Source organism: Anolis sagrei, chromosome 2 (assembly GCF_037176765.1).
Source record: "Anolis sagrei isolate rAnoSag1 chromosome 2, rAnoSag1.mat, whole genome shotgun sequence".
Taxonomy (NCBI): Eukaryota; Metazoa; Chordata; class Lepidosauria; order Squamata; family Dactyloidae; genus Anolis; species Anolis sagrei.
Window position 1 is genome coordinate 113,819,782 of NC_090022.1, and position 72,089 is coordinate 113,891,870.

The window sequence follows — 72,089 nt, forward strand, 5'->3', positions numbered from 1 at the left end:
TAGCCCTGGAGCCAATACATAACTCACAGAGAAGCCCATTTAGGTGTAGCATGGAAATTGCAACCATGTGTTTCCAGAACTCCTAGAGTCTCTGAACATCATATACGGTGCTCCTGGAACTTGAAGTAGAGGCATATCTGGGGACCCAAGTTTAGGAAGCACTGGTATAGAAGAGTGCCAGAAGCTAGAAGCAGGGAAAAATAGTAATGCCTGTGGAAATTAATTCCTAATATGAGTGGCCAAGTGCCAGCTGTCACCAATGGACACTTGCCAAGAGCATCAGCCTGCAATGTGAAAGGCAGCAGACGCAGGGCAGGAGACAACCCAGACCCTCCTGAGCTGGGTCAACCACTGTCATGAAATGGAAGCTAAATGAGACCTGTGTTGTTTGAGACCAACATGGATAGTTGGGGATCCTATGCTTCCCATTCTGCTGTACTGGTGGCCCCTTCTTCCCATAGGTCAGCATCATCAGAGGGGAAGCTCTTAGAGCGGCACAAAAATCAGAACATGAATCAGAACCATAACGCTTCAAGACTTTCTGTCCCAATCAGGAACCCTTGAGGAGTTTTGCAGCCTGTTGGGGCCACATCTTCAGTGTATGTTGTAATCCAAGTACAGTATCTCAATCCTGCAAAAGATTTGTGTTATTTGAGTAGCTCAGTGGAATCTAAGTCATTGAGAGCGGGGTGTAAATCATGCATACTTGAGAAGACCTCTCGAATTGTTTTTATATGTGTGATATTGCACAAAGCAGCCTTGAGATGCAGGAGCAAGGTGAATAGGCAACAAACAAGGATGGTTAGCATGGGTGTTTGGTGCGGGAGTTTGTGGAGGAAGCAGATGTCCATTCTCTTTGCATTATTTTCACCTGCCATATTCAGAGTGTATTAAAAGACAGAAGACAAGTTTTTGTCTGAAAAGAAAGCACTTAAAAAAACCGGTGTTGCTTTCTCAAACCTACCTGGGAACTTTCTTTCATAAGAGGAAAAATGGGCTCCATCTCCTTCTCCTCTTTTCTTTGGATCTACTGTGGGTGGCATATGTGGAGACAAAGCAATCTTTGTCTGCATCTAGAATAAGCAGAATGAATTGCTTCACCTCCTTTGGGGCAAGGTAAGGCAAGACCTGAGAAGCTGGCTTGGCTCTATCATTGGTTCACCAATGACAAAAATTTCTGTCATGCCTAGGAGGGTGGAAGTAGGAAAAATGACTACTGGAAACTTTGGCTTCTCTCATTGTTTGTTGCTTATTCTTGCTGCCATCTTTATTCCCCTCTTGTTTTCATGCTACTTCTGTGAGAAAGCAAACATGGCAATAATTAATCTTCATGTGTTAGGTCCTATATCATGCTTACTGGGATGGAGAAGCTGGGAAGGGTAGATTTTGATTTTTTTAATGCCTAATTGGGGTGTGTTTTGTCTGACTGGTCTGGAGAGCGTGTAAATCTTTGGCAGGCCAGGAGCTGGATCATGGTGGCAAAGCTACTCTGCCTTCCAACATTTAACAATATAAAAGTGGGTCCACCTGTAATTTCCTGTTTCTGCTACATAGATGCTGTATGTATTCTAGAAGAGAAAATGCATCATGGATTTGTGTACAGACCTTTGACAACTGGTAGATCAGAGTTGGAAGAGACCTCATCTGCCGTTCAGTCCAAACCCCTGCCAAGAAACAGGAAAATCGCATTCGAAGCACTCCCAACAGATGACCACCCAGCCTCTGCTTAAAGCTTCCAAAGAGCCTCCACCAGATGCTATAGAATAAATGAAAGCGAGGAGTGATCAAAAGTATTGGTGTAACTTCTCTATTTATGTATTTTAGATAAGTTCAAGAAAAGCCTGAAGACCTTTGTCAATCAGACATTTTTATTAAGGATTGAAATAAGACTTTTCTACTCCACTTGCACACATTTAATAGAACCCATTTTAATCAACAACATGCTTTGGTTTATTATATTTGAAAAAGGCTTTGAATAATATGATGAAAATCCTGGTCCATACTGAAAGAAACAAACAAGCTCCTGTCTTCTCCCTTGATGCACGTCACAATGTTATGTAGTTTTCTTCTCTGCTGGGAACCCAGAATCAGCACATCTTGGAGTCAAGACTGGCAACAGGTATTTGATTAGACTTATGAAAATGTTACATATGTTTTCTTTGCATTAGACAAGTTCACCACAACTCAAGCCATGTTCTGAATTATGAAGTAATGGGTAGCTTACATGATGCCAAAGCTCTTAAGGAACTGAATGATGTCTACTATCTAACTCTTGCAAACTCTTGCAAACACAACATCCACAACAAATTGTCTAAAAAATAATATACTTTGGTTCAAATGTTTGGTTCAGAAGTTTGGTTTTGGTTCAAAGCTGAATGTCTTGGATGTAGTCAAGTTTCTACAGGCATTGAGGCATCTCCAGATACGTCTTGAAGGAACATTGAGGAAACCAATCTGGATGCAGTTTTTCTGTAGGCTATGGCAATTTTCCCTGCTCTATTCTCTGTAAGAAACTTGGTGGCATTCACTTTACTTCTCAAACTGTATATATACTAAGGAAATTGTTACTCTGTTTGGAAAGAGATTCTTGTTCTGCAGTTTTAACTATTCTTCTAATCTTTCTTCCCTTCCGTTTTTTAGAATCTCTCTCTCTCTCTCTCTATTGATTTAATATCCTACCTTTTGTTTCGCATGGGATTCAAGGCAGCAGAAGTTTCTCGTAAAATCTACCAGGTTCACAAATAATTTGGGGGGGGTGGGGGAACCTTTTTTACAATATTATTATTAGCATGTATGCTTTTCTATACCTGTTGCAACTCTACACTAAATAACAATTCTTAGATACACATTAAGGATCCAAACCCATTTTCCACCACACTAGTGGTAAGCTAGAGAACACATTGGCCTGTAGAGCCACTGCATGTCTACATCCTTATTAGAAAGGCAACAATATTGCAGCTATGGGCTAGAAAAAGTCATTTCTTCTTCCCTGGTACCAAATTACCCCAGTATTTTTTCCTTCTTAACTATTCTGTTTGGAGCACGATTAATTATCACCCTTTTCAGAAAATCCATTATGATTTTTGTGGCACTACCAGGGTTGGATATTAAGGATGCGAAACAAAGCGGATACGCTGCGAGTAGGCTAAATCCACAATGTAAAGCACTAGATTTATATATGTGAACACTGCAATGACCACCTGGCTGTCCCAGGGGCAGGAGCCTCTGGAGCATTGATATGGACGATGCGGAGAGCCATATTTACGATCAAAGCAGAACACAGGCCAGATCACCGCAGCACTTACATACATCAGGACCGCTAGAAATGTGTAAATGACCACAAAGCGCTCAAAGGGGCACTTCATCATCGCTGTTCTTCCTGTGACACTGAGCACCACTACCACCACAGTTACGGCAAAACAGAAGCTGTAAACTGCCACACACCACTGGGTGGCTGCGTACTTATTGTACTGGCTGCCATTCACCAGAGCTCCAAAGATGATGCAAGCCACAAAAGCCTGGACAATTTTCAGGAGGCCAGACACCGTGGCCATATAGTTGGTTACTTGTCCTGGCTTGGCCCTTGTGAAAAATACCTCCATAGCATATGCAAAAAACAGAAGGCCGGCAAAAACACTGGCAGAGATGCGGAAGTCTCTCACCTCACATCCACTGGAATGGCAGCTGAAAGGGATGTACAGCGGGTAAATCACTGCCGCTGTAAGGGTCATGAGAGTGGCCAGCATTGCAAAAGCTGCTGTGAAGTTCCCCCAAGAGATAGTCAGGCATCTGTGAAAGAGGGTGAACTCACAAATGATGATGAAGATTGTGATGGCGAAACAGAAACACCAGACAGACATGCAGAAGGTGCCATAGGCCACGCTGAATCCTCCTCGGTGGGCCACGAGGCTGAACGTTGCACAACCAAAGGCTGCCTGAAAGATCCGGGCAATTCCCACCTTAGAAGTCACTGCCGATGTGTTGAGGTGTGTCCCTCCTGAGCTCTCCATCATTGGTCCAGAGCCACCTCGTGTTCCTTTCGTGATTGGGCGTGGGCCTCCTGATCCCAAACCACCACCACCGGCCCCACACACCTGGCACTGGATTTCTAAGCAGGAGCTGCCGCATGCAAAAGCTTCAAATTCCTCCGCCAGTCTCTTGGCTGACTGGCTCACTACATACGCCGCAGAGCAAGCTTTGTTGGAAGCTTCCTGAGAGAATCTTCACTCTGCAGTAAGAGTATTGACCTGGCTTTGTGGTTCACTGCAGTTACGATTCATCAATCAGGCTGCTGGGCTGGGGTCTGCCTGCTGAGTGCTCCTTATGCATTTGGTCACTCTCTCTTCTGTCATTCCACCTCCAGTGATCACTTTCTCCCAAGTGACTCCTAAAAGGCCATTTACTCTGTCTATGCAGCTGTAACCCTCCGCTATGCTGTTGCGAGGAGTCAGTATATATAAATAGGAAGCTGTATTAATAGACTGATCTGGAATGGAATGAGCTGCGAGGTCGGCGCAATAATGGTGTGCTGGTTTCAGTTTCACCCAAGATTGATTCACAAGTGTCTACATTGGAAAATCAATTTTAAACTATTTAACAGTAGTGTTCAAGGAGAAAATAACAGTCAGGGGAGTGGGGAGAATTGTACTTCTCAAACACATAGCATTGATATTTGTTTCTTGTAAAATTGAACTCATCACATGCATATTTATTTATTTATTGTATCAGAAGTAAACCAAGGGTACAGTTGAAAGTGTGTTTTAAAAAGTTTAAAAACTTGGCATTATATTAAATGTCCTTTGACCAGTAGGTGGCCACTTGGAGTGCCTCTGGTGTTGCTATAAGAAGGTCCTCTATTGTGCATGTGGCAGGGCTCAGGTTGCATTGTAGTAGGTGGTCTGTGGTTTGTTCTTCTCCACACTTGCATGTTGTGGATTCCACTTTGTAGCCCCATTTCTTAAGGTTGGCTCTGAATCTCATGGTGCCAGAGCACAGTCTGTTCAGTGCCTTCCAAGTTGCCCAGTTTTCTGTGTGCCCAGGAGGGAGTCTCTCATTTGATATCAGCCATTGATTGATGTTCTGAGTTTTAGCCTGCCACTTTTGGGCTCTCACTTGCTGAGGGGTTCCTGCGAGTATCTCTGTAGATCTTAAAAAACTATTTCTTGATTTAAGGCGTTGGCTTGCTGGCTGATATCCGAACAGAGGATGGGCCAAAGATGTCACTGTCTTGGTCCTTCTATTATTGGCTGCTACTTCCCGGTGGTACAATACCGGCTAAATAGTATAATTTCTCCAGTGGTGTAGGGCATAGACATTCTTTAATAATGCAGCATGTCTCATTAAAAGCCACATCCACTGTTTTAGCATGGTGAGATGTCTTCCACACTGGGCATGCACACTCAGCATCAGAGTAGCAGAGTGCAAGGGCAGATGTCTTCACTTCCCTAACCCTTCAGTCTTCAGCCATATTAGACATATGCATGTGATCAACCAGAAGTAATCACATGCATATGTCTAATATTGCTGAAGACTGAAGGGTTAGGGAGCCACAATGCCTCCTTCCCGGCTGTCCCAGTGACTGTACATATCACTGAAAAGCAAACTCTAAGGAGCTGATCTCTGCTATTATTGCCATCACATACAGCCAGACTATTTGTTTTATCCAATTGTGCTTTGTCTTGATGTAAATGGGACAATTTTATTGTGTTCCAATACACAGCTTTGTAATTATGTAATTAACAGTTTCTCTGCATCTCTGCTGCTTATCTATATAGTCAGCCCTCCACATTCGCTGGGTTTCGGGGCACAACCCTAACACCCCCTCCCCCATTTTGCTATTGTATTTCTTGTCTAGTGGTATTATATACATCTCAATACATATATATTAAATAGTATTTGTTTTTGTTTTTTAGCTGAGAGAACATTTAGGTCCACTAGCACAACTCTGTTGTCAACTTTTCTGAAAGCTCAGCACAAAAATGCACTGGAGGACCTACAGATTCCTATAACCTTTTATCAGATCAGTGTATAATCAAATTCGCAAAAGTCAAACCTGCAAATAGACTATATGTTAAGGAAAATATGGCCTAGGATTCCAGCAACACACTATAAATACTACTTTAGGAAGACTGGCAGGCACTTTTGCCATGTCTTCTTTTCCCCACCTCCAAATGTTTTAGGCCTGGAGGAACATTTTTAACCTCAGTGTGGATACGACTTCCAGCTTTCTTCCAGGTTTGAAAAGGGTGACTTCTAGGTGTAAACCAGCTCAAAATATATTGTTCTTTATACCCACTACAAGGTGTCATGGAATACTTTGAATGAAAATGAGGTGACCACAGTGTGAACAACCCTGTGACGGCTGGTGAGGATTGTGTGTAGCCTCGCGACCTGGCTATTTGCCCACTCCTGTGTTCAGGTGAGGCACCTTACCCCTGCTATTTTGTAGTATCATTTAAGGACAGAAAATAGTCAATTTTTTGGATTTTCTTTTGCCATTGTAAGGGCTGTTACTCGTGTTTTCTAACTCAGGCACCAAGATGTCTGGGACAGTGATATTCCTCAAAGGTTCAAAGATCCAAATATAAATAAAAAGACGTCAAACATATTCTGAAAATCCACTATTTTTAGTTTTTGAAGGACTGACTCATGATTCTAAAACTTTTGAGGTTGACTAGACATGCCAGGGGTTGTTTGTCACTTAATTTAGCCATCTCTTCAATTGAAAGAAGAACATGATGTCCTTCAAAACATGTCAGGAATTATTCACTGAAAATAAAATGTTCCTTTAACTTCTACAAGTCCCTTTCAAGTTGTACTCATTGCCAGGAAACTGCCCTCATACAGAAATGATCATCTTTTGTTACTTCCCTGTCCCACTCCAGCATGTCTGAAGAGTTCTTCAGGATATCTCATAGCCCTGCACTTTTGTGCAAAAAAAGTGGGCCTAAGAGGGGCAATGTACTCTACCTTCAAAGTGGTTCCTAATGGTCATAAGTCCTAAAAATATTTTAATTAAAAATGCTTTAAGTGAATGATTTATGCTCTATAATGTGATCTGGGGAAGACTGTTGTTCCCAACACACTCACTATTTCTACTTTATTTCATGTATTCACAGCAAAGGCAAACACTTCCATAGGGCTACTGCTGCATCTACCATCGCTCTGAAGAGAACTGTAATGTTCCAGTTTCAGGAGGTACAACTACACTGTAAAATTAATATAGCTTGGCCCCACTTTTACTGCCATGACTCAATACCATAGAATTATGACAGCTATTATGAGGCATCAGCACTTTGGCAGAGAAGGCTAAACACCTTGAAAAACTACAATGCGTGCCTATGATTCCATGTCACTGAACCATCACAGTTAAAAGAGGTTTCAAATGGCATTAATCAACTGCTGAGGAGACTCTAAGGGTTAACTGGACCCTCTCCCAAAATGTACTTTAATTATTGTTAACTTGCATTGCATTGCTTTTGCTCTTCGTGGGAGCATGATTATGGTTTCTGTTTAGCATCTTTGGTGCCTGTTGCTCCAAAGGTACTATTGTGTGCATGTGGGGCTATTTGTCATGCCCTTGGGCCCATACAATAAACGATTGTTTGATGATGAATTGGCATTAATTCTATAGTGTAGATGTACCCAGGATCTACATTACATTTGTACATCCTAACACCATCCCAAGTTAGCTACTTCATTGGGCTCTTCTATACTGACCACTTAGATCAGTTCAAAACTGGTTTGACAGAAACCATTTTCACTGTGCAGATGATTCGATTGCCATTTCTGGAAATGTTCGATGTCAGGATGGTTATTATGTGAAACACAGAAACTGGCCTCAAATAGCTTGGCTATCTGTCAGGGGTACTTTGATTGTGCTCTTCCTGCATGGCAGGGAGTTGGATTGGATGGCCCACGTGGTCTCTTCCAATTCTATTATTCTATGATTCTGTTTCCAGAATCTGCATTATCCACAACAAAATTTGGATTTCTGGATGGGATGCGCACAAGTGCTTACCAGATGTGTGTGTGTTTGTGTGTGTGTGTGTAGTGTAAGTGTGTTAGCAGTGGAGGTAATCAATTACCCCTCTCAGGGAGTCAACTGACAACTTTCTGCCCAGCCTTGCCCTTGGGGCAGTTTTTTGCAGCTCCCCCCCCCCTTCTGTATGTTACAAAATGACTTGAGCGTGGCGAGTATCTATAATGCACTTTGCATTCTGCAGAGCTGATTTTGCCGTGAAATGTGGTTTAGGTTATGCTCGTGTTGCAGCACATTCAAGGGTGTATTTCGGACTTTCACACAACTTTGCTTGTTGTGAGTTGCAGTGCTCTTTGGTGGCATGCACTGTACAGCATGATCATTGTAGATGATCCCATAGTTTGTGCAAAAACGATCTGAAATGAGGTTTTATAGGTTACCGGTTCAATGCATAAAGTCTTATTTTAGTCGGAAGGTAGTGGAACAGAAAGGGTGCAACTTCTTTTCTGCTTCGCAAATAACAAAAAGCATACTACAAAGAGTCATGGGGATCTAATAGAAATTATAATAACAATGCCACTGCTGACCCTTGCCCTCTCCCAAACACACGTGATCAGAAGGAAAACCTTTCCAAAGGAGAAGTATTTACAACTTTACAACAACATGTGAGCATATCTTGGGTCAGCCCTTATAAATAGCTTTTACATATTAAAAATAAATATTTTCACATTGCCAAAATAGCACAAGTTGTTTTTCTTTTCATTATTTAAAAAAATATGTTACAAAACAATATCATTAATCTTATATTTCTTGCTTATTTCTTTAAAAATTAAGTAATAAAAATCATTTTATAAAATAATACAAAAGTAAATTGAGTATAAGATTAAGTCCATTTTCTAGCCTGTGTGCTTAAGTTGTGTACATTATGTTACACTGCAAGATGCTGGACTCCAAGAAATGGTGTCATCATACCTTAACTCCTACATGGACAACTAATTCAGTGCTTCCCTTCCTCCCCCTCCTCCCATTCCATGATGTGAAAACATCTTAGAAAAGGTAAAACTATGAAGTCCATTTAAGTCCTGGGCGGGGTTCTGCTGCTGGCATTTCTATGCACTTATTGCTCTTTGCAGACCGTAAGTGAATTATTGCAGACAGGGGTTTGCGTTTGGACTGAGACTGCCCCCTGAAGTAGAGGTAATATTAAAATGAAATAGTGTTGGCAAGCTCCTGTTCCTTTTACCCTAACATGTTAACTGTGCAAGAGAAGTGCATGCATGTCTTTGCCTATGTGTCTGGGTAGATGTTTGTGTGATGAAAATGAGCACGAAGGACAGACAAGTTTGAGAGTGGAGCTAAAAGGCTCCCGCTCCTTATGCAGTCACACACAGTCCTCCGTAAAGAAAACTCTCCTAGCTCCCACTGCTCAGCATACCCAGAAGTTTACTGGGCTCCAGACCTTGCTGCTGGGCCATCTTCTGCACATCAAAGCCCATATGCATCAGGAACTGGATCACATTCATCTCTTGTCCTGTGTACTGATCCCGGATGGTAGGGCACGAGGGGTTGCAATGTGGCCAGGGACAGCTGTCAATCAGATGGATTGGGCATCCTTTCAATGGGGCCTTCCCGTTCTTGTTGCTGTCATGGAGGCTGCGGTCCCAGCAGTGCAGAGCACGGGGTAAAGAGGTCCCTTTTACTTGGATGTCTGTCCAGTGACTGGAAAAAACACACCATGCAAATTGCTTCACTGCATGACGAATCATTACAATTTTTAACATTAATTAGCAGATAGTCTTTCATGTGGACCAATATAGCAACACCATGATTGGGCAGAACAACTGCTCAATGCAGAGCCCACTAAGACTATGAGCTTGAATCAGATGTAGGCGTGGTGACATAATGGTGTGTCTGCAGTTGAAGGGTCACAACTGAATAGTTTGCTAGATGCAAACAGGAAGGTGTGGGAGCAAAGAATGCAGTATAGACAAAACAGGGACCTGGAGTGCTGCAAACCATGCATGATTCTTTCCAGGCTCAAATTCACTAATACAGGCAGAGTAGTTTACATTGGTTACTAAATGGTTAAGAATTTCCAAAAGACCGGTGAGCTTAATATTATATTTCTGACATGCCCTATTCTGACATGCCCTGATTCTTGGCAGGAGGTTGGACTGGATGGCCCATGAGGTGTCTTCCAACTCTATGATTCTATGTATCAGGGGCAGGAGTTGGGAGAGCCTGGAAATAACACATTACAAGGAATAATATATAATGTGACACTCTACTTTTGGGGGCAATAACAACATCAAAATTAATTGAAGTCGTTACTACTCTGTTTTTTAATGAAAAGGGTTATTTTCAGAAAACTGATTTAATTTTCCACGAAGCCTATCCCCAAATTTACAAATAACTGACAAATGTGATCTAATTCACGCAATCCTTTTTGGACAATGTTGGAATCAACTCAGGGCCCTTCTACACAGCCCTATATTCCAAAATATCAAGGCAGGAAATCCCACATTATCTGAGTGTGGACTCAGACAACCCAGTTCAAAGCAGACATTGTGGGATTTTCTGCCTTGATATTCTGGGATATAGGACAGTGTGGAAGGGCCCTCATTCATCACTGCTTATAGGATTGGCTGCTTTCAATTCCGTTCTTTTCAGAAATCAAGGGACAATGCACCCTGCAATCCGTTTCCAGGAAGGCATGGCACATATATTTCCAGTTACAGTTTAAATTCATATGACTAAATCCTCATTTGAAGACTGCAAGATGGAAGAAGCTGATTGGCTGTGGAATTTGTAATTTGGATCCACTACTTAGTCCAGACCAATATTTCTGTCATTTCCAATATTTCAGTCTACTTATCAGTTCCATGTGGGTGAACTGTCACAGTAATTTACAATACCAACACCTTCTGTTGTCTATATAAGGGTCCTCTGCTCTGAATTCCTCTGGGCCCTTCCACACAGCCATATAACCCAAAATATCAAGGCAGAAAATCCTACAATAGCTGTTTTGAACTGGTTTATCTGAGTCCACACTGCCATATATTCCAGTTCAAAGTAGAACATGTGGGATTTTGTTCAGCTGTGTAGAAAGGGACCTGAATCACACTTGGTGTGTTTGAACAATCTCATCCTTGAAGGACCGCTTTCAAAATGCGTATCTGAGTGATAGTCTTTTCTAGCGCTCTCTTAGGTGCTCAGCTTCATTAAGTCCAAATGAAATAAAGCAAGAAGAAATCTCACTGTAAATACTTACTTGCGTGTGATGATCTCATGAGACAAACATGCTGGAGCAAAGCTGGCTCTGAAGAGGGTAAAGAAAAGACCACGTTGTCATAAAAAAAACATGTGACAGGAGAGCAAAATATTTTTACATTTTATTCATAAGAACACAACATTTGGCCATTCCTCACAGAAGGACTTGGTGTCTATGTATCTTATGAGTATGGCAAACTATGGTTGGAGAGGCTGGCAGAAGATAAGAGTTTATTTACTTGACTTATACCACACCTTCCTGTCAGAGGCTTATAATAATAGTGAACACAAAATACAAACATCCTTCATTTTTGATGATTTATTGTTGGTTTTTTGCCATTTTGAAATATATCCTGTATGCTTGAAATGCAGTTGACTCATTCAGCATGTATTAAAATAAAACTTATTAAACTTCAACTGATTTAATGTACGATCAAATGAAAACAAAGCCAAATTAAAATTCAACCACATTAAAATACAACCAAATTAAAAATAAAGCTAACTTAAAAGTGAAAATGCAATGGAAGGTTCTGCATTTCTATTATTCCCAGTTTCTGACAATGATCCAGTCCCTAACCAGTTCAATAAGAAGGAAACACTTCTTGAAAATTTAAAGTGGTTGAAAAGATTTTTTTAACAAAATTAAATCATCCAGTTAAAACAGGTATCAATTAAAGACAACTGCAAACACATAAAACCCATATTACATAAGCTGCATATCCATTTCAAAACCTTCACAAATGTTAAAGGTTGAAAGTTTGTTTAAATGGGAAGGTCTTTGGGCCCTTCCACACAGCCATATAACCCAGAACATCAAGACAGAAAATCCCACAATATCTACTTTGAACTGGGTTATTTTAGTCCACACTGCCATATATGTATGCTGCGGCAATTGATTTTATTGAATATATGCCTTTACCGTGTTTTTAAAATTGGGATTGTGCATTTACATGTTGTTAGCCACCTTGGGTCCGCTTCCAGAAAAAGGTGGGGTACAAATATCTTAAATAAATACATATATTCCAGTTCAAAGCAGATAATGTGGGATTTTATTCAGCTGTGTGGAAGGGGCCTTTCACTGCCTGCCAGTGAAAAGAAACAAAGAGGGGCCAAACCTGGGGCCCCATCTAAATTTAACTAGAAAGTTGGAGGCTGCTGAACTGCTCAGATGTTCTGCCCCTGACCTGTGACAGGGACAGGAGCAAGGCAGATAGTCCAGGCAGGTTGAAACTGATTTGTCCTGGCTGGATACTCAACCTTACCTGTCCTGCTGTTTCTGTTGCTGGAGAGCTCCCGGCTGGCTGCAACAGCAGCGGAAGCAAAATGGCCCCAATACATCCCCCTTTCCCTGTGCTGCTGAACGCAGGAGAAAGGGATGGTGTAAGCCTGTGTGGACAGCGGACTAATTAACTTTAGAGCCAGTCTGCTGCCCACACTCAGCCCAATTTCTTGGGCTGTTCCAGAATTAGGGCAAAGCTCCAGAGCATTCCCTGACTTTTGTGTAAGGGGGCAGCATGAGCTCCCACTGCGAGTCCCAGCTTCTGCCAACCTAGCAATTCGAAAACATGCAAATGTGAGTAGATCAATAGGTACCACTCCAGCAGGAAGGTAATGGTGCACCATGCAGTCATGCCACATGACCTTGGAGGTGTCTACGGACAATGCCAGCTCTTCCGCTTAGAAATGGAGATGAACACCACCCCCCAGAGTTGGACACATCTAGACTTAATGTCAAGGGGAAACCTTTACCTTTTAGATCCACCCTGCCTCAACCTGGTTTACTCCACATTAAGGACTGCAAGTCCTTGTGCATTATTTGGATGTCCAGCTCATCACCTACAGCTGGAGAAGATAGGGAGACATTCTCCCATTTCCTCACCAGAAGAGCTGAGGTTGTGGTGTTAGGATGGGGAGAAAGCCCTTGTATGAAGATTGAACTGCAGCTGGAAAACACAAGTTTACATCTGAGCTGCTCTGAGGCAGTATTCTCAGTTGGTTATGCCTTTACAAAAAACAAATACAAAACCCCCCAGTATGTCTAAATGATGAAGCAAGACTCACGCCACGTCCTTGAGGGTGTTCCTCAGCTCACGGCCCAAGTTCTGGATGTAAAGCCACTGTCCTTCCTGCACCGGCTGACCAGTCAAATGCACATTGTCCACAGTCAGCTGAGCTTCATCAAAGAGCCACTGAACCACAAAAACAGGAGCTACACACAGAAGAATCGGCAACAGGCTTCATCATTATGTGCACTAAGCTTTCATTGATTTAACTTGAGTTTTATTTTAGGGTTTGTTCCCCGCCCACCATCCTCTCAGCATCTCCAGATCCCCCCTTTGCTGCTAGTACCATGAAGGAAAGAGGAATCTATTTCAGGACTGTTAAGAGAAGGGGGTGGCAAGAGGAATGCTGGTATGTGTATCCATGTCTGCACATATGAAAATATAAATATTTACATGTGTGTGTGTGTGTGTGCGTGCACCCAAATGTGCATACAAAAGCATTGTGACTTTCAAGCCAGTATCACAGCTGGTTTTCAATGCTGAAAAAATTGTATAACCCAGTTTTAGGTGCCTTCTACACAGCTAAATAAAATCCACATTATCTGCTTTGAACTATATTATATGGTTTTGAACTAAGGGCCCTTCCACACAGCCATATAACCTAGAATATCAAGACAGATAATCCACAATATTTGCTTTGAAGTAGATTATGTGAGTCCACACTATCATATAATCCGGTACAATGTAGATGTTATACAGCTGTGTGGAAGGGATCTAAGATAATCCAATTCAAATCAGATAATGTAGATTTTCTGTTTTGATAACCTGGATTATTTGGCAGCTCAGAAGGTGCCTTAGTTGATCAGATCAGTTAGTCCAAGATCATTTTAATTTATAATAAAGAAAGGTAAGGACCCATTTGTTTGTTTATAAAGTTATTTTGATTTTCAAATAGGGAATTGAACAGAAAACAGTAAAGACATCTTCTAACAATAAGATTATACTTACAATTAAGAAACAAAGACAGCTTGCTATCTCAAAAGCACTTACACTGAGGATATGATAATATGCACAATCATTTAAATTCAATTGGTCAGCTAATCTGATAAAATGATGAGGCAATAACTAAAACTTTCACTAATTGTGATAGTATTCACTGTTATTAGAACTTATAGGCAGGAACTTTAGAGCATAAAACAATAGAAAACCCTCATCTGTATACTTACATCTGAGAGTGGGATAAATTTTATAGCCAAAGAAACAATTCCATTCTTCTCCCTCTTTAAACTGCATTTTGCAGCGTTCTGGAACAAGTCCATTCCAATATCTGAAAGGCAAAATTGCACCAGGAGTTAACTACAGAAGCAAGTTCTGCTAGCAACATTACTAGACAACTGGGATGAGAAAAAAATTGCGAATTCCAAAAATCACAGCCAGCAGAGGGCAGCAAAGTTGTACATTAATGAAAACTAGAATGAAGGAGATTCTCTTAAATTATGGTAATTTGCATATACCCTCTGCATGGCTGTTTTGCAGATCCGATTTCTTTTCCAAATAGCTAAAATAGGAGTGGAATTCATGCAGCCTTCCAGACTGCAATTCCCAGCCTGCTACACCACTGACTATGCTTGCTAAAGCTACTGGGATTTGCAATCCAACATGAAAGGCTACATGACTCCCATTCTTGAGCTATAGGCAGTAGATATACCTCGGTGTTACAAAGAGAAAGAAAGACGGATGTCTCGTCTTCAGACTTTCTGGAAAAGGAGACCTTAGAATACTTCAGTACCTAATTCCTCTCCTGATGGCTTCTGTGGGGCCGCAGGTAATGGTATCAATGCAGTCAGTTCTACGGTACTGTTTATTATCCAAGAACCAGCCAGAGTCTGCAAGACCACGGACCTGAATCCCAGGATATCCCAGCTGTTCCAGCTGTTCAGCCACTCGGTCCACATTCAAGAGCACCCCTGTTCCACCAGCACTGCAAGGACAACATGCATTTTTCAATGACATAGAAAATGTGACTGCACAATTGTTCAATACCATTTGCAGTAGAGCCACAAGGCTCTAAATATATTACATTCTGAAAATCTGAATTCATGGAGCATTCTAGACTGCCCTGATATGAGACTTTGGTAGACTGCATTCATTTTGATCCATCATCTTTATAAAACACATACTGTCTATGCTAAAGATATTCCAGATATGTGAAGTTGACTCAGACGCTCAGCATGTCCTTTTGTCAAATGATATGACATGAAAGAGTACCACAGAATTAAAAAATGTAAACAATTTTAATGACTCCTGTTCTTGTGGGTTTCATGGCTCGCACTCTCCATTCCAACTTGGGAATTTCTTCCACTCCAGAAGCTTGAACGAAGAACCAAAAGATATCAAAAGACTACATGGTTTAAGTAAGTGAGCTGTGCCATCTGCTAGACCAGGACTCTTTAAACCTTTTCCAATTGTGATCTCTTTCTGCCTGAGAATTTTTTACGGATCCTGGGTATATAAAATAGGTATAAAAATCAAACATTTACTGATTAGAAATCAGCATTTGGAGGACTTGCTAAACAGGCTGATTTTCCTTTTTGTGGAGGAGAGCTGAAGTATTTTCTGCACAGTTCACTTGCCGATTTGTGTAAATGGGTTGTGTTCAGAAACCTTTCACTGTTGCCAAATTCTTTGTGACCCCAACATTGATCTAAGGCAGTGGTTATCAACCAGTGGGTCCCCAGGTGTTTTGGCCTACACCTCCCAGAAATCCCAGAAATCCCAGCCAGTTTACCAGTGGTTAGGATTTCTGGGAGTTGAAGGCCAAAACATCTGGGGACCCACAGGTTGAGAACCACTGATCTAAGGGAACCCCATTTGGGGTTGGGATGCAGGTTTATGTAGCCTTGCACCTTGCGCTAGACAAAGGATGGGGACAATGGGAGGAAACCAAAGATTCCTCATTTCAACCAGTTAAATCCTGCTCAGTATCATAGTTCAAACTGCAGCCATCTGTGGCACCTCATATGAAAACCTCCCAAGGACCATAATTAATATCATGTGGATGCACGTACACACATCCTGTTCAAAGTCAGCAACGAGTGGTGAGATGTGCCATCAAAATAACAAATCTCTCTCCCCAAATCCATGACCCTTCTACATAGTCCCAGTTCATCTAAGGGCAGAATTTCAAAGTGTTGTTGATTACCTATGGCTTGGATCTCAGATATGTGAAGAACTACCTTGTATCACATTTGTCTGTCTGCACCAGACTGATGAATCAAAAAGTCTCAGATTTTGTTCTTATTCTTTGCCCATTTTATTTCGGGGATCCAAATATTCCAGATTATTTTCTGTCAGATGCTGGTATCATCAGAGATTTTTGATACCAGCTTACCAAGGTAGTTTATTTTACTCCAATACAAAGTCAGAAAGAAGAAGGAGAATATCTGGGACCTTTCTGGATATGCCCATATGCCTCAAAAACCCCTTAATAATAATAAAATAGTAAAAACTTTATTTATATTCCGCCCTTTCTCCCCAAAGGGACACCGGGTGGATTCCAATCACAAAAAGTCAAACATTTGATGCCTGAGTACAAAACCAATACACACATAATAACAAAAAATAGTTACCTAACACAAATTACAGCTTAACAAATTATAACTCAACATGTTTTCCAAACAAAAATTAGGGTAAGGGTGGCAAAGAGCCATTGCACCTTCATTATAATTTTATAACTAACCCTGAGCTTGATTCATGCTGATCCTGTGGGTTTATTTTTGTAATATTTTGTACATTTACTGTTGTTATTGATTTATTGAACACCCCAATAAAGAGTTTTCTGACATTTTCTAAACAAATAAATAACTGCTAACCACTAAACATTTAGACACAGTAACCAAAACAGCATTTCTCTTTACTCCTGCATTCCCTCCCTCAAGGGGATGAAGGATAACTGTGGGATAAAATCCATCCCCATGACCAACCAATGTTCACCCCTTCAGTCAGCCATTTCCCACAGCCCTGCCTAGGCAATCTTCAGAGATGGGCACGTACCTGCTTCCTGCCAGCAACAACACCTTGCCATTCCCAAGACCTTTTCCCACCAGCTCCTTTACTACCTCTTGTATGATAAGAGCACCCATGAAGACAAAGTCGGCTGTTGTGGTGGAAAGGGGAAAGAGAAAAGTGTTCACAGTAAGGTAAACTGTTTAACTAACAAGTCCCCTCCTCCTCATGCTTCTCCATAGAAGACATGAGGTCGTACACAGGGTGAAAACTCATATTACATATAGTGAATCACAAACCAATAAATCATGGAAAATAAAGAATGAGCGACCCAGCAAATATTACAGGTATGGCTACTGCACTCCGTCTTCTCTACCTTGAAAAGCCAGGGGAACTAAAGGGAGGCATGAGGTTAGACAGTAATGACCAAAGGGTTGTTAAAAATGCCCAGACATGAGGCAAAGGTTGGAAGTCCATTTTGGTAGTTTTTCATGCCAAAATGTGCCAGGGCTCAGCCTATTTAAAAAGTGAACCATCACTCCTAAACGCTTCCATGAGAGACATAAAAAGGTGGAATTTTAGAGAGCCTGGGCCAAGATGATCAAAGATCTGGAAACCAAACCCAATGAGAAACAACTGAGGACTCTGTATGTTTACCTAGGAGAATAGAAAACTGAAGCGTGCTATGATGGCTTATCTCCAAACACCTGAAAGAATGTCAGGTACAAGATGGAGTAAGTTTTTCCCCTGCTGCTGTTGTTGCAGAAACAGGATAGGAACCAATAGATTCACATTATAAGAAAAGAGATTCCACTTAAATATTGCTCCAAGAGCTGTTCTACAATAGAAAAGTCTGCCTTTGGGTGTGGTGGGCTCTCCACTTTTGGAGGTCTTTAAGCATGAGTTGAATGGAGTCTTTACCATGGCAGAGAGTTAGATCTGATGGCCTTTATGGTCACTCCTGTCTAAAATTTTGTGTTTTTGTGAGAACTGGGTGACACATATGGCCCCAGAACAATTTCTCCATTTCTGAAATTTTGCCCAAAATGTTAGAGGCCGATCCCAGCTCTCCTGAACTATATGCATAAGGCTGATGACAATATTTTGCCAGCTGGTCCTGCAGCTCAGATATGCAGCCACCCTGGTGCTTTTGGGGAGGGGGGATCAGGAACAGCTGTTTAGAGGAAAAGAGGTGAATAATATTCTTTATTTCTGGTTGATTTCGAGATAAACTCTATCTCAAGAGAACATAGAAGAGAGCTAAGGATTTGGTGCTTTAAGTCTTATTCTACTGATGTTTCTGAAGTCAAGGCAGTAGATCTTCTCAGCCCACTTTAAAAATGCTGACTGACTGATTGAAATAATATGTTTTTCCCCATTCAGCTGTCCTTCCTAGTCTAGAATTCTTTGATTAAATAGATGACAAGCTTATGAAATGAGGCCCCATGTACACTGCTATATAAAATCCAAATTATTTGCTTTGAACTGGATTATATGGCAGTGTAGACTCATATAATCCAGTTCAAAGCAGATAATCCAGATTATCTGATTTGATAATCTGGGTTATAGGCTGTGAATACACAAGTATCTGAATTCAAAGTTGCCACATGTGATGCGCATTAGTTGAGCTGCCATCCAAAATGTCACCATAAAGAAAAGAAACATTTAGCCTTGGAGGCATAAAAGAGGAAAGCACAATTCTACCATGTCCAAGCCCAAGAGCTGATGAAAGACCATCTTGAGGCAGTATCTGCTGGATTTAATCCACTCCCACACTGCCTTTTCCTTTTGTGTCCTGTGTGATTGTAGGTTTGAGGGCAGGGAAGTGTCAAATTAACTATTTGTAAGGTGCTTTGGAAGCCTTTTTGGCTGAAGAATTGAGAAAAATACTATACATATATAAATAAATAAATGGAAGTTCTCAAGCAGAACCATTAACACGGAAAAAGAATTACAAGAGGGTCAATTACTACACAGCAAGCTATGCTAGCATCCCTGCACTTTCAACCTGCACAGAAGAGTCCTTCTTCAGATGCGACAAAAGGTTTCATAGTCTTTGGGCCAACATCATCAAGAAGCACATTTCTTTGAGTTGCACGAGGCTTCCCCAGTGTAGTTTTTTGTGATAGGTTAAGGGATGGTGGCCCCCCAAGTCCAGGCCTGGCCATCAAGAGCATTCCTAATTCCATTTGTAAATACTGGCACTGTTCCGCCCCTCCATAACTCAGGCAAAATTCAAGCTCTGTTCTTGGTCCTAGCTTCAGGGAGCAGAGAAAGTTTAGCTAAGTGGAGTGGCTGCCTCAGACACTTATCAGGATGCAGCTATTCCCCCTGAGGTCAGTACTGTGACACCCTGCATGAGAGGGCTCTGAACCATGACAAAGCAGGGTTTGCAAGCCGGATGTTTTATCTAGCAGATAGTTATTATTCCTTCCTGCCCACTGGCAAGAACTATTTCTTCATTTGCACAACTGTGGAGAAGTCGGGCCATATTTCCCTTAATGCATAATGTCTGTCTGGCAACAAGAGCCTGTCAGAAGGACTCACTTTTCTCAGTCTTGGCAGAGGCTCCACTCCAGACGTCGCTTGAGCAATATGGGATGAAACTGCAAGAGACAAGACATGCATCAGCACCAATATTACTCTGACATGCAAGAAGAGGTGAGAGAGGGGTCAGGAGAAACAAAGCCCAAGGGAGATGAGAAAAGGCAACCCCATAACCACTCAGATCGATGCTACCATCCAGACACGCCCAGAAAAGCTCATTCAATTTGCTTTACTGACCTATATTTCTCCTGTATTGAGAGCTACTTCGTATTTTACACACCCACTAGATCTCCCACTGTGTGGGAGGAACTAAGTGCAAACCTTAACAATCTTGGGTCACAGGCTGGGAAACTATGATTGTCCACCGCAAGCACAAGTGCAAATATTATGAAAAAGGCAGGAATGTATATTTGAATATACATACCAGCCTTTTAAAATAATACTTGTGTTTCTCATGGTGATCATGTGAAATGTTAAGCACTGCTAGGTCCACAGTACATTTGTGTAAGATGTGTCTATATATTATTTTTGTGTGGATAGAGCAGTTTTTTCTAGTCCCTTAGTCTTTCTAGTTAAGTTTCTTTCCCTGTAAAAAAACACACACACAACAGAAGCTGCCAATTACTCTGCTTTACCAGTTTCATAATTTACAATCAAAAGACACTACTATGATAATTGGATTTAAATTCATAGTATGGGACACAAGACAGCTTTCAATCAATTTTTTAAAAATTATTATCTTTTTCCAGTTTGGGTTTAGGCGTCATAGAAAACGCAATGCAGAAAAGAGACAGATCCAAGAGCCCTGACAGACAATCAACAATGGGCATAGCACAGGAAGAGCTTGTCCCTGTTGATACTGCTCCACCTTTTGCTGGTTTTCAGTACCATTAACCATGGTATCATCTGGAAGAGAAGTTGAAGGTATCATCTGGAAGAGAAGTTGAAGGCACCATTTTATAATGGCTTTGGTCCTTCTTGGATTTGAAAAGGTGATGGTGAGGACAGCTGCTCAAAATCATGACAGCTGGCTTATGGTGTCCCTCAGGGTTCTGCCTCCAGCCCCCCTCCCTCCGTGTTATTTAATACATATCTGAAACCAATAGTAATAGTAATAGGAGGCCCCGGTTGCACAGTAGGTTAAACCCTTGTGCCAGCAGGTCACAGGTTCAACTCCGGGGAGAGCACGGATGAGCTCCCTCTGTCAGCTTCAGCTCCCCAAACCTCCCACAAGGATGACAAAACATAAAAATATCTAGGTGTTCCCTCGGCTAAGTCCTTGCAGATGGCCAATTCTCTCACACCAGAAGCAACTTGCAGTTTCTCAAGTTGCTCCTGACACAAAAACCCCCAATAATAATGTTTGTTTGGAGTGTTGGGCCACTATGTTGATGAATGATGACAAAATCACAGACTAGTACTGGACAGCACATAACATCCACAGGCAAAAGAAGAAACGTCTTCATGCGCCTGTTGATGGTTGTATTTTATTATTTATTCTATTTTGTAAAAAGCCCAAAATATTTCAGCCTTTATATTATTGATTGGCCTCCTTCAGGGACTCAACAATCAATCTATCAACAGCAGAAATGTCTGGACTTGCTAAAAATCTCTCAACATATAACTTGATTATTAGACAACCAGACGGTGTAGCTTTATCTCTCCCTTCCACCAGGCCCATAGCCAGGATTTCGTTTCGGGGGGGGGGGGGCTGAATTTTTTTTCAGGGGGGGTTTCGGGGGGGCTGAGTTTCGGGGGGGGGGCTGAGTCTAAGTGAAAGAGGGTCTAGCCTTTTCGCGAACCACCATGAAAATTTCGGGGGGGGGGGGGGCTGAAGCCCCCCGAGGCCCCCCCCCCCGGCTACATGCCTGCCTTCCACCAACATTTTATGATATTTTTCACATTCATAATCAGCATCTGATCTTGGTAAGGCACTAGATGAAGTCAAGCAACATATACAAGACAGCAGTGCTTCTGGATCAGCTGAAAGGTCAATAAAGGAACTAGATTCACTCTTTCTAGAATGGGATTACATTCCCTACAAAGATGTGTATTTGCAGCTTGGTTGTTTTTACTACTTCATCACACTAGAAAATGAATCCACTTTAAATCTTGTTTCTGCCTCCTGCAGAATTCTGGGGTTTGTAGTTTAGTTAGTCTGTTAAAGGCTCCTCCCTAAACTACAAACCTTAGAATTTTACAGGAGGAGGAAAACAGATTTAAAGTGGATTCATTCTCTAGCATGATGAGGTCCTAGATAAAATCTTCAGTCGGGATGCCTTGACTTAAGCAGTGGACAAGAATGCATGCGCAGTTTAGGTCAGTACAACCATTTCTAGAAAATTTAGCTCTGTCCAAGGTGATAGATGCCTCAATCGATTACTACAACCCATTTGATGTTGTGCTGCCCTGACAATCTTAATTAACAACAAAAATAGCTTCATCTGATGTTATTTTTTTCTAGTCCAGGAGTGGAAACCTTCAGCCTCACAGATGTTCTTGGCCTGCAGCTTCCAAAAGCTCCAGCCAGCACAGCCAATAATTGAGGATGGAGGAAGCTCTGGTTGGAAATATTTGGAGAATCAAAGGTTTTCCAACCCTGGAGTAATGCCTTTTTGAGTCCAAGAACAGTATCAGCTCTATATCACAAACTCAAAAAAAAAAATGGGTGGAAGAGTCCTTTTGCTTATGTAATTAGTTGGTTCTCCCAGTTCCCACAACCATTCCCCCTACTTACACCATGTTTGCATTCCACCAGTGTGGATTTTCCTCTGGTTGTGATGACAGAATGCCCGTTCCTAAAAGTAAAAAATAAATCAAAAGTTAGAAAGAAAACAAGAAAAGCCCTTTGCATAGTGAAATAAGTCTCTAACAATATACAGAGAACATTTAATACTAACATAATGTCAAGGGAAAAGTTTCTGTGTAGAGTATATATCTACAAAGGAAGGACATTATCTTAGATTCATCATTCTGAACATTTGGAAAAAGGCACACACACACACCTAGCCATGACAAGTCACAATTCTACAATCCAAAACTTCAGAAGTAAATTGGACTGAATTTCACATGGCTTAGTGCCATGGAGGCATTGTTTAAAAAGGTAAAGGTTTCCCCTTGACATTAAGTCTAGTCGTGTCCGACTCTGTGGTGTGGTGCTCATCTCCATTTCTAAGCCGAAGAGCCGGCGTTGCCTGTAGACTCCTCCAAGGTCATGACTACATGGAGTGCTGTTATCTTCCTGCTGGAGCAATACCTATCAATCTACTCACATCTACATGTTTTCAAACTGCTAGGTAGGCAGAATCTGGGACTAACAGCAGGAGCTCATTCCGCTTCCCCAATTCAAGCCACCAATCTTTCGGTCAGCAAGTTCAGCAGCTCAGCAGTTTAACCCGCTGCACCATCAGGGACTCGGAGGCCTTGTTATATGCCTGTAAATCAATACCTATTTACAGGGACCCTACTATAATGTTTTCTTGGAAGATTTATTCAGGGGAGTTTTGCCATTGTCTTCCCCCAAGGCTGATTTGCCCAAAGTATTTGAATCCTGGTCCTTCAGAGTCCCAGTTCAACACTCAAACCAAAGATTCTTAAAAAATTAACTGGATGTGGAGGACAGAGAATGCAAGTTCAGTTAAAGGAAGTGAAGGAATTCACACATTTCGAGTCTCTAGAACAAAATTGCTTCTTAAATTAGGCAGTACGAGATGCTGGGTTTGGTCTGTTATGACAACCTGGCCCTAACTCCCACAATAGACTTATGTATACCATGCAGAGCATGTTGTCCACACAACTGGAGAGTGCAGCCACTCTGCTGGAATAATATGCATCACAGCTCCTCTGTGAGACAACCACTCCTAGCTGGCCATGGGGCTCTATGCAAACTCCTGGCCATCACCACACCTTTGCTGACATCAAAAAGGGTTCCTGTACAACCAGCATGAAGAGCAGGGGCATATTGCTCCAGCAGAGTGAAAGAAAGTATAGGCATTCACCCCATTATGAAGGAAGGAAGGGGAATTTCCCCCTCCTTCATGCTGGTCACACAGGCGCCCTGTTCTGGTATCAGCAGTGGCACCCACAATGTCAATACAGCCACAATCCACCCCCTGTGTCTGCACTGATGAGCAAAGGGAAAGGGGATGGTGCCAGTGTCCCACCTGGATACTGGACTGGACTGAATCAAACCCAAACTACCTGCCCAGGCTGCCCCAAAGCTACGGGAAACTCCAGAGTTTCCAGCAAACTCCAGAATATCCCTAGACTTTGCCTGAAGCAGGCTAAAGTCAGTTTAATGCCACACCCCCAAAAAGACCCAGGATACATGAAGAAAGCCAGTCTTCAACTGAAGAAAGGCCCAAAATTTTTCAATAAACAAGCCCAACAGTTCTCTTGGTTTTGGCCTATTTCTTACTCTTGAAGTGATCTAAAAATGCTAAGCAAGGAGAGCCAGAGATCCTTTCAGTCATGTTGTGATCTGCCCACAAAACACCATTCGTTTCAGCCTCCCTGAAAAACAATAAAAGTCCCTGGAGCCATAGAAACTGGTGTCATTGGGAACTGCTTTTTGATAGCCTTTGCTTCACTGTCCTCCCTGGCTTCCACAAAGAAATCTCTTCCTTCAAAATCCACAGCAATATCTATAATCCACAGATACTAACAAGACTATGGTCCAAATTTAGTGAAAGCATGAACCAAAAACGCTAGCTAGGAATTCACTGCTCAGCCACTTTCCTTCCTCCCAAGGTTAAGTATCATAAAAATCTTGATACTTTCAGTGTCACATGGTGTTGTTTTTTTAATAAAAATGTTTAAATGATATCACAACATATAAACATAAGCAACAACAACAACTAAAAAAAGAAGATAAATTTGCCATGGGGGTCTTGTATTTGAAATAAGCATTACCGTATATATTCGAGGATAAGCTGAGTTTTTCAGCTTTTTTTAGAGCTGAAAAAGCCCCCCTAGGGTTTTACTTGAGTGAGGGTCCTGGTTATCTTATATCTGGGTCGGCTAATACTCAGGTATATAGGTAATTAGAGATGGACAGTTTTATCTTAAATTACAGTTTTGATATTCAAAATATTAAATATTAAAAAACGTTTACCTTACTGATGTATCAATTAATGTAATTTTATTGGTATCTATTTTTATTTTTTATTTTTAAAATTTACCAGTAGCTGCTGCATTTCCCACCCTCCTCTTATACTAGAGTCAGTAAGTTTTTTTGTGGTAAAATTAGGTGCCTTGGCTTATATTAGGGTCAGCTTATACTCGAATATATACGGTATATTATTTTTGTTTCCATTAAGACTGCTAAAATGTATACTGCCCTAACCTACAAGAGACAATATGAATACACAACTGTTCTTATCTCCTGGTTACTATCATCTTCAATTCATATGCTGCTTTTCCACAAAAATGTACTCAGAACAGTACAATCTATTAGCACAGGAATCCAAGCAGTACGGTTCTAGCTGTGCAATCCAAAGTGGGGGCAAAGAGGGGTGCAAACTGGCAGATCCACTGCTTCCACTTGTCAAACACTGCCAATCAGAAGGAAAGACATTTTTCCTCCTTAGTAAAGCATTTCTTAAATCTTGTCTTGCTTTTCTTCCTTCAGGTGCCAATTTAGGACCTTTCTTGGGTTATTACCTATAGGACCAGCACCACTAACAGAGCTATACTCACTGAGCTCTCTGCAGGCACAATAGAGTTCTGTGGCAATGCTCCTCCACTAGCAAAATCAAAGATTATTCTGAAATACTAACATGTATTTCAAAGAGCACAAAGTGCAGCTCTCCAGATAACATTGGATTCTAATGCCCAATATTTTTCAGCACAGCTGGTCGGAGTTGCAATCTGAAGAGCAATACACTTTGCCTGAGACTACATGTTTAAGCAGAACATAGGCACAATTTGCAATGACCAGTGCACATGCCAGACTGGTAGGGATAAAGTATTTACCAGTTCTTGTTGAGGGCCAGTCCTTAGAGCTCATAAGTCTCCTCATTGTTTCATACCGAGTGTTGCAGTTCTCTCTGTTAAAGCAGTACCAGCCTCCTGAATCACAAAAACAGATCAAACCCAGAAAATGTCAGTTTTGGCCCCTTCCAGTGATTCGCATCTTATTACTTACCATCACTTTACAGATTAGGATACATTTTATGAAGGATATCTAATATACTGAGGAGACAATGAAATGCAGTAATGGGACCTAATATCACTGAGATTTCAAGAATGGAAAGCTTCGTAGTAGGAATCCCAGTTAAGAAAACAGCTATATAATTGCACACCACAATATGTTCTCTGAATGTAGCAAATTAAAACATGCTAGTCACTGTAAAATACAAGTAACAAATGGAACAATGCTGATCTCAGAACATTGATGACACATGAAAAAATCTACTTGGAATGAAGCTGTGTTGCAACTCTAACTATGGTAATATTTATAAGGCATTCACTCAGATTTACTTCTCCAAATAATTAATACGATTTCTTCAGGTTTCACACAAAAGCTCTGTCACTTTGGAGGTGATCTAGGTGAAATCAGTCTCTTTTCTTCTTTTTCAAAGCAGCAACTGATTGTATGCATCACTGTGTGCTACTGCTGTGCCAACAAAGAAGGGCCAGTTTTGCACATGCATTCCATTACACAGAAGTAACTCTAACTACATTCAATATAATTTAATCCTAAATTACAGTCCTAATCATGGCATGATTCTGTGCAAGAATTAGAGATCCTGCGTGAAGATATACATGCATGTGTGAATGTGTGTGCCCTTCATCTCATTCAGATGCCTAATATCCATATTCAGATGCCTAATATCTGTCTTAGTGAATTAGGAAAGCTGGGAAGTAGTAGCCAGCAATGAAAGGACCAAGGCATTGACATTTCTGGCCCATCCTCTGTTCAGATATCAGCCAGCATGACAACATCTTAAATCAAGAACTAGCTTTCTAAGATACTTACAGGAACACCTCAGCAAGCGAGAGTCCAAAAGTGGCAGGCTAAAACCCAGAACTTCAATCAATTCTGGGCATACAGAAGACTGGGTGACTTGAAAGGTGCTGAACAGACTGCGTTCTGGCACCATGAAATGCAGAACCAATCTTAAGAAATGGGGCCACAAAGTGGAGTCCACGATGTGCAAGTGTGGAGAAGAGCAAATCACAGACCACCTACTACAATGCGGTCTGAGCCTTGCCACATGCACAATGGAGAATCTTTTTACAGTGACACCAGAGGCACTTGATGTGGCCGGCTTCTGGTCAAAGGAAATTTAGCATAATGCCAAGTTCTTAACTTCATTTGTGGTTTTTAAATACATTATAACTGTATTCTCAATTTGCTTCTGGCACGATAAATAAATAGTGAATTAGGACTGAAATTAACAGACTCGAGAAGACGTCCCATACTGAGAATTCTCATTGCCACAGACAATTCTTGGCTGTGTACTTGAAATGCTTGAAATTGTTTTTGAAAAGTGCAAAGCATTTTCTTAGTTCAGTAATAAATGTTGAGAAATGATTAGGATAACCATAGGGACCAGACTGAGCTGGGTGGGGGAGAAATACAAAGCCATTTCAAATTATTTTCAAAAGTGCCATCAGATGTTCTTACCTTTTTATAACAACAACAACAAATAATAATAATAATCTTATCTAGATTGATTACAGTCACTTCTGATGTTGTGCTGCTATGTTTTTTTCACTTAGAAAACGTTTCCGTATCAATGAATTAGATTTTTTTCAAAACAGAAATGCTTCCAAGCTACTTCCATGTCACTGAGAGAAGAAAGAAAACAAAACAAACACATGCCTGTAAGCCAAAATCTGTCTGTGTGGAGACTTACCGCATGTTTCCAATGAAACCTAGGAAATACATGGCTGAATACACAACATAAGTAAACCACTGCAATCTTCTGTTTAGCACACAGAAGAGAAGGCTGAGAGGAGACATGATGAGGGCCATGTAGAAATATGTGAGAGGAAGTCATAGGGAGGAGGGAGCAGGCTTGTTTTCTGCTGCCCTGGAGACTAGGACACGGAGCAATGGCTTCAAACTACAGGAAAGGAGATTCCACCTGAACATTAGGAAGAACTTCATGACTGTGAGAACTGTTCAGCCGTGGAACTCTCTGCCCTGGAGTGTGGTGGGGGCTCATTTGGGGGCTTTTAAGCAGAGGTTGGATGGCCATCTGTTGGGGGTGCTTTGAATTTGATTTTTTTGCTTCTTGGCAGGGGTTGGATTGGATAGCCCATGAGATCTCTTCCAACTCAAGGATTCTATGATTCCATGAAATATTGTTTCACACACAAATCTTTCATGATAAAAGGTGAAGGTTTTCCCCTGACATGAAGGTGGTGCTCATCTCCATTTCCTTAGATGCCTCCAAGGTCGTGTGGCTGGCATGACTGTATGGAACGCTGTTACCTTCCAGCCGGAGTGGCACCTATTGATCTACTCATATTTGCATGTTTTTGAACTGCTAGGTTGGCAGAAGCTGGGGATAATAGCGGGAGCTCACCCTGCTCCCTGGATTCGAACCACCGACCTTTTGGTTAGCAAGTTCAGCAGCTCAGTGGTTTAACCCGCTGAGCCACTGGGTGTTCCATAAAAATGAAATATTGCTTAGTACCGAAATCTTTCATGATAGTCTATACCATTTTGGTGTTTTTTGTTTGTTTTTTGTCAAGAGTGACTTGAGAAACTGCAAGTTGCTTCTGGTGTGAGAGAATTGGCTGTCTACAAAGACATTGCCCAGGGGACACCCGGATGTTTTGATGTGTTACCATCCTTGTGGGAGGCTTCTCTCACATCCCCGCGTGAGGAGCTGGAATTGATAGAGGGAGCTCATCCGTGCTCTCCCTGGATTTGAACCTGCCACCTGTCAGTCTTCAGTCCTGCCGGCACAGGGGTTACCAGTTTGGTGCCTTTCCCATATATTTGGTAACGACTCCCATTCTTTTGAACCAAGATGGGGAAAGCTAGCAAGCACACTTTCTTCTGTGTAAGTCCCATTAAATAAAGTAGAATGTACTTCTAAGTACAACTTACACCTGATCAAAGGGCAGCGCTGCACATAGTTTTGATTAGTGGGGTGAATAATTCATCTGCTAAGAAATCTCCAGGTGGCAGGCACCCCCAGCGAATGGAGAGAAAGGATGGAGACACTGGTTAGAGACAGACAAGGCAGCCCGCGCCTCCACACAGAGAGGCTCCAAGTCTTTGAAGAAAAAAGGCAGCTGGGAAGCCCTTCCACCATTCCCCCCCCCCTTTTTTTAAAAAAAATACAAAAAAGAGCATACAAGGTTGATTTTTGCTTAAATGTTTTTTAAAAAAGAAAGAAAGGAAACTCGAACTTACCTTCCAGGAATAGCAGCCATCTTCGACTGCCTTTTGATTCTTTGAGGTAGTAGCTAAAATAAAAACAAATAGAAGGCCGCATGAACTTAATTAGGAAGCCTGGCTCACTCAGCCGCAAGGCCTTTGATACACCAGCTCATTATAATATCAAGAGAGTTACATAAAATGCTGGGTTAAAGAACAAGAGAAAGAAACAGGATGGCTGTCAGAAGAGCTCCAAACAGAGGCTGATCAAAGGGCCTTCTCGGGGACCATGAGCCAGGCCCAACTGGCTTTCATCTCGCTCCAAACTAAATGCATTAAACACATTCCTGGCATTCCTGAGCCTTTCCAGGCAGGAAAGAGTTATTCCACCTGTTACTGCCTGTGTTCTTTGTCCCGGCCACAGGGTGGGAGCAGAGCCTGAGACCCGGGAAGGAGCCTCCCTTGCAGCCCTTTGGAAGGACTCAAGAAGAGAGAGAGAGAGAGAGAAGGAGAGAGAGGAGGGAAGCCAGAGCGGAGGGAGAAGGGAGGCTGAGAGCAGGCACCCTCCAACTGCGGCCCTCCTGCTGTTTGGGCCTTCCACTCCCAGAATTCCTGACAATTAAGCAAGCTCATTAGGGCTTCTGGGAGTTGGGGGCCCAAACAGCTGGAGGTCCGCAGTTTGAGGATGCCTGGCTGAGAGTGAAGCCCCCTTCTCTGCTTGGCATGGAAGGGGGCTTTGCAAGGGAAGAGAAGCCCTGCTCCCTGTGTCCTCAGCACGGGGCCAGGGGGTTGGGGAGCCTCCGTGGCAACTGGATCCAAATCCCAGCACATCCCCACATCCCATTTGCAAAGCCAATTTGAATCCACTGCATTCTGCCAAAGTCCCGGTCCTAGGTAGGAAAGGACACTCCTTTGAATGAAGGGGAAGTGATCCAAAGAACCACAGGCTGGGGCACAACCTCTGAGGATGCCTGCCATAGATGCAGACAAAACGTCAGGAGAGAGTGCTTCTGGAGCATGCCCATACTGCCCGGAAAACTCACAGCAAGCCAGGGGCACTACGTTTAGGGAACACAAGGCACTCTAGTCTAATGGGACAGGGCACAGCAGAAACAGTAAACACAGAAAGAAAATGTGCGAGGTTCGCGAGTCATGCTGGCTCGGTCCGTTACATGTGTGATACTGGAAGGCAAGAAGGGAGGGCGGGGGAGGACAACTTTGCTGGTCCACCTGAGGACCAGAAGCACAGCAGGGGAGGCTCATCAAAGGGTCCCGCTTTGGCAGAGGCACAAGAAGGGGGAGGGCTGGCTGGGTGGGTGGGTGGCTGGACGGCGTGGGCCCGGGGTCCCGGGGCTGGGCGACTCACCCGGCGGGGCTGCCGTCGTTGCAGGCGGCGGCGGAGGCATTGGGCAGGAAGTGGAGCCGGAGCTCCTGGTGCAGGTTCTGGGCGGAGCAGGGGTACAGCGACTGCGCCAGGCTCTTGATCTGGGCCATGAAGCTGTCCATGTTGCCCTCCACGGCCGTGAAGTCCAAGGGGAAGCTCTCCACGGGGGGCCCCGAGGCCTCGCTGCGGCCCCGGGGCGCCGTCGATGCCGCCGCTGCCCCTGCCGCCTGGGCCTGCGGGCTGTGGCCGCGGGGCTGCTGCTGCTGCTGGTGCTGGTGGTGCTGGTGGGGGCTCTGTCCGCGGCGCCTCCAGCTCTTCCGGCCCTCCCCTCCGGGGCCCCAAGGCAGCAGCCCCAGGAGCAGCAGCGCCAGCATCTGCGCGGCCCCTCGGCCCATCGCGGCGGCGGCGGCGCCCGGCCACCTGCTGCTGCTGCTGCTGCTGAGGAGGAGGACGAGGACGAGGAGGAGGACGGCGACGGCGGCGGCGGCGGATGGGCTGCTGGACGGCTGGGTGCTGGGGTGGGAGCTCTGCCCCTGGCGGCGGGCGGCGAGTCCGGGGCGGGGGCGGGGGGTCCCTGGGTCCCGCTCTCTCCTGCCTCCCGGCACCGGGGTCTCCTCCTCCTCTTCCTCCTCCTCCTGCTGCTGCCGCTGCTCCTTCTCCCTCCTCTTCCTCCGAGTGGCGGCCGGCAGGGCTGTGGGCCGGGGCGGGAGGGCGCTGGGGCTTTTCTTGGCGCACGGACTGGCCGCCTCGCTCCAAACCACAAACATGACAAGGCGAGGGGCACGGAGCGCGCGCGGGGAGCCCGCCGGGGGCGACGCCAGGATGGGCGCTGCGTGGGGCGGCGACGGCGGCGGTAACAGCAACAGCAGCAGCAACACAGGCAGCAGCAGAGGCAGCAGGCGGGCAGCCCTCGCCCCCCCCCCTCACCCCACGCTGGGAGGAGGGGGGGAAGGGGAGGCCCGCTCTCCTAGCCCACCCGCAGGCCTCCCTCCCCTCCCTCTCCCTCTTCGAAGTGGAAGGAGGCTTGGAAGTCCCCTCGGCCAGCCCCCACCTCCACCCCCCGGACCCCTCCGGAGCCTGGCGGGGCTCCCCAGCCACGTGTCGCCCTTCCGCCACGCGGCCCCTGGCTCCCACGTGCTCCTGTTTTGGCTGCGCCTCGCGCCCGGAGGAGCCCCTTCTTCGGAGTCCCCCCCCCCTTGGGGCAAAGAACCCCCGCTCGCCCCCCCCCCTCAGGCCCCCATCCCTCGCTCGCGCGCGCAAGGTCGGATGCAGCACCTCCATCCCCGTTAAGCCGGAGGCGGGACTAGAGCCAGTCCCTGGGCGTTTTGCTACCTGAGGCGGCGCGCAACTAAGTGCACCTGTTTACTGACTGACTGACTTAGGCGATCAGCCGTTGTCCGAATAAGATTGTCCTCCAAGTGCAGGATGAAGATATTCCTTTACTTTGACAGTATCTGGGGTGCCATGACTCAATGCTAGGGAATCCTCAGAGTTGCAGTTGTACAACACACTTCCCATCCCAGGGCTCCATAACGCTGAGCCATGACTGTTGAGATGCTGTCAAACTGCAGTCACTCCATATTTTAGATCAGGCACGGGCAAGCTCCAGCCCAACCAGGTGTTTTGGACTTCAACTCCTATAATAGCTAACAGCAGGCTGTTAGGAATGGTGGGAGTTGAAGTTCAAAACACCTGGAGGGCCCAAGTTTGCCCGTGCCTGTTGTGGACGCACCCTTAGTCAACCTGTTTGGCTCAAGGCACCCTCCCAGCCTCTGGAAGTTAAAACCTAAGGATTTGGTTCCAGGAATTCCTGTGGACACCAAGTCCAATGATCCTCGAGTGTAGTAAAAGGGTGTCAGTTAGAGAAAACGGCAAAACTTAAGTTTGCTTTCAAGCTGTGCATGGTGGAATCTCTGGGTGCTGAGGGACAACTATAACAGCAAATCATATAAACAACTGTTGCTCGTTTTTGCCCTGGCGCTTGCTTTTGGGAGCCCTTGCCACTGGGTTCTGGAGGCATCACCCACAGAAGGTGTAGGAAGAGCCCGCCCTGCCTTTCAGCAAAAGCTTATGGTTCACAAATGCTGGGAGGTCAGAAGAGAATGCTGCGAGTTAACGGGCACACACACACATACACACCCTCTCGACTAGTCTGCCTTTGTGAGATGGATATCCCATCATCTTGTGTTGAGGAGAAAGGTCCATCTCCCAGTCCAACTGGCATGGAGAAAGAGGCACAACCAACCTCTTTGCCAAAGTCAGAAAAATGTCTACTCTTGGATGGAGGTTCCCTTTAGTTATCATTTTTAATAGCTTGAGTCATAGATGTCTCGATGCCAACACCGTTGGCCATTCTCCTGACCACTTGGGATGCCGGATAAAGTAGATTCCAAAATCCATATTGTGGTAAATACTTTTAGAAGGTCAACCCAAGCAGAACAAAAAGTTTCTTTGCAAGCTTTCAAGAAATAGGGCTCTCTGTCACAGAAAAATATTTTAAAAAGCAAACAGAGGGAAGAGTAGATGGGTGGGCGAGTGATGATTTCAGAACCAGCTCGTCTCCATGTTGCTTTGAGATTTTACAAGAAGAAGACTCAATGGACATATAAATCTAGGTTCATTGGAGTGTATCAAACCCTAGGCACATTGAATTCTACTTCAATAAAAGGCAGTTGAATTTGATGATTCATCTTGAACATACACAAATCCCTTAAGAAACTCAAAACTCTATCTCTCCTTTGTAGTCAGAAAGCCATGGATACTGTCTGGGAGTCTTTGGGCAACAAAGGCTGGTTACCACATAGGAAACTGCCTTATTCCAGCTTAAGTATTTGTCTGTTCTCCCCAAGGATGGAAATCTGTAGCCTTCTACATCAGGGCTTCTCAATCTTTGGCTCTCCAGAAACACTTATGCTGAAGTTGAAAACATTTGTAGGACCAAAGTTTTAAGAACCACTAGTCCAGTGTTTCTCAATCTCCCTAATGCAGTTCCTCATGTTGTGGTGACCCCCAACCCTAAAATTATTTTTGTTGCTATTTCATAACTGTAATGTTGCTACTGTTGTGAATCGTAATGTAAATGTCTGATATGTGGGATGTCTTCTCATTCACTGGACCAAATTTGACACAAATACCCAATACGCCCAAATTTGAATACTGGTGGGGTTGGGGAGCTAATTTTGTCATTTGGGAGTTGTAGTTGCTGGGATTTATAGTTACCTACAATCAAAGAGCATTCTGAACTCCACCAGTGATGGAATTGACCCAAACTTGGCACACAGGCCTCCCATGACCAGCAGAAAATACTGGAAGGGTTTGGTGGGCATTGACATTGAGTTCTAGATTTGTAGTTCACCTACATCCACAGAGCGCTGTGGACTCAAACAATTATGGATCTGGACCAAACTTGGCACAGATACTCAGTATGCCCAAATGTGAACACTGGTAGAGTTTGGGGAAAATAGACCTTGACATTTGGGAGTTGTAGTTGCTGGGATTTATAGTTCACCTACAGTCAAAGAGCATTCTGAACCCGATTAACAATAGAATTGGGTCAAACTTCCCACACAGAATCCCCATGACCAACAGAAGTACTGTGTTTTCTGATTATTTTTTTTGTCGTGTCAGGAGTGACTCCTGGTGTGAGAGAATTGGCCGTCTGCAAGGATGTTGCCCAGGGGACACCTGGATGATTTGATGTTTTTATCATCCTTGTGGGAGGCTTCTCTCATGTCCCCGCATGAGGAGCTGGAGCTGATAGAGGGAGCTCATCCGCCTCTCCCCAGATTCGAACCTGCAACCTGTCGGTCTTCAGTCCTGCCAGCACAGGGGTTTAACCCACTGCGCCACTGGGGGCGTTTTCTGATGGTCTTTGGTGAACCCTCTGACACCCCCTTGTGACCCCCCAGGGGACCTAACTGCCAGGTTGAGAAACACTGCACTAGTCCAATTGACTGTTGGATTCAAATTCCCATTGGCCATAGCCACAATGCCAGATTATAATCCAATAGTTTCTGGAAGCCCACTGGTTTTGACCTCCAGTGTATCCTACTACTGTCTATTGCAGGAGTGGGCAACTTTGACTGGAATGAGGGCCAGATTCTCCGCCTGGTAGGCACCCTGGTGTGATCCCTGCAAACAAAGAAGTAAAAATAAGGAGGGAAAGTTGGAACTAGACATTCAGTGCTGGATTTGGTTTTCGGTTGGATGGTTTGTGCCCATCACACTTGATTAGGCCAAACCCCAATATTCCTGTTGGTTTGCAAGTGTGTGGGGAAAATCTGGCTTCCCATTTGTTGACACTGATGGGTGTTGGAATATTCTGGGGGGGGGGGAACTAGGCCCTTGAGGGCCAGCACCTGCTTCATAAACTGCCCACCTAGTCTGCTGGCATTGGCTCCCCCAGGAGTCAAGCCAAAGTCACATCCCATCACCTGTTAGCTAATCCTTTTAACTGGAAATGCAAAGAAATGGATGTGGTCCTTCTGCTATTACTGCATGTTTTCCCCCACCAAATTATGGGCCCCCATTGAGTTTCAAGGCATTTTCAGAGTGAGGTCAACCCTCAGAAAAACTATGTTTTGAGGGCAGGGGGATTTGGCACTGTGTTTTCTTTAGAGTATAACATAAATCAGGAGATTAACTAAAACCCATCAATAGGGAAAAATAGAAGCAGCTTGGGATGTATCCCCCTCTTCCCTGATGAATTCACCCCTCTTTGCAGGGTTGTAATGAGCTCCAGGTTGTCCTCCCATCCCCCTCCACTGGCCCCCGATGCTTCCAATTTTATACAACTATTTCAAATTAAAAGTGGTATGGGATATGAAATGTGACCTTTAACCTCTTTACAACAGTTCTGATTGTTATATGCCTTTGGAAATTGGAGGCATTGCTTGAATTCTACAACTTGGATAATTCAGCTCAAGTTACTTCAAAGAGTGCTGTTCTAACAGAAGTAATACAGTTCTTATAAGGATGTGCCAGTTTCAGATGCAAAATAGAAAACAGCTGTACACTTCAGACAGAGAAAATAGGGGCCATCCCAGATTCAAAGTGGAATAGGAAACAAGCTCTGCTTATTTCTTCATTTTTTTTATATATACAAGCAAATCAGTTGTTGTGAACTGAACTTCTTTTTCACTTCATGGCAAAAACCAACTGTTTCCTCTTTCAGCGTAACTGTAAAATATAATAATAAAAATGTCTTTGTCATTCCAGAAAGTTTTAAAAAGTGGTATTTTCTTTAACAATAAAATGGACAATCATTTATCCTAAAGATTGCTTTAAACTGGGTTTTGTTGTTTATTTGTTCAGTTGCTTCCGACTCTTCATGACCTCATGGCCAGCCCACGCCAGAGCTCCCTGTCGGCCGTGGCCACCCCCAGCTCCTTCAGAGTCAAGCCAGTCACTTCAAGGATGCCATCCATCCATCTTGCCCTTGGTTGGCCCCTCTTCCTTTTTCCTTCCATTTTCCCCAGCATCATTTTCTTCTCTAATCTTTCCTGTCTTCTCATGATGTGGCCAAAGTACTTCGTCTTTGCCTCTAATATCCTCCCTCCAATGAGCAGTTGGGCTTTATTTCCTGGAGGATGAACTGGTTGGATTTCTCGTGGTCCAAGGCACTCTCCGCATTTTCCTCCAACACCACAGTTCAAAAGCGTCTATCTTCCTTCGCTCAGCTTTCATTATGGTCCAGCTCTCACATCCATAGATTACTATGGAGAATACCATTGCTTTAACTATGCGGCTCTTAGGGTACACTTTTTGTGCTGTTAATAGCTTTCCAAGTCCATTCCTAGCCAAGCTAATGTGAATCCTTATAAACCAGCAGTCAACAATAGATTCCTACACTGCAGTGGGTACATGGACTGAACCGTTCATCATCTCTCATCATAGGCTATCTTCTGACTAGAAGTGATAGGAACAACAATCCAATAACACTTGGAGGGGTACAGGTTGCCCATTTTAATTTAACTGAAAATTGTGCTTGTACTACAACTTGAAACATCCCACATCACTTAGCTATATCCCATCTTTCCTGCCTCCCCACTTTCCTCGTGTCTCTAATGTATCTCTAAAGTTTTCCTGTTTGTTAATAGATAATGTTCCCAGATCTCAGGCACTTGCCCATTCTCTATTTCCAGATCAAGGAATCTCAGGCACGAGTGAAAATAAATCTATAATTTATCTATCTATGTCACTTTTTAGATTTTGCCTTCAGTCTTCTTATTAAAGAATAGTGTCCACCCTAAGGGGAGTCCTAAATACCTTGAAGCCTTATCTTGGAAGTTAATACTTGGATGAGAGATCATCAACAAATATTTGGAGCTGTGGGTTATATTTAAGAGGAAGGAACTGGCAAAACCACATCTGAGTATATCTTGCCTAAGAAAATGCTGTGAAATTAATGGTGTTGCTATAAATTACCAATTTGTATTTGAATGCATACAATGGCTCACCCGCTTGAGCTATTGTATAATTTGGATTTGCCTGTATGATTCACCATTCAACAATTTGTTTCTGTTAGCTTGCTTTGTATTTTTTATGTGCAACTGTGACTGATGCTTAATATATTATGCTTAGTGGCATCACTAGAGGCTGTCCCTTGTAGCATCATCCTTATGTTGTCACCAGTGCCCATTCCTAAAATATCACAAGGGGCTCGCGAACAAAAAATCCATATCAACATTAAAAACTCTATTTTGAGGAAAGTAATATGCAAGGTCTGGAGACTTTCCTGTTTTTTCCCCATTATAAAAATAGTTACATTATATTACGCATATTATAAATAGTATATATATCCCAAATACTCAAAGTACAATATTTTAAACAGCATAAAATTTGAAACAGTAACCAGAAATTTGTTGTTCTTTATTTAAAAAATAAATAATATAGCCACAAAACATTTTTGTAAACCTAGCTCACATCCCCATAGAATGTATCAATATACATACTAAAAGTCTATACTAATTTACTTATTGAGTCTTCAGTCATAGCTGTCATTATTCCCTCAAAATCACATGGTATTATGTGCCATGCTACAAGCACACACTGTTTTGTGCCTGTCGTTTTCCTTTATAGTTGCAGATTTATGTCAAATTTTCTGGTTTTTTAACAATACCATGACATGGTCTAGTATGGTATGGGAAGAAGGCCATGTAAGTGACACCAACCATGGTGAGAACACTAAGTGGTAAGTTTGCCTTTGTAACTGAGGCTGAAGAGTAATATAAATAGTGGGACAAGATCCAAATAAGAAACACATTGCTTGAGATTTAATCTTTTCCCTCGTCTATCCTTTTTAAAGGTTAATGTATGCTGAAAACTTATAGTAGGACAAGTGTGGGAATACTTGACATAAACAGTCAATAAACCACACACTGGGAAGTCATAGGGAGGAGGGAGCAAGCTTGTTTTCTGCTGCCTTGGAGACTAGGATACAGAACAATGGCTTCAAACTACAGGAAAGGAGATTCCACCTGAACATTAGGAAGAACTTCATGACTGTGAGAGCTGTTCGGCAGTGAAACTTTCTGTCCCAGAGTGTGGTGGAGGTGCCTTCTTTGGAGGCTTTAAAGCAGAAGTTGGATGACCATCTGTCAGGAGTATTTTGAATGCAATGTCCCTGCTTCTTGGCATGGGGTTGGACTGGATGGCCCACGAGGTCTCTTCCAACTCAATGATTCTATGATTCTAATGTGGTTTGAATGTTTAATATGGTGTAATTGCTTGTGTGTTTTGATGCTGTTTTTATCTTTTTATTTTTGTGACTTTTATGTAAGTCACACTGGCTAAGAAACAGCAGAACCAAAGAGAAGGTAGGAGAATGTGGCCTAGGATCAAGAAATGAAGCAGAAAAGTGACTTACTGTATTTGATGAGACCATCACTGTGTTAATCAAAAACACATTCTTCGGGCTATCAGATAGGTGACTGTTCTGCCCCCATGCTATCTTAACTACTTGGAAGGTAAACTCAAGTCTCTCCTGAAGGAAGGTGAACTTTCAGTTTCTCAAGTCACTTCTGACAAGATAAAAAAGGTGAACTAGTTGGGCAGGGAACAGATTGGAGACAATATAATTGAATCGAAACAAGAATTTATTAACTGACATTAATTTTAGGCTTTCTCTCCTTCTGAGTCTCATTACAAAGTCTTTATGTGGCGAGATAAAGTCTTTGAGAGATAGACACAGGTCTGGCTGAACTAGGCTCTTGAACTTTTATTTCTTCTTATTGTCTCTTTCTTGTGTGGTGTTCAACTGTCTCTAAGATGGTATCAATATTTAACTCTGATTGGACTTGAATACAGCTCATACAGCGCCAACTGGATTTGAATACAATTCATACAGCTCTGACTGGACAGCTCTGACAGCTTGCTGACCTTCCAGCCATCCTCTCCTTTCACCTTCCAGTCAAGAAAAGGCTGACTCTTCCAATAACCAGGCTCCTCCCCTGAGGGGATTCGTAAAGGGCCAGGGCGACGGAGGCTTCAAATGCAAAGAGGCTGTCTAGAGTGACCCCCCCCCCCCCCAGAAACTGTACACAAAATATTAATCCTCCTAACGAAAAAGGGGCAAATAGTGAGGGACACGACAGTGACTATATATAGGGATATAAAATAGACTGCATAATTGGAAGGAGAAGACGGAGAAGCTCAATTCTCTCTGTAGCAGCAAAACCAGGAGCAAATTGTGACACAGACCATGAACTGCTAATGTCAGAAATTAGTGGTAAATCTAAAAAAAAAGAAGAAGAAGACTAAACCAACGGTGTCAAAATGCAACCTAAAGAACCTCCCCATGGAATATAAAGGCAATGTGAAAAAATAGATTTGCTTGATTAAACTTAACTGATTAGAAGTCAGAAGAATTCTGGACTGAAGCCCAAATTTTGTCAAAGAATGCAAAAAGATACTATTTGCAGTCCAAAAGATGACAGGTTAAACTCTTAAGCAGTTAAGGACAGATGAGAGGCAAAAGTAGAAAGTGTCAGAAATAGGGCTAGGATCCTGAATACAACTGGTCAGTGACTTGTGGACAGGAACAAAGAGAACTACTATAATGATCAATGAAGAGGGGAGGCGGGGGAGATGAGAACAAAAAAGGAAGAAAAACATACCTCTTCTGCAAGATCCAAGAAATCAAGTAGAAATTGAAACCAGGAATAGGAAACCAATACATTCAGCAGAGGAACACATTACAAGGCCAAATAGAAATAAAAAGACAATGGAAACAGTACACTGAAGAATAAATGAGAGATTAAAGGATGACAGATTTATTAAAGGAAGAACGTTTTGATGATGAATCCCCAGTTTTAGAAAGTGAATACTCAGAGCACTTGGGAGAAATATATAATCAGGGATGGCATACCAATTGAAGTACTTCAAGTTATAGAGACAGAACCCACTCAAGTTTTAACTAAAACCTGTCAACAAATATGGAAAGCAAAAAATGGCCCACATATTGGAAACCCTCAATATCCATTCAGCAGAGTTTCAGGAGTGTTCTGTTTAGTTGCCCAAAAAACTACTCTCCCTTAAAATGTATGTACTTTTAAATCATGCTCTCAAGAGACAAAAATAAGCAGTCTTCTTAAAAAAATAACATAGTTAATTTACTCACAAACTTAATGTATTCGGCATACAGGTTCTTTGCATATAAATCCAGTTACAGATAGGATTTGAAGTAGTTTCTCTGTGTAGGTAACACAGGACATCATTCTTAAAATCAATAGTCCATAGTCCAAAACATCTCTCTGTTCTGAGAGTCTAATAACTTTCTGTCTAGTCTGAAAGTTCAAAGGAGTCTCATGGCTTCTGTACAGCATACTGTTCCTACTGAAGTCTGAATACAAAAACAGTTCCAAAATGGAGTCTGCGCCCTGAACAAGCCCAGTTCTATACACAAGGTCTGCAGCCCCTCCCAAGATAAAGGTAAAATTGCATACCAATATACACATATCTAATACAGAACAAACAGCTAGTGGATATTTGAGAAGATTGCTATTTCGAACAATGTCTGCCTCAGGACAGGCAACTGATTAAACAGAAGCACCACCCAAATAAATAGAACAATTAAGTGGCTTACTGTTGGGTTAAAATATGAAGAAACAGAATGGTTTATGATTGGCAAGGGGATCAGGTAAGGATGTTTTAATCACTCTATCTGTTTAACCTTTATGCCAAAAATACCATACACAAAGCAATATTAAACCTGGAAAAAGGAAACATGAACATTTAAAAAAGGAACATCAATAATGTAAGATATGCAGATAGTAGGAAATAGCAAAGACTTGGAACAATTACTGAAGAAAGTCAAGGAACTGGGATCAGAATAGGAGAGGAGGGGACATGCTAATCATAGTGGCTTGCATGGAAACAGATCATATCTCATTTGGAGTACAATGAAAAAGAAAGACCAAGTTTAGCGAAAGAAGCCTGATTGCACTCTGTTACGGTTGACAGTGACCTGAGTTCCATCTGGGAGCTGCACTTAGATAACTACCAGCTTATGTCAGCCGTTTGGCTAATTCTAGCTAATGCAATTTAAATTCCAGAATCGGAATTCCAGAGACTAATAGCACTGTGAGAAGTTTTTACTGTAACAAAGTAAGCAATAGGTGCTTTTAAGTAATTAATGTTCCTGCTGAGTACTTTTTCAAAATGAATACATCTGTGTTATATGCACTAATAAACTATGTAATAATATCTCACCACATAAAGTAATCTAATTATCATATCACAGTAGCGAGATGTACACCAAAAATGGATGCAACATTTGATTACTAATATCTCAGTGTATTTACATCTTTTGTTTGCTGTGTTATCTTCAGTAATAAAGATAGAAGCTATGCAATAGTCAGTCTGTCTAATATCTTTCAAACTATGAAATGGCAGTTGTTATTGTGTGCCTTCAAATTGTTTCTGAGTTGTAGCAAATCTAAGGGGAACCTAAGGGGAACGTCTAGAGTACGTGTGGCATTCAGGGCGCAACAAGTCAGACCGAACATGGCTGTGTGCCTATGTAAGGGCATATGCTGTGGCAATAGACAACACAAAAAAACTCTATTTGTGGCCAATATTGCATCCACAAAGCACCTTCCAGCAGAGCTGTAGTGAGTAGTCAGAGGGCTATTAAATCCTGTTTCACAAGACGAGATCCCTGACCACTCAACAGCTCGCTGTGAAGCATTGGCTCAGTTCTTTGTGGACAAAGTCGCTCTGATCCTGTCCGACCTGGACACCATATTAACAGCAGTCTCTGAGGATGTAACATAAGCACCTGCTTGTCCAGTTTTGATAGAATCATTTCAATTGGTGGCGTGCAGCTCGAGGATGTGGACAAGATCCTTGGAGAAGGAGGGCAACCACAGGCATCCTAGACCCCTGTCCATCCTGGCTGTTAAAGGAGGCCAGAGGGGGTTTGGCAGAGTGGGTGAAGGTGGTGGTTAATGCCTCCTTACAGGAAGACAAGATTCCAGCCAGCTTAAAAAACCGCTGTTGAAAAAAACAATTCTGGACCCCACTCAATTGAACAATTTTCAGGCAGTATTCAAAGGGGAGCCTTTTTGGGCAAAGTCATGGAACGTGTGGTAGCCTTGTAAATCCACGTGTTCTTGGAGGAAACTGATTATCTGGATCTCGCCCAGTCTGGCTTTAGTCTGGGCCATGGAACTGAAACAGCCTTTGTTGTCTTAGTGGATGATCTGCATAGGGAACTTGACAGGGGGAGTGTGTCCCTGTTGGTTCTCCTGGACCTCTCAGCTACCTTTGATACTGTTGACCACCATATCCTTCTGGGACGCCTCGTGGGAATGGGGCTTGGGGGCATTGTTTTGCTATGGGTCTGGTCCTTCCTGGAGGATTGTTCCCAAAAGGTGTTGTTGGGGACACCTGCTTGAGCTTTTGCACAATTAAAACTTGTGCGCCAGTTGCGGTCGTACCTTGGGAAGTCAGACTTGGCCATGGTAGTCCATGCACTGGTTACATCCCAAATAGACTACTGCAACGCACTCTATGTAGGGTTGCCTTTGAAGACTGTTCAGAAGTTTCAAATGGTACAATGACCGGGGTATTGGGTGGCAACCTGCGCTTGATGGGGTTGCACTCCCCCTGAAGGTGCAGGTCCGCAGCTTGGGGGTTCTCCTGGACTCAGCGCTGATGCTTGGTGCGCAGGTGTCGGCGGTGGCTGGGAGGGCCTTTGTACAATTAAAACTCATGCGCCAGCTGCGACCATACCTCGCGAAATCTGATTTGATCACGGTGGTCCATGCCTTAGTTACCTCTAGATTTGACTATTTCAATGCACTCTACATGGGCCTTCCCTTGAAGACGGCCCGGAAACTTCAATTAGTCCAGCACTCGGCAGCCAGACTTTTAACCGGGGCAAATTACAGGGAGCCGTCAACCCCCCTGTTTAAGGAGCTCCACTGGCTGCCGTTAATCTTCCAGTACCAATTCAAGGTGCAGGTCATCACCTATAAAGCCCTAAACAGTTTGGGACCCACCTACCTTTGTGACTGCATTTCCTACCACAAACCTACACGATCTCTTCGATCTTCTGGAGAGGCCCTCCTCTCGCCCCTTCCACTATCACAAGCTCGATTTATGGGTATGAGGGAGAGGGCCTTCTCCGCTGTGGCCCCCCGCCTTTGGAACTTGTTACGCGGGGATATCAGGCAAGCCCCTACCCTAGCAGCCTTTAAGAAGGCTTTAAAAACTTTGTTCTTCCAATGTGCCTTTGGAGAGTGACCACTCAACCCATTTGTCTATTTCCATCTACAGTTGTTCCCCCAATAAAGTACCTTCCCCTGTTCCCTATAAAGGCCAAACTCCATTACTCCTCCCTCTCGGGCTCCTCTCTCACAAATGCATTTTTTATCTCTAACTCACCCAGGGTTTTAAGCTTTTAACATTTTATCTGATTTTATTATGCCGTTTTATATTGTTTATTTTATTTCTTATTTTATATATTTTGTTATGATGTATTTTCTGTTATTTTGTGTCTAATTATGTTGTATTATTTTGGGCTTGGCCTCATGTTAGCCTCCCCGAGTCCCCTTTGGGGAGATGGAGGTGGGTTATAAATAAAGATTATTATTATTATTATTATTATTATTATTATTATTACAATGGGCAGCGGCCAGGCTGCTCACCTAATTAAGGTACAAGGATCACACAACCCCCGTTACGCCCATTCCACTGGCTGCCAGTCTGCTATCGAGCACAATTCAAAGTGCTGGCTTTAGCCGACAAAGCTCTGAACGGTTCTGGCCCAGCTTAGCTGTCCGAATGTATCTCCCTCTATGATCCACCTCGGAGGCTAAGATCATCAGGGGAGGCCCTGCTCTCGGTCCCACCCCCGACTGTTGGGGATGAGAAACAGGGCCTTCTCAGTGGTGGTCCCTCCTCTATGGAACCCCCTACCCAGTGAAATTAGATTGGCCCCCTCTCTCCTGGCCTTCAGGAAAAAAACTAAAATCTTGGCTCCAGAATCAGGCTTTTGGTCAAAAATGGGAATGAGGCAGTAAGAGATGGTAATTTAATTTTAATGATGACCTGGACTGGCCTTGGAATATGACCTGGACTATGTGATTTTAATTGTTGTTTTAATGTTATGTTTTATTTGAATGGTTTTAATGTTTTGTTTATCAATTGATGTATGTATTCATGCAGCATTGAATTGTTGCCTTTGTAAGGCTGCCTTGAGTCCCCTTGGGGGTTGAGAAAGGCGCGATACAAGTATGGTAAATAAAATAAATAAATAAATAAATAGACCGAGGTTCCCAGGCAGGATGTCTTCATAACAAGGTTGCCTTTTCTTCTTCTGCCATTGAGATAATGTGTTACCCAGTCAACTTCCATGGTTGAGCAGGGATTCAAATGCTGCTCAGCCACAGAAGCCCACTCTTAAATGTAGCACTGCACCAACCTTTAATTCCTGCTGACCTTGCTTTACCTTAGATTTATAATATCTGTGAGACTTTATTAAATTGTATATTAAATTTAATGTAATATGCATATGGAAAATCCATATACTTTTTTTACAGCTGTGCTACATGATTGCAAAACAAGGGTGCCTCTTATGACACTGTCATTTGACTTCTTTGAGCACAAAGGCTTTTTGTTCAAGATTGCTATTAAGAACTGATCAGTTCTATTGAAACATTTGAAATACAAATTCCAGCTGTCTATTTTGAAAGAAAGTGCACACATCAGCTTTCTTTAATAATGTAAAAATTCCAGATGCATTTGGGCAAGTGTAGTTCAGAACTAATGTACTGTGATCCAGTCTATATTTGCCTTACTGAAAGAAAAAAAAAACCCAAATGAAAGTGGATTTTCCTCTGATGTGCTACAGATGTTTTCAAATCATTTTCATCTTTAAAATACGTATTATTCCCTCTTGTAACAAATTCTGAATGAAACGCTAGCATAACAATGTGAGCATTTGGCCTTCAGATACTTTAAACTTCAACTTCCAAAATTTATAGCAGCATGGCTGATAGTAGGGGATTGTGAGAATTATAGCCCAAAATAATAATAAATAATAAAACTTTATTTGTATCCTTCCCCATTTCCCCAAGAGAACTCGGAGTGGCTTATAACACAATAACAGTGCAAACCATAAACAATAATTAATTAAGATAAACAACAAAATTAACTGAAATAAACAAAAAGCAATGCTAAGTAATATAAAAATAAAACAACATATTACATTGACACAACTTCATTTATAAATGTAGATAAACAGTGGTGATGTTACATAAACCAATTAAAACATCTCAGGCACTGGTCTGGTTAAAAGCAATAGTTCCATTTAAGTCCTCCAGCCATTAGATATTGCACTAACCATTTCAAAGGCCTGTTTAAACAGCCAGGTTTTCAATTCGTTCCAAAAAGTTGAGAGCAAGGAAGCTTGTCTAATCTCCCTGGGGAGGGTTTTCCAGAGCTGGAGGGCCACAACCGAGAAGGTCCTCTCCCTTGTTCCCATCAACTGTGCTTGTTACGGAGTTGGGGCCGTGAGGAGGGCCTCTCTGGCAGATCTTAATGCTCGAACAGGTTCATACGAGATGCGTTCACATAGATAGGCTGGACCCGAACTGTTTAGGGCTTTGTAGGTAATAACCTGCACTTTGAATTGGGCCTGGAAACATATAGGCAGCCAGAGGAGCTGCTTTAATAAGGAGGTGGTATGTTCCTATCTTTAACCATGTTCCAGCATTTCCAAATCATTGTCTGGACAATTGATAATTCATAATAGTTTTTTGCCTTTACATGGTATTTCAATGTTCCTGTGTTTTGCATACATGAAATCCTTAGAACCTTGCCTGACAAAACAGGAAGAATGAGCTCCCTTCTGTGAAAGCTGGTTTGTGCCAGGCGGAAAAAAAAATTGGCACAGGGAAGTAAGACACCATCTGTGGGAACACGAGGGGACGGATGGATATTGGAGACAAGTTAAAATTGTTATGTGGAAGCAATGTGGCTTGTCTTGAGATAATGCAGAGAAAAGGATGGGCAGAGGAAAAAGTGAGAATTGTGCTGCTACAAGCTGAGAATCCTTTATCTTGAATTCTGAAATCCAAAATATTTCAAAATTGTCCATATGTGACACCTCTGCCTTCTAACGGTTCAATATAAACAAACTTGTTTTATGCACAACCTTCTTAAAAACTTTCTGTATACATTTATGCATATACATGGTATCTATGAAACACCAATGAATTTTGTTTAGATTTCAATCCCACCTCCAAGATATCTCATAATGAATACTGTATATATTCTGAAATCCAAAACACTGTTTATCCCAAGTATTTTGGAAAAGGGATACTTAACTTCTGCTGAATTTTATTCCTGTTGATCACATACATGCCAAGTAGTTATTTTCCACTTCTGAAGCTGGTATCATAAGGTATACTAGAGCACTGTGAGTCACAAGTGGAATAACACTAGCAATATGATGACTTGTTTAACTGAACAGCTTTATGAAATGCCTTTACTCACTGAGTGTTTTCTCACTAATAAAAATGAACTATATTATTAGTTGATGCTTGGGTTTCTAGCTTTGTAGGTGCTGTAGCATTGTGATACAGAATTCTGGGAGAAGTTTAATGGAAATGAACTCTGAGGGCATCTTCACTGATGACAAATTTACTATCTTTTATCAGAAATTGTTGGTAATCCATATATAAGTCCATACATATATCCTCTGAAGCATGTTAAAGCTGATGGAACATGACAATATTTGGGTATTCTGTTATGTAGAGATGTGGCACAACAGACATGCATGCATCTGTATCAAACTGATGCTACTAAGTATCAACCAAAGGATTTCTGAGAACCTGAAAGCTGGTTCAAATTGTACTCGTTCAAATTTATTCCTCTTTGCATTGGAGTATTTTCATCCTATTTGAACTTTGAGAGCTGTGCTTCATTATCATCTTCTCCAGCTTGCATAATAGTTACATGACCAGCTGTCTGTTTACTTTTACTCCTTTTGGAAGATCTCTTCATCTGAGCTGGACCCCTGAACATTGCGACTGATATCAGACTGAGATACTTTCTGTTGTGGTTGCTCCTTTTTCACTGTATTTCATATTTCCTTGCATTGAGCTTTGCATTGGGGATTTTGGTGTCACTATATGGTCATTAGAGTTTTCCTATTGCATAGACTATATTGTGTTTGTTTGCATATCTTACAAGCATTCTGGGATATTGCTTAGCAGTTTCCTATCAACCCCCAAAAAGGGATAGTGTGGACTGTTTGTGTGTGTATGTTGTTTATTTGCTCAGTCACTTCAGTCTCTTTGTGACCTCATGGAACAGCCCACGTCAGAGCTCCCTGTCGGCCGTCGCCAACCCCAGATCCTTCAGAATCAAGCCAATCACTTCAAGGATACCATCCATCCATCTTGCCCTTGGTCAGCCCCTCTTCCTTTTTCCTTCCATTTTCCCTAGCATCATTCTCTTCTCCAAGCTTTCCTGTCTTCTCATTATGTAGCCAAAGTACTTCATCTTTGCCTCTAATTTCTTTCCTTCCAGTGAGCAGTCGAGTATTATTTCCTGGGGTATGGACTGGTCTGATCTCGCAGTCCAAGGCACTCTTAGAATTTCCCTCCAACACCACAGTTTAAATGCATCCATCTTCTTCCTTCGCTCAGCCTTCCTTATGGTCCAGTGCTAGCATCCATAGGTTACTACTGGAAATACCACTGCTTTAACTATGTGGATCTTCGTTGCCAGTGTGATGTCTCTAGGTAAAGATTTCCCCTGACATTAAGTCTAGTCGTGTCTGACTCTGGTGGGTGGTGCTCATCTCCATTTCAAAGCCGAAGAACCAGCATTGTCCACAGACACCTCCAAAGTCATGTGGCCAGCATGGCTGAATGGACCTCTGTTACCTACCCACTGAAGCCGTACTTATTGATCTACTAACATTTGCATGTTAGCCCCAGCTTCTGAATGTTGTCAGAACATTCAGAAGCTGGGACAACATTAAGAAGCTGGGGCTAACAGTGGGAGCTCACTCTGCTCTTCGGATTCGAACCGTTAACCTTGTGGTCAGCAAGCTCAGCAGCTCAGCAGTTTAACCCACTGCGCCACTGTGGCCTCATATATATTATACCATGTACATAAACACAAACAAATACACACACACCCTACGCTGTAGAAATAATGTGGCTTGACACCACTGGAGGGGCCATGGCTCCATGCGATGGCATCCTGGCAGTTGTGGTTTGGGTTGTTGTGGGTTTTTTCGGGCTGTATGGCCATGTTCTAGAGGCACTCTCTCCTGACGTTTCGCCTGCATCTATGGCAAGTATCCTCAGAGATAGTGACCTCACAACCTCTGAGGATGCTTACCACAGGTGCAGGTGAAACGTCAGGAGAGAATGCCTCTAGAACATGGCCATACAGCCCGAAAAAACCTACAATAACCCAGTGATTCCGGCCATGAAAGCCTTCGACAATACATTTAAGTTGTGGTTTGATGAGGCAGTAGTTTTCTTTAGCAAGGCCTGCTAAACCCACGACTCTCAGGATGCCATAGCACGGAGCTGTAGGGGTTAACGAGCTGTCAGGCCGCATTCATTCCGCAGCGTAGATGCAGCCACTCTCCCTGCCGGCGGGCCTTCCCGTGCGAAGGAAGCGCCGGGCGTCGTGAGGCGGGGCGGCCTGCCTGCCTGCCTGCCTCGTAGCCGCGCCCCCTCGCCGCGGCCATTCGGCTCCGCTGAGGCAGCAGGAGCGGCGGCGGCGGAGGGCTGCGAGCGGGGCGCGGAGCTGAGAGGCGGCGGCGGCGAGGGAAGGAGGGAGGGAAGATGTCGACCGTTGGCGGCGGCCCGTCCTCGGGCTCCGTCTCGGTGCTGTCCCCGAACGGCCGCCGCGTGACGGTGCGCGTGGGCCCGAGCACGGCTCTGCTGCAGGTGGGTCCGGCCCAGGCGCCCCGCGAGCCCCGCCAACAAACCTGCGCTGATTGGCGCGGGGCGAGGAAAGGGGTGGGGACAAAAGGGAGAGGCCCGCTTTGATTGGACCAGTGGAAGCGCGGCCTGCCCGCCTGTTTTCCCCCTCGCCTCCATGTTGGCGAGCACCGTCATCCTGTTTCTAGGGGGAATGGGCCTTGGCGCTGAGGAGAAGGAGGCCTCTCACTGGGAAGCAAAGGAAGATGGGCTGTGTAATGGGGGAGGCCTGCTTCTTCGCGGGGACGAGCTACTGTGGTCCCTGAGGGGAAAAGAAATGACCTCTCTTTGGGATCAGCGGCTGAGGCGGGAAAGGAAAGGGCCTGAGGCTGTTAGGAACTGTGGGAGTTGAAGTCCAAAACACCTGGAGGGACGGCCCAAGTTTGCCCATGCCTGTAATAGATGTACACAGTCCTCATTCTACACTGTACATCAATACTGCAAAAGGAGTACAGTTTGACACCACTCTCATTGCTTTGGCTCCATGCTGTGGAATCATGGGATGTTTTACAAGGCCTTAGGCCTTCTCTCATTAGACTACAACTCCCATTACTCCATAGCATTCAGCCACCACAGTTAAAGGGATGTCAAATAGATGCATCCAAGGGCCTTATCACACTTAAAGAATAGGCCAAGAGAATAATCATTCTATAATAATTATCCCCCAAAGTGAAAATACATGTTACAATAGACACAGGACGTTTCTTTGTAAAGGAGGAAACACCCATCCCGTGACAAGCAACCGATCGGAAATCCTGCTGCAGTTTATAGTTTAGTAGTGAGACCCAGGGCTACTCTGGCTGAGCACTTTAAAAGTCCCCTCCCCTAAACTACAAACTTGCCTCCCCTTTTGACTATGATAAATCCCCAAGTCTGGGGCTCTACTTCCTAGTCACTGTGTTGAAGAATTGTTCCCCAGTTAGGTGGGAAAATATACATCACATGGATTGTCAGGCTATATGCCTCCAGGATCAATATTTGCTTTTTACTAAGGCCCATTAGCACTAATTTAAAAGGTGTTGAACATGTCTTTCCAATGGTTGTTGACTAATGTATGAATATCAGAAGTACTGATCTTACGAGGGAGTGAAAAACATAGAATCCAGCAACTGGGTTCCTCTGAAAATTTGGCTGAGATCATGCCTCTGTTGACAGCCATTTCAGGATTAATCCACTGGTGGGAATGTTTACATTTTTTCAAAAGTGTATTCACTAGCTTACGACTATCATTATTCACTAGCATTATGACTCTGGAGACCAGGATTCAAACCCCCACTTAGCCATGAAACTCACTGGATGACTTCAGGCAACTCACACTGTCTCGGCCTCAGAGGAAGGCAGTGGCAAACCTCTTCTGAACAAATCTCATCAAGAAATCCTGTGATAGAGTTCTATTCTGTTCTAAAGAAATCATCCTTGGATCCAACTATACTAAATAACTACCAGCCTATTTCAAACCTCCCTTTTCTGAGCAAGGTTCCCAGCTCTAGGGATTTTTGGAAGACACAGATTATCTTGATCTTTTGCAGTCTGGTTTTAGGCCTGGTCACAGAATGGAGACAGCTTTGGTCGCCCTGGTAGATGATCTCTGCGGAGAACTAGACAGGGAGAGTGTGTCCCTGTTGGTTCTCTGGAACATCTCAGCAGGTTTCGATACCATCACGTATGGCATCCTTCTGAGTCAGCTCTCCGGAATGGGTCTTGGGGCATTGCGTTGCAGTGGCTCTATTCCTTCCTGGAAGATCAGACCCAGAAGGTGATGCTGGGGGACGCCTGCTCGAACTCCTGGCCTTTGACCTGTGCGGTCCCTCAAGGTTCCATTCCCCCCCCCCCCCATGTTCTTCAACATCTACATGAAACTGCTGGACAAGATCATCTGGAGTTTTGGAGTTGGGTGTTATCTCTATGCAGATGACACACAACTCTTCTATTTTCCATCGAATTCCAGGGAAGCTCCCTAGATCCTAAACCAGTGCCTGACAGCTGTGATGGACTGAATGAGGGCCAACAAGCTAAGACTTAATCCAGACAAGACAGAGGTCCTCCTAGTCAGTTGTGCGGCCGATTGGGGTATATAGGGTGGCTATCTGTGCTCGATGGGGTTACACTGCCCCTGAGGACACAGGTCCGCAGTCTGCGGGTCCTCCTGTGCTCAGTGCTGACACTTGAGGCTCAGGTATTGGTGGTAGCTGGGAGGGCCTTCGCACAGTTAAAACTTTTGTGCCAGGTTCAACTGTACCTCTAAGAGCCTGACGTGACCATGGTGGTCCTGCCTTAGTTACATTCAGAATGGACTACTGTAATGCACTCTATGTGGGGCTGCCTTTGAAGATAGTTCGGAAACTGCAGCTAGTACAAAGGCTGGCTGCCAGACTACTAACGAGCTAGCTACAGGGAACTTACCACACTCCTGCTGAAGCAGCTCCACTAGCTTCCAACAAGTTTCCAGGCTCAGTTCAAGGTGCAGGTTATTACCTATAAGGCCTTATACGCTCTGGGTCCAACCTATCTTCGAGACTGCATCTCTATGAACTGATGCAGGCTCTGAGATTGACATGGGGGGCCCTCCTTTCGGTCCCACCACCATCTCAAGCGAGGTTGGTGGGGACAAGAGAGAGGGCCTTCTCTGTGCTGCCCCCCCCCCCCCCCAGCTCCAGAATATCCTCCCAAAAGAGATTAGATTAACCTCCACCCGTCAATCCTTCCATTCCAACCTGAAACATGGATGTTCAGACACGCCTTTGACCTTGTGTAGGCTGAATGGATGGGCTCATATGAAACTGACACGTGGCACCTGTGAATTGATGGCAGTTAGTTTTATCTACTGTTGTTTTAAAATTGTATTGTTTTGATTTTATGCTAACATGTTGATAAGGGGTTGTTGTTATAATTTTATGTGACTTGTTTTATATTCTTGTACCGTTTTTACCATTTGTATGTTATATGTGCACCCTGGAGCGCTTTGTAAGCCGCCCGAGTCCCTTTGGGGAAATAGTGGCAGGATATAAATAAAGATTATTATTATTATTATTATTATTATTATTATTATTATTTGAGTTGACATGGGTCAGCAGCAGTAAACAGGAAAATATGTCCTCTTTGGTCATTTGTGGACTGACCTCAAAACACAGATTTGTCTTTCAAATTTTATATAGTTGTACCTGTTTGTTATTTAAAGATCTAATGATAAAAACATAGGATAAAATAAGTTAGTAAATTATAAAATAAATGCATGTGGTTATCAGTTTGCCTGAGACAGTTGTTAGAGGAGATATCTCTCCACCTCATATACAGTTTCTTTGGTAATATAGATTAGGGTCTCTCAGAGAAAGGGGAATATATTGCAGTGTCCAGTGTAAACACGTAACTAATCTTCATAAAACATCTTGAGTACCCTGCCTTTAAGAATGAGAAACAACTTTATTTCCAATTAACTTGCTCTATTTCCCCTCCCAGATCCTGGAAGAAGTTTGCAGGAAGCAGAATTTCAATCCCAGTGAATATGATCTGAAGTGAGTCTGGTCTATTAATTTGTTTACAGCTGGGCATTCTGCCCTTTTGTAGTCAATGTGGAGCCCACCATGAAAGTCAAAGTTTTTTTTGCCTTTGAAGACTTTTTTCCTGAATTGAATGAATCTTACTGGTTGATCCTTGAAAGTAAGAGAAATTCAAAGAGACACCTAAATTAAGCTGCTCGAGTGTCATGGAATGTTAGTATTTGTACTCCTTTGACTTAAATTCAGCACATTTTAAGAAAAATGGTGATGGAAAAATGGAAGTTTATGCCTATGTTTTCTCCAGATCTGATTGCTGGGTGCTTTGGTTTCATGTCAGTTAATTGCTTGATGTGTATTTCTAGGGATTTCTACATAGAGGGCCCCTAGTTCTATCAGTAAAGAGACATCATGCAGCAAATTCTCTTTTTTTTAGCAAGTGGGGAGTAGCTTAAGCAGAGAGGAACACTGAAAGGTTGTACACGTTGACTGTTTTATTCATACTCCAAAAATATTATATGTGCTCCCAAGAAATATCCCCCTGTGGACCTCTCTAGGTTCTCCAGTGCTATTAAATGGTATCCTTCCAGCTCATGTAAAGTAAAAATATAGGGTTCACTATTACCCATGGTTTCAGGTATCCACTGGGGGTCATGGGACCTATCTTCTGTGGATACAGGGGTCATACAGTAAATGAAAGCTGCTGTCTATCATTTAAGCAGAACAAATGCAATGGAGAGCTTTGTCTAAAAGCACTCCGATGAAGCCTTCTGTGCGTACAGTGAAAACATAAAGAAGATTTCTTTTTTTTTTAATTATCTTTATTAGATTTTAATTGTACATACATCAGGTGTTAGGAGGATGGGAAGTGGGGTTTGGTATTGGAGGGTACGGGGTGCAGGGGGGGGGAGGGAAAAGGTGGGGGGGGGGTAGGGGGGGACGGTTCCTGGGAAAAAAAGGGGGGGATGGGGATTGTTGCGACTTCCCGCCAGTCTTCTGGGATTGTCCATTGCCTTCATGATTAGCGGGTTACGCTTTTCCTATCTTGTCAGCGTCGACATTCGTCCTATTAGCTAGTTCATATGCTGAACAGATCTACTTGGAGTAAGTTGCCTTTATCTTTAATAAAGTTGGTATATCCATTCCATAATGTGTCATTGTGTTTTCCTTTGAGCCTTTGTGAGAGATTGTCCATTTGTATAATGTCCAGTATTTTTGTCAACCATTCTTCCAGGGTTGGAATTTCCTTTCATTTCCAGACCTTGGCGAGGAGCATTCTCGCAGCCGTGCTAAGGAGAAAGCATAACTTATCTTGATTTTTGTCTAATTTTGTGGTTGTAATGCCTAATAAATAAGTTTCTGGTATCAAAGGGAATTTGGCTTTAATAATTTTTTGGGTTGCTTCGTGAATTTCCTTCCAGTATTTTTTAACTAAATTACAGGACCACCACTGGTGGAAAAAAGTACCTTTTTCTTTCCCACACTTCCAGCATTTATTTGACCCTTTTTTATTGAATTTAGCAATTTTTTCGGGAGTGTAGTACCACCTAAAAAACATTTTATGCCAGTTCTCGCGAAGATCGCTGGCTTCAGTGTATTTTAACTTAGACTTCCATATTTCTTCCCATTGTTGTGTTAGTATGTTATGTCCAAAATCTTTAGCCCATTTAACCTGGCATTCTTTTATTTGTTCTTCTTCTGTATTCCATATAAGTAACTGTTGGTATAAGATTTTTATTAATTTATTCCTTTTTTTCATAACCGATTCCCATGTTCCTAGATCCTGACTGAACCCCAGTTTATTATCCTCCTTAAATTGTTGGTGGATCTGGTGATAATTAAGCCAAGTGATTTTTTCATTTTGTTGTTTAATTTCATCCAGTGTTTTTATTATCAAATTACTGCCTCCCCTCTCCTCATCTTTTTTTAGTATTTGCTGATAAGTTAGCCATTTTTTTTCTTCTAGTTCTCTTTTGTGCTTCGCTTCTGTGGGAGATATCCACAGTGGAGTTTTCGTGTATAACCTGGGTCTATAGTTCTCCCATGTTTTTATAAGGGCTGATCTAATATAATGGTTACTAAAAGTTTTTTCGACCTTTCTCTTGTTGTACCATAGGTACCCGTGCCATCCGGCCCTAAGTTCATGCCCTTCTAATGCCAATAATGGGCGGTTCTCTAAGGTGGCCCAGTCTTTTATAGCGACCATATTGCACGCCTCATAATAAAGTTTGAGGTCTGGTAAACCTAGACCTCCCCTTTTTTTGTCATCCGTGAGTATTTTTAAGCTGATTCTCGCTTTATGATCTTTCCAGATAAATTTTGTCATCTCCTTTTTCCATTTTTTAAATAGGTGGTCCGTTCTTAGTACCGGTAGGGCTTGAAAAAGGAATAGAAATTTCGGCAGTATTGTCATTTTAATTAGAGCAATTCGCCCTAAAAGAGAGAAGTTCTGGTATTTCCACCTGTTCATGTCCTTCTGTATTTTGTTCCACATAGGCTCATAGTTGTTTTTTATTAAGTTAATGTTACTTTTAGTGATAGTTATTCCTAGATATCTAATCTTATTTTCAATTTTTAACTCTGCCCGTTCTTGTAGTATCTCTCTTGCTTTTTGGTCCATATTTTTAGTTAATAATTTTGTTTTTTGTTTATTCAGCTTGAATCCCGCCACCTCACCAAAATTTTCTATCTTTTCTAACCATTTTCTAATATTATTTATTGGGTCCTCTACTATGCATACTACGTCGTCCGCGTATACTCTTAATTTGAAGTGATAATTTCCTACTTTAGTTCCTTTTAACGTTTTGTCCTCATTTATTGCTCTGATCAGAGTTTCCATGACAAGAATAAAAAGTAGTGGGGACAACGGGCACCCCTGGCGTGTGCCTTGCGTAATTTTTATCGTGTCTTTGGACTCCATTCCGTTTATTATGTGTGGCCTCTTGATTCGAATAGATCGCCTCTATGGCATTTTTAAAGTGGAAACCCATGTCTAATTCATCTATTAAAAATTTGAGGTATTGCCAATTAATTCTATCAAAAGCCTTCTCGGCATCAATAAACATAAGGGCGAGTTGTTTCTCATTATGGTGTTCGTAATATTCTATTGTATCAATTATTATTCGGATATTATCCTTTATTTGCCTGTTAGGTAAGAACCCCGCTTGATCAATTGAAATCCAATTTTTTAGGAAGTTTTTCAATCTCTCGGCCATAATTATCGCGAAAATCTTATAATCTGTGTTTAGAAGTGATATGGGTCTATAATTCTTGACTTCTGTTGGGTCCATTCCTTCTTTTTGTATTAGGGTAATATTTGTTTTTTCCCACGATTTAGGTATTATTTTATTTTCTACAATATTATTTAAAATGTCTTTTAGTAGAGGGGCTAGTTCATCTTTGAATAACTTATAAAATATAGCAGTAAAGCCATCTGGGCCAGGTGATTTATTTGGTTTAAGCTTTCGAATAGCTTCATCTATTTCAGAGGTGGAGATTTTCCCATTCAGAATTTCTCTTTGGGCTTCTGTTAATTTTGTAAGTTTTAAACTGCCGAGGTATTTTGAGACATTTTCTGGGGGGATGTTTATTTTTTTGTATAAGCTCTGGTAGAATTGGAGGAATTGGTCCGCTATCGCTGTGTCTGTTGTATATGTCTTCCCCTTTGCTTCTATTTTGGTAATAACCTGCTTTTGTTTTCTTTTTTTTGTTTTCTTTGCTAACCATTTTCCGACTTTATTAGCGTTTTGAAAGTGGTAAACTTTTGTATACTTCATTTGTTTTTCTATGACTTCTGTTTGTAGTAGTTCTAATTGTTTTCTTAGCATTTTAGATGTGTAAAGTAATGTTTTATCTTTTAGGTTTTCCTTAAGGGAGTTTTCAATTTTGCTTAATTTTTCCATTATTTCTTCTTGTTGTTTATTTTTCTTTTTCCTTCTTATGGCTTCCTGCTGTATAAAATAGCCTCTCATAACTATTTTCATTGCCTCCCATTGGGAACTTAATGAGGTTTCTTCATCGCAGTTTATCTCTAGATATTCGTTTAGCAATTTTTTATTTCTTTCAATATCTTCTTCCCTTCTTAATAGATTTTCATTTAGCCTCCATCTATATGGGCTGTCGGCCCCTTTGATTACAATTTCGAGCGCACAATGGTCTGAAAAGACCCTTGGCAATATTTCAGTTTTTTTAATTTTTAAGTTTAGGGCGTTACTAATCCAGGCCATGTCGATTCGTGTCCACGAATCGTGTCTGGCCGAATAGTATGTGTAGTCTCTTGTATTACTATTGTGGTGTCTCCATGTATCTTTTAAGTTCAGTTTGTCTAGGAGTGCTGTGAATTTTTTAGGTAGCAGGCCACTTTTGTTTTTCTCTTTTTTCCCTTCTCTTTATATTGGGATCTATCTAATATCCCGTCTACTACCCCATTGAAGTCTCCGATTAGGATTAGTTCATCATATTCCACCTTATTTATTTCTTTAGTTAAATCATTCAAAAATTTGATTTTCGGCCCATTTGGGCAATAAATGTTACACAGTAGGATTTTTTGATTTTTTATTTTAATTGTGATTCCTAGGTATCTTCCTTCTGTGTCTTTGAAGTTCTGTGTTGGGTTTAACCACTCTTTTGCGTAGGTTACCACTCCTCTTTTTTTTCCACTGAAAGAGGCGCAGAATGTCTTTCCTAGTTTATTTTGTGTTAAGTGTTTTATGTGTCTGTCCGCTATGTGTGTTTCTTGCAGGAATATGAGGTCTGTATTCTTCTGTTTTAAGAAGCTAAAGAGTTTCTTTCTCTTGCTCGGAGAATTTAGACCATTAATATTGTTCGAGTATATTCTAATAGTTCTCCTATTCATCGTTATTTTCGGGCATCTCCCATTGTATCATCTCTTGGGGAACCACCAGCTGATAGTTCTCCGGGGAGAACTCTCTCAGTCTTTTAAGTTCTCTAGCATCTTCTTCTTCCATTAAGTCCCTTGTCCATTTGTATGCATTTCGTCCGCTTTTATCCTCATCATTAGCTGTTTCCTCTTCCTTTTTTTGGTCAATTCTTTCCTCTTCTGTATTATTTTCCTTTGCGCAGTTGTAAAATTTCCTTTGGTTTGGGTCTGGCGTCTTTTCCTTCATATGGAGGTTATAGAAGGCCCGTGCACTGTCCTCAGAGTTTAGCCAATATTTTTTGTCGTTGAGTGTAACCGTAATACCGTCAGTTTTTTCCCATCTAAATTTAATTTTTTTCTTTATGAGTTGCTCTGTGAGGAAGGAGAATTTCCTACGTTTCGCCAATATTTGTGGAGGGATTTCCTTCATAATGATTATCTTCTGGTCCTTGAAGAAGATTGATTTCTTTGTGTTTTCCTTTAGGATTTCATCGCGAGTACTCTTCCGGCAGAAACTGACCACGACATCTCGAGGGGTCTTATGCTTTTTTGCATATCCAGTCGGCACCCTATATGCCCTATCGACATCTTGTCCTATAGTTTCGATGCTGACGTTCATCAGCTCTGCCAGTAGTTCAATCAGGTTTTGTTTGACATTTTCATCCTTGGCTTCTTTCAGATTTCTAATACGTAGTTGAAATTCAGCCTCTCTGAATTCCAGTCTGTCGACTTGCTGTTGTATTTTTAGGGATGTCATTTCCATTTTACTCACTTTAGTTTCTATTCTCCCTTGGTTTTTCGTTAATTTCTGATTATCAATTTTGATTTTGTCCATATCTTCTTTTATTTTACTGATCTCTTCCTTCAGTTCTTTTTTCATAGTGTGTATTTCAGACTTCAGTTCTTTGTGTTGCTCCTCATGTTTTGCGGAGAGCTTTTTGATTTCCGCTAGGATGTTGGTTAGAACAGAGTCTTCTGCTGGCTGATCTTTCTTGGGTTGGCCTTCAGGGGGGAGGTCTGTTTTGCAGAGAGAGTCTCGTCTTGCTTGGCCTTTATATGTCTGTGGGTTCTTCCCCTTCGTATTCTGTGTTGCCATATTTAGATAGGGCAATATTTTCTGGACCTTTAAGTATAATAAATTTGATAATATTGTCTCTTTCTTACCTTTATCTGTTCCTTGTCTTCTTCCGAGGTCTTAGTTCTTCTCTCTATACCCTTTTGCTCTTCTCTTCTGTCCTCTGTCCGCTGCTTTGGCCCTGGGTTAGGCGGCTGGGTTTGCAGCCTCTTCCCTGCTAAGATTTTTCTCTCCTCCGCTTCCTGCATCCTGTTGTTCTTTGCTGTTCTCTTCTCGCGGGAGTTTAGTTGGGAAGCTCTTCGAGCCTTCCTCTTCGCACGAGACCTGATTCTTTAAGGGATCTCGCGTTGTTTGGAAAACTCCCCATCTTCTCGCGAGAAATTGCGAGAAGTTGTCGCGACGTCCCGCGACGCCCCTCGGGTCGCTGCGCGTCGATCTGCAGTGTCTGCGTAGGAGGCAGCGTAGGAGGCAACAGGCAGCAAACTTCCTCGGGTTAGCCCTCAAGGCCCTCAAGGCCAGCTTCGAGTCACTGCCGATAAGGATGGGTCTCCACCTCTTTATTGGCACTTTTCCAGCGCGTCTTCAAGGCCACTCAGTGCAAGTACGAGGTACAGGGTATATTTACGAGTTCTTTGGAAGGGTCAATAGTTTATTTATTCTATCTTCCCTTCGTCTCTAGCCCTTCGCCGCCGCCCGCTATGCCTCTGGCACCCCTTTCCTCCTCTCGGCAGCCCTTTAAGGCTCGTCTTTTGGGGGTCAGGGGGCTCTCGGCTCTGCTGTCCCCTTCTAAAAGGGGAGGGAGCTTCTACTCTACCCAGCCGTGGCGATCGGCCTTTTTCCTTCTTGGTTTAAACTTCTTTCTCCTGATGCCTCTTTTTTCTTATGCCTATTTATGCCTCCTTATGACTTCTTGTGCCTTCTTATTCCGCCCTTCCGCCCTTCAGTCAGATCTCTCTTACCTTTTATAGTCCTAGGAAAGGATTTTGCTGCTATGCACTATTTCTCTGGTTTGGCACTTTCCCAGTTTCTTTCCGATTCGTCTGCCCATTGCTTGGTAGATGTTATCACCTTCTGATTGTGTGTCTTGTCAGCTGTAACTCCCAGATAGGCTGCACGCTTTGTCGGTATTATTCAGGTCACCTTTCTTGAATCAGTGTGATGGTGATCTTAGGAGGGGGTGGAGGCTTGAATGCCCCCGACCAGCTGTAGCGTTCTCCTTCGATGCCTCGTTGCCGGGCGTCTTGGGCACCCCCTTGGGGGGGGAACCACTCAGAAGCCGTCGGCCGATGGCACCTGGGTGTGCCCGTGGTCTCCGACCATCCACGGGTGAGGGTTTGCCCCTCAGTTAACGCTGAGAAGCTGGTTGTTCTGGGATCCGATCTGCCGGTTCTCAGAGCACGTCCTCCATCTTGCGATCACCAACCGGAAGTCTCTAAAAACATAAAGAAGATTTCTGTTGCATTTATTTTGATTTTTATAAGTAAGGGTCAATGGTCTGTCTTGGACAGGGTTTGGAAGGTGGCTGTTGTTTTTTATTACCAGTTTCCTGCTGCCTTTTCCACTGAGGTCCTCTAGCACAGAGGATGTGGGAAAGTGTCAGGGATTTTAAAATATGTATTGGGGGTCACTTCCTTTTCACAGAAAGTCTGCTTATTGCCAAAATTCCAAGGGATACTGGGATTTTTTGGTTCATAATAAACTTTGGAAGGTTTGGGTTGCTGTGAGTTTTCTGGACTGTATGGCCATGTTCCAGAAGTATTATCTCCTGATGTTTTGCCCACATCTATGGCAGGCATCCTCAGAGGTTGTGAGGTCTGTTGAATGCCTGTCTGATGCCTGCAATAAATGTGGGCGAAATGCCAGGAGAGAATGCTTCTGGAACATGGCCATACAGCCCAGAAAACTCACAGCAACCCAGTGATTCTGGCCATGAAAGCCTTCGACAACACTTTGGAAGGTTTGTTTATCAGATGAAGTCAGACATGACAAAGGGATGCTTGACACAGGCAAGGATTCTGTGTGCCTGTTTTTAATGGTTAAGCAAACCTTGGGGAGATTGAGCTCAAGTAAAGCCTATGATCTACATAAAAGTTTAGATCTTGCTTTCATTCATTATTTCTGAAACAAAATATATATTGTGCTATGACTGGCAAGCCTTTTGTCACAAAGCTTTACTTTCCCAAATTTGAAATGTTTTGCTCAGTACTGTCTCTCCTGTTACTGATCGCAGCTCTGTGAGATCTCTGTCTTAACAGAGTTCTTTTCTAACTCTCTTATCAAAACCTGGCATAGCTCAACCTATGACCAATACAACAAAACTTCTGGTTTAGTCGTTTGCTTCTCAGAATAACAGCTTGACATTCCATGTTGTTACTGACAGAATAAGTTGTTGCTTGAAATAATGCATTGATTAATTGTCTGAGGCAACCTTTGGTTAAAAAGTTAATACTGTGCTTGTTTGTTCTGCAGATTTCAGAGGACTGTGCTGGATCTTTCTCTTCAGTGGAGATTTGCCAACCTGCCCAACAATGCCAAACTGGAGATGGTGCCAATCTCTCGCAATAGAGCAGGAACTGAAACCGCAGTATGTTCCTTTTTACTTTATCATATGATTATAGCCCATACTCCGACCAAGGTCTTTTCAGTTGTTTGCTGGAGAGAAGATCATATTGTTCCCCCTTAGCAGGAAGCATAACAGGATAAGTAGATCTGTATAGTGAATTATTAAGATATTATGTTACTTTAAAAACTGTATAAAATCCATCAGGTTACAGGCAATGCTACAATTGCCATACCTTTTAATCCTGCTTTTTCCATCTCCATATTTATAACCTGAAATCGGATGGTTGAGAAAACAGGAAAAGAAATTCAAGGAGAGACTACTGCTGTAGGATAGTTTTTAAAATCATTTTAATATGTCTGAAGACATCATCATTGGATTTAAGTAAACATAAAAGCTTCATGTACAACTGCCTGAAATATTGCTTGCTACCATTTATTCGTTTGTGGGAGAATTTTGGATTTCCAGGCCATCAGTATTAGGCACTAAACTATGAGTAGTACTTTGAGGAGACACAACTTGTGGTGTTGAGGAATTTACTAGATTGCTGGAATGGAGCCTAAATGAGCTGTTGAAATGAATATATTTTTGGCAAATGAGTTACATATAATTTATTCCACGACTGATTTCCTGCCAAAAGCATTTTAAAAAGGGGATAGACCCATAACTTGTGAAATCATGTGATCTTTGGAGGCCTTACATCTCCAGTTGAAACCTTCTTCTATTACCTAGGAAGCACTGCTGATCTCATTCACTTATTTTGTATTGTAAATATTATTCTGTGTGTGTTTGATGTTTTGCTTCCCAAAGTGTTGGGCACTCATCTTTTATAGTTGCTTCTTTCACATTCAAGCTTTCCGTGCTAAGTCTGCATCAACCGGGTTTTATTATATTCCATTTATACTTTGGGCAGGAGATGGAGAATGGAATTCTAATTAAGACAAAAAATGACATGGACCCAATTTCAAGTGTCCATCATGGGGCTGAAGGTAATAGACTTCTGTGGCCTTTCTCCCTATGGCAGTCCCCTGTGCCCGGCAAAAGCTACATTAAAAACAAGGGCCCTGCTGAATGGGATGCATTTGGCATAGAAGGAGGCTGAAGATCCATGGGGCAGAGACATTCGCTACAGGAAGGATCCCTCGTTCAGTAGGGTCACATGATCCTTGAGGTCATCTTTTTTTGGGGCAGAGATTGTGGTGGGGAGGAGCAGGTTATTATTTGCTAGCCCCATTTATTTATCATATCAGAATCGAATCAAGGATACCACTGTAATGTATTTTAAAAACACAAAGTTTTAAAAACTTGGCATTATACTAAATGTCCTTTGACCAGTAGCTGGCCACTTGGAGTCCCTCTGGTGTTACTATAAGAAGGTCCTTCATTGTGCATGTGGCAGGGCTCAGGTTGCATCATAGTAGATGGTCTGTGGTTTACTTTTCTCCACACTCGCATGTTGTGAACTCCACTTTGTGGTCCCATTTCTTAAGGTTGGTTCTGCATCTCATGATGCCAGAGTGCAGTCTGTTTAGTGATTTCCACGTTGCCCAGTCTTCTGCTATCCCCATTAGTTTTGCTTAACTCCTATTCCTACTCATTGAAACATTTATAGATATGACTCATGCCATCTTTGTTCACTGGAATTAATCAGAAGTATTCCTATTACATTCACTTCAACTTTTCCCCAATAAATAGATTTCCAAAAGGGAAGGAAAATAGAAAGATGTAAACCCATGCACATTTAATGTTGGGATATGTTTCATTAGACTTGTTTGGAATTGTTCTTGAATAAATTTGCATATGATTTTTCTATTAAATGTATGTACATATACACTAGTGAAATTAAGTTGATATGATCAGATATAACTGCAAGATACATTTCAAAAATGCCAAATTATATTTTAAATTGTGTTATGATATTGTCAAAGGATTTTTATGGGGGATCTGTGCCTAATTTGTGTAACATTTACATACTGATGTAAGCATTTTTATACTACCATCATCATATTCTCAATGCCGTTCAAAGGAGGGATTTAATTTTCTGTGGCTGCAAGTAATTTCTGACTTACGGCAGCCCTCACAGTTTTCTTCCTTCTTTCACCAATGTTTGTTAGACATTTCACCTTTGATATGACCAAAGATGAGATGACTAAACAAGCAATGATGAAAGGAGGGGAAAATATTATATAATTTTAACAAGATCATTTTTTATTTATCCCAGCATAAATTATGCAATTCATAGAAGATGAGCTAACACAATTATTTTTTAAATTAGTATTTTTTTAGCTTCTGCTAAACTGATAGTTTTTCCTTATGACAAATGGTAGTATGATACAAAAATATATATATTCTGTACTTAAACTGCTTTCTGTGTGCTTTACTGACTGTAGTAGAGTAAATTTATGCTTCAACTGTGTAAGAAGAAATACTTTAGAAAGTGTACAGCCACAACAAAATTGAGAAAAGAACTGGAATTTTCTAATTTCAGCAAATACCACGCTGAATTTTATAGAATATGATTGACTCTTGAACTAGGGGTAGGAAATCTTTGCTCCTTCAGATAGTTTGGCTTATATCTCCCATCTGTTCTATCCCAGCATAGACCATGGGAAGGGACTATAGAAATGGCAGTTCAAAACAATTAGAGATCCAGAGGATCACCATCAAGGTTTTTAATGAAATATCAAACTTGTTCACCTAAAGCGTTTCCTAACATTATCATTAGATACAGGTATGCTGCTTAGATTTTGCCTATCAACCAAATGCACTGTGAAAAATTTGAAATAAAATACACAAAAGGATTGTTTGGAAGCTGTGTACAATGACCACAATTGTGAAATTCTAACAATTTTGCTTATTATGTAAAAATGTGGATTAATATTTGCTTTCAACTGTTAATATGATTGACTTGTATACTTGTGTATGGTTATTCAAAAATAAGTTTCATTGTCTTAATTGAGTTGTAATTTGTAAATTTGTTTATGTAGGATTGTATCCCAAAACATGTATTTTCTACAAATATTCCACTCTTTATTTATCTCAGCATTTTTAAAAAAGCTTAAAATGACTTCCTAAGACAAAAATGCTTATATTAAAAAAAAAAAACACTTTTGGAACCCGTACATGCAAAGACCTGTCAGTAGTAGAGCTAATAAGGGTAACACCCAGAATGCATGAGATTTTTTAAAAGTACATCTATATCTGGAAAATATTCTAATGTTTAGAGAAACTGCCAGGTGGTCAGTTTGAAGTTGGTATCTGGAAAAGTTTTCGAGCAAATGATTAAATAGTATGTCTTTGAGCATTTAGTAAAAAGCATCATTATCACAAAGAGCCTTCATAGGTCATTCTAGACTAAACTTAAAATTTTGTGGGTGATAAGGCTTGTTATTGTTTGCTTATTGTTTCTGATATATTGTGGCTTTCCTTGATAATATTTGTTCAGCCTCAGCAGAAAGCATATTTTGTCAAGAAAACTCCATGATCGGTTTATTTTAGAGTTGATATAAGCAGGAAACAACTTAAAGGCACACAACAACAAAACCAAGTCAAAACAGGTGTGGAGGCAATATTGTCAGAAGTTATGGTGCTATTTTGCTTTCATCAAATCTTACCTGGAGTACTGTGTTCAGTTTTGAATATCATCATTTGAAAGATATTGACAAACGAATATGAATATATTTCTCGGTCATGGTACAGGATGTTGAGAAGCAAATTCTGTGAGAAAAGATTTAAGGAAATAAGAATCTTAAATTGGGAGAAGAGATAATACAATTCAAACATTTTCAAATATTTGAAGGGTTTATACCTACAGATGGCGAATTTTTTTGTGGCTTTAGATTGGAGGATCAACACTGATAGGTTCAAATTACAAGAAATATTTTTACCCTACATTTTAGCAAGAAATTCCTGACAATACAAGCGGTTTGTCAGAGCTTCTTTTAAGGTGGTAGACTCTCTTTAGTTCAAGATTTTAAAGCAGATGTGCCCACTAAGGTTGATGGCAGCAATGGATTCTGCTTTGTCTTCCGTGTATCTCACATAAATGGGTCTCATTACATGGAATTGTTGGTATTTCTTTTCACAACAGTAATGGAAGAAAATTTCTAGCCCCAAATCTTTTGAGACCAATATTGATTCCAGTCATCTTTGAACAGTTATCTACACTACTGAGCTCCTTTATGGAAATGGCTCATAGAGCATCATCTAGCCTTCAGTATCAGTGAGATGAGATACCACTTTCTATCCCCCTCCTAGAAAATCTTCCTCGGATATGTTCAAGCTCTGCTAAAGCCAGAAACATGATCAATAATACACTAGTCTATAAGTATTCCCACTAAAGAAGAAAAGGTAACTGTATAAAGGAAAAGAAAGAGTTAAGCTAACGAATGAGTTGTCCAAATCCTTGGATACAGTGTCAATGTTGACATTTATTCTATGCATCAAAGAAGTGTACTTGGGGTGTATTTATACTATAGAAATAATGCAGATGGATGCCTCTTTAATTACCTCAGTTCAGTGCTATGAAAACCACCTCAGTACTTCTTGACTAAGAAAATTCTATGAAATTCAGGGGGTCTTCATTAATTAATGGGCAACTTGAATGGTACACCCATACATAGGAAGAATTGAATTGTTATAACATTGTTTTGTTTGATTTTTTTCATGTCAGGAGCAACTTGAGACACTGCAAATCACTTTTTGTGTGAGAGAATTGGCCGTCTGCAAGGACATTGCCCAGGGGATGCCTGGATGTTTGATGTTTTATCATCCTTGTGAGAGGCTTCTCTCATGTCCCCCTCATGGGGAGCTGGAGCTGACAGAGGGAGCTCAACCTGTTCTCCATGGAGTCGAACCACTGACCTGTCAGTCAGCAGTCCTGTCACCACAAGGGTTTAACCCATTGTGCCACCGGGGGCCGTTTTGTTTGATAATATATGGTGTTTTGTTTTGTTATCCTAAGGACCAGAAGAAAAACTATAGCTTTTCTTCTGGTCCTTAGGATAACATGCATCCTGGATACAGTTCTATATGTTTTAGTCTCTGAAATTATTGAACAGTGGTTGTGTAGCTGTGCATAAGATTATAGCTTAAATATACAGACAGTGCTTACAGGATGAAATCATGGAATATGTATAGCCTAGCAAAAGTGATACTATTTTGGGAGACTTTTAGGACATTTTTCTAGAGCCATTATGTTGAGAATTATAGTAAGAAATGTAATTCTTTTTTGGTTTTGTGCCCATGGATCCCCCTACCATTTCCTGGTTTTTGAAATCCCTATATGTAATGCAATGAAAGCAGAGTCCCTGTGGTCAGGAAATGTGCATTATTACAAAGAACTAACATTGCGATTACCTATTAATCAGTCTTGTACTCACATGTTTATAAACTTAGAAACTAATTGGCATGCCCTTTCTGTTTGCTGAATAACGGATTAATATTTATATGTAGCTTGGGATTTCTGTGAAGTTTTAATTGCCTGAATATGACTTTCGTGACATGCCTGGCTTTGAACTGTTGCCTAAAAAACTGATGCAATTGGCAGAGTGGATTTCTGGCCCAGAAACTCGTAGCCTGGTGATGTCAGCTGTCGGCACTCTTGTGCAGCCAAGGATAATCTGGTGGCTGATCTTGGGCAATGGAGACATTGGGAAAGCCATGTTTGTGAAGGGTTGAATCTACTTTAGCCTTTGTGACTGGGGGTTTTACTTACAGACAAACTCTTCATTCCCAGCAGGTCACATCTTGGCTATGCAGCAAAAATAACAGCAAAGAGCTCCCTACCCTTGGCAACAAAAACCCTCATGCCTGTTGGATTTTGTGGTGTCTAGGGTTTACTTTAAAACTCCTGTTAAAATCTTAGAAAGATTTTGTTGTGTCTGCCTCCATCCCTTTCTCAGATCTTCGGATTACTTCAGTGACGAGGATTGCATTTAGAATGAACAAGATGGGGATAAGAATGGCGGATCAGTACTCTTGCAACATTACCAGCTTGGAAGAGTTCATTGGTGTTTTCTCAAAAGCATGGAAAACGTAGGCAGTGATTCAGAATCCAAAGCCAAGAGGCAGACAAAAAGAAAACCAAGATCTCTTGTGTGGGAATTGTTTGTTTGTTGTTTTGAATATTTGTAGAAGTCGTTTGATCAGCCTTACCAGGACTTAGTGGCTCAGGTTTTCTGCCTAAAGCTTGTGGTATTGAGGATCCTAAAACCCATGGCTTGAATCTGAGAGGGTGGTATTGTTCACAATATTGGAAATCTTCCTTGCTGAAATAGTTACAAGGTCATCATTGTTCCCAAGTATTAGTAATAACAGTTACTGCTGCTGTAGTTGTCACTGTTTTTAAAATATCAGTAATTGACTATATATCTACAACTGATCACAAGGTTATTCCAATTTAGTGACTGATTATTTTACATGGCAGAATCTAAGGGTTGATGTGACTGTGTGGCAAACCAAAATGTCATAAGGCCTTATGGAAGTAAAAGTAGAAAGATTTCAAGTAAACCTTAACTTTGAGCTGACTGAAAGTGGTTATAGGTTTTGGCAAAACTTCTTCTCAAGTTATGTATCCCAGAAGAGGGTTTGATTCCTTCTTTCCCCCCATTCCTGTAGTAGCTCATGATTGCCCTGGTCAAAATGGACTGATTTCAAAACAATGAAATGAATGCTTCCTTCTATTTGGGACCCACCAGGACAATCTGATATCATTCACATTTTGCAGGTGGAATTCGTTATTGAAAAAAACAAAAAACATTTCTTTTTCTGGTTTTACAAACTACAAAAAAGAAAACAGTTTCTGGGACCAATCAGGGCATGTTTTCAGTGTACAGTAATTTGAGGTAGCTTGGTACATGGTCCTCCACTACAATTTCCCATGTAGTGGTGAGGATGGGTTTAAATACAGAGGTGGAAATAATGTAATTCTCCAGGTGTGGGGCGGCACTTTGCAACTATTAAAGCTAGAGTAATTGAATGCTGAAAGTTGTAGACTATGTAATTTGCAGCTCTTAAATAGAGAAAGAAGTAACACTTTGTTCTAGAACCACGGAAATTGGAAATGTAATGTCTTTAAGTTGTAAGTCTTTAAGTCTTTCTTGTAGGAAAGAATTGTGTTGCTCCGAATGATGTCATGACCATTTAATGATTTAAATAATAAATTGGCATGCTAGCCAGGAGCACAGTATACTTGTGAATATCTGATCACCACTTCTGAATAATCTAGGAAGCTTCATGCTATGTGCTCACTGAGTCATATATGTCAGATATGCATACTTTCATATCTGTTTCCTGGGCCACAATTATTTAAAATAGAATAGGCATGACACAAAGGATGATGTCAATATCAGTCTATCATAAAAGTTATTCATAATTTTATTTTTAAAATTTTGCTAAATCTTAAGACAGTAAAAATAACTTTCACTAAATGCGTTCCACTGAGGTTGAGAATGGGAGTTGCCTAAGGTCACCTCTAGTGCATTTATGTAGCCAAGTGAGGATTTGAATTCTGATCTCCAGAGTTACAGCCCAATTCTCAAAACACTATATAGGCAGTGTCTGAGTTACAAACATCCAATTAACAAAGAGCTCATAGTTAAGAACAGGAGTGAGACAACAGGAAGTGAGAGAAATCTACCATTGGATGGGAAATTCACTCCTGGAAAAGGTATTATGGGGAAAAGGAGTCTCCACTTAAACTCTATCACCAATCCTTGTTTTCATAACAAGCAAGATTGAAAATTTCTGAACAGGGGCACAGACAGCAAAACAAACATCACATGGGTATTAACTCTTCCCTATGCTATCCAAAGCTAAATACCATATATACTCAAGTATAAGCTGGCCCAAATATAAGTAGAGGCACCTAATTTTACCACAAAATTGGGAAAACTTATTGACTAAAGTATAAGCCGAGGGTGGGAAATGCAGCAGCTACTGGTAAATTTCAAAATAAACATTGATACCAATTAAATTACATTGAAGCATCAGTAGGTTAAATGTTTTAGAATATTTACATAAAACTATAAGCTAATTCTGTCCAGCCCTGATTAAACCATTATTCTAACCTTTTTCAATGTAAATGTGCTTACGTGGCCTTCCAATAATAATAAAGAGAGTAAAATAAATGTAATAAAAATTATAATAGAGTAAAATAATACATGTAATAAAAATAATACTAATAACAGAGTAAAATAATAAATTTGACTCGAGTATAAGCCTAAAAAAGAGGCTTAAAAACTAGGCTTATACTTGAGTATATACAGTATATAGGTATATTTTAGCAGGAGTCACACTTTAAAAATGTACCTGTTTCAACTTACAAACAAATTCAACTTAAGAACAAGCCTACATAACCTCTCTTGTTCACAGCTTGGGGACTGTGTGTATTACACAGGCTCCCAAATATGAAGAAAATTAAGTATACCTGCTTATTGTAATTTGAACTGTTTTATAGTCCAGGCACAGCATGTAGACCAAAGTTGGTCCCAGAATATAGTGACAGAATAGGTCCAAGTTCATAAACCTTCCATTTAGTAACCTCGTTACATGCAATTTTAGGATCAGCAGAAAACAATTACTAAAAACAGTCAACATCATTCAAAAATCAACTTTAATCATTAATGAAAGAAAAGAGAAATGTATTGCTGAAAAAAATTCTATTGGCATTTGATTATTCAAAATGAATTTTAAAATCAGTGTTGAAAATTTTAACTGAATAGCCACAGAATATGTTTTATTTTTTAGATCTTATTATAACTAGAATGCAAAGCTGTGATTAAAAACGGAAGACAAAGTGATCTAAGATACACAAGAACAAGTCTGGAATTTTGGTGTGAGAAAGAAATATTAGGATCGAGAAGCTAAAGTGTTACTAAGAGGCTTTAGAAACGACTGGAATGAAATGAGTTACTGGGTCTGATGAGAAAGATGGTAGAAGGGCTCAGAAAAAGGCATTTTAGAGGGTTTTCCTGGGTTTAAATCCAAATGAGGTCTCTAGAATATTAGGTTTCTGATACATTTGAGGCCTAGTCAGTAAAAGTGAACTCAAGCCAATTTAAAGCCTGACTGCTGTAAAAGAAGTACAGGTTTCTATAGGGAGAAGCATTCAACATGTTATCTCTCTACGCATTCAATCCATAACATGTTCTTCAGTACGATTTTGCCAAACATATAGCTGTTCTTCAACAACTACATGTTTACAGTTTTGTCTCTGTTGAAGCAGTAACTAAAACTTGATCCACATTGTCAGTTGTTTGTTTTGGGGTCAACTGTTTGTAAGCACTAAGTGACACAGATGTCTGTTAGTCTAAAGCTTAAGTCAAAACCTAGCAGAGGGGGGCAGGATTCTGTTTGCCAGATGTGTCCCTGAATGGGCTGACTTGCCAGATGTGACCTTGAACAATCTGGCTTGCTTGTAGTTATGTGGGGCATATATATCCTTTTTCTAATTCAGTGGGTTCTGCTTCCTAGGTACGAATTGCACTGCAGTTGGATGATGGTTCTAGACTTCAAGACACCTTTTCTCCCACCCATACTTTATGGGATATTCTTCATCATTTTTCACAAACCAGGTAAGTGGAAAAAGAAAACAACAAGATAAATATTTCAAAAAGCCAAAGACATGAAACATAAGCAATGAGAAAGATGCTAAATGGATAAACAACTGTGATGTTACTTCAGAGAACCCCACCCATGATTCCTGTTAAGCTTGGGGTATATTTAATTGGGTTGTTGTCTTACTCTGTTACTCTCTTGAGCAGATCTGTAGTAATGGCTACCACTTTAGACAGGACTAGATTATATTGCACATGTGGGCACCTTGCCATATGTTTTTGGGATAGTGATTTAGCCAGTTGGTTCCCCTTAGTTCCCTTTAAACTGTCTGGGTGGCATCACTGCTAAAAACTAGTGTCATAGCTGGAGTGGGGGGAGATGGCAGCAACATAAACTCTGTTTGAATTGCGCATCTGCTGTCTGCCTTCTAAGGGAATGGAGCTGGAACAGAATATTCCGCACTTGCACCACTGATGATGTGTTTATCCTCCTTCTGTTAGCCAGACGCATAAAGAGCGAAGGGGACACAACACCATTAGGTCCAAACTGCATGTTACACTCAGTTGCACACATGCAAGGGTCAGTGGGCATTTCATAATAGGTTGGTTCAACGGTTGCAGAAAATCAGAGGTGAATGGAAATAGCATTTAACCTATTCTTCATTCACTCTTTCCCTCCTTCAGATCTTTTTTCTCCTGCTTCATGTGGTTTAAAATGTGTCTTTGTTAAACACTTTCTTAAAATGTCTTTTGGGGCAAGCACTGCTGGGGATAAATTTTAGAGTGGGAAAATAATAGACAGGAAAAGAACTAAGCTTCTATTTTCCCTATTCTTTCTCTACTAAATATTGTACATTTCTGAAAATGCTAATCTTTCATTTACTCTCATACCTACACACTTGCACTAGCATATGTATAAAGGTAAAGGTTTCCCCCTGACATTAAGTCCAGTCGTGTCCGACTCTGGGGTGTGGTGCTCATCTCCATTTCTAAGCCGAAGAGCTGGCATTGTCCGTAGACACCTCCAAGGTCATGTGGCTGGCATGACTGCACGGAGCGGTACCTATTGATCTACTCACATTTGCATGTTTTTGAACTGCTAGATTGGCAGAAGCTGGGGCTGACAGCGGAAGCTCACGCCGCTCCCTGTATTCAAACCTGTGACCTTTCAGTCAACAAGCCCAGCAGTTCAGTGCTTTAACCCACTGCGCCACTGGGGGCTCCATAGCATATATATACTTGTCCTGTAATGTATGCTTTTTTAGGCTATACAAGCCTTTTGTTCTTGGCCAGGTTTGTTATGCAGATAATGTGCATTTGCATCCTAACAATTGTACGTAGGTTGACCGTCTGTGTAGGTTTCCCTTGTGTGTTGCTCAGCTGTCACTGAATAGAGTTCTGTGCTCACCAGAGCTCTTTGATTTAAGACAACTTAATTTTTTAAAACAAAGGGATGCTTTTTGGAAGGAAATTTGCTTTAGCTAGTTTCACTTGTTCTGTGAAGCATGGCTGCACAAATGTCATTTGATATTGTAAATT

General features: G+C 41.9%; 3 protein-coding genes across 3 annotated transcripts in view; 1 reads left to right on the forward strand and 2 right to left on the reverse strand.

The window, feature by feature from the left end:
- Positions 1-1,898: 1,898 nt before the first annotated feature.
- MYADML2 (myeloid associated differentiation marker like 2) lies at positions 1,899-4,436 on the reverse strand. The gene has a single exon (XM_060764857.2). The coding sequence runs from the start codon at positions 4,011-4,013 to the stop codon at positions 3,108-3,110; it is 906 nt and encodes a 301-aa protein (XP_060620840.1). The 5' UTR covers positions 4,014-4,436; the 3' UTR covers positions 1,899-3,107.
- A 4,087-nt stretch (positions 4,437-8,523) lies between these two features.
- Positions 8,524-31,355, reverse strand: NOTUM (notum, palmitoleoyl-protein carboxylesterase). The gene is made up of 11 exons (XM_060764856.2): positions 30,513-31,355; positions 29,183-29,235; positions 25,780-25,875; positions 22,544-22,604; positions 19,807-19,865; positions 17,308-17,410; positions 15,044-15,235; positions 14,481-14,581; positions 13,313-13,460; positions 11,253-11,300; positions 8,524-9,700 (listed from the first exon to the last, which is right to left on the reverse strand). The coding sequence occupies exons 1-11, from the start codon at positions 31,295-31,297 to the stop codon at positions 9,394-9,396; spliced, it is 1,953 nt and encodes a 650-aa protein (XP_060620839.2). The 5' UTR covers positions 31,298-31,355; the 3' UTR covers positions 8,524-9,393.
- A 17,377-nt stretch (positions 31,356-48,732) lies between these two features.
- The window catches only part of ASPSCR1 (ASPSCR1 tether for SLC2A4, UBX domain containing), a 76,237-nt gene continuing 52,880 nt past the window's right edge, over positions 48,733-72,089 (forward strand). Inside the window, exons 1-4 of the mRNA XM_060764854.2 lie at positions 48,733-48,952; positions 52,442-52,497; positions 60,903-61,017; positions 70,468-70,568. Of these exons, the coding sequence (XP_060620837.2) occupies positions 48,848-48,952; positions 52,442-52,497; positions 60,903-61,017; positions 70,468-70,568 (377 nt within the window). The 5' untranslated portion in view covers positions 48,733-48,847. The remainder of the gene's footprint in view (positions 48,953-52,441; positions 52,498-60,902; positions 61,018-70,467; positions 70,569-72,089) is intronic.

Coding starts and splice junctions, on each gene's coding strand:
- NOTUM (XM_060764856.2), bottom strand. CDS start 31,297: ATGTTTGTGGTTTGGAGCGAGGCGGCCAGTCCGTGCGCCAAGAAAAGC. Junction 11,301..13,312: donor AACACCCTCAAGGACGTGGC/GTGAGTCTTGCT, acceptor TACCCTCTTCAG/AGCCAGCTTTGCTCCAGCAT. Junction 9,701..11,252: donor CATGAGATCATCACACGCAA/GTAAGTATTTAC, acceptor TGTTTTTTCCAG/TCACTGGACAGACATCCAAG.
- MYADML2 (XM_060764857.2), bottom strand. CDS start 4,013: ATGATGGAGAGCTCAGGAGGGACACACCTCAACACATCGGCAGTGACT.